Below are 72,089 nucleotides of genomic sequence, written 5' to 3' on the forward strand. Positions count from 1 at the left end.
TCAGAATTCTCATAGCATACGCACGCGCACACAGAAATATATATATATATGTAGCCCTTTTTCTGAACCCTCCCAAAGGAACTACTGGTCACTGTACGACACCTGCGGCTCCAGGAGATCTGAGCCTCCGCTAGCTGGGAGCCTGGGGTAACACTTATACATTTACTTAGCGCAGCGCCTCCACTTACCCAGGATCCCCGTGACGTAAGATTCCCCTGGGCAAGAAACATACAACACCTTATGATTGTAACTGGTTTTTACTGGAATAATGCAACGTAGCAATAACACATAACATGTACTTATACTCAAACGGTATAACCTTAGGCCTCGGTCCCGCTGCGCTCGTTGGCGCGGGCGGCAATGTCGCGAGTTCCCCACCAGCAGGGGAATCCTCGCGAGTCGGTCCCGGTCCCCACTGGCGGCACAGCTGACTACACGCTGTCGCGCGTCAGCCGCTGGAGACACCAGAGAATGGTGTTTTCTAGCTTTGACGCGTGACGTGTGTGGCTGTGAGCCAATGGGGAGGGGAGGCTGCGGGAGGAGGTGAGGCTTCGGGGAGCGGGGAGGAGTGTGGAGTGAAAGCAGGTGAGTGCCTTTCTCTGTGTGTGTGTCTGTGTGTGCGTGCCTGTCTGTGTGTGTGTGTGTGTGTATGAGTGCGTGAGTGCCTGCCTCTGTCTGTGTGTGTGTGTGTGTGTGTGTGTGTGTGTGTATGAGTATGAGTGCGTGAGTGCCTGCCTGTGTGTGTGCGCGTGTGTGTGTATGAGTGCGTGAGTGCCTGCCTGTGTGTGTGTGTGTGTGTGTATGTATGTATGAGTGCCTGCGTGTGTGTGTGTTTAATACTTACCGAAGCTCCAGCTCCAGCCCGAGTCCGTGGAGGGAGGGGGGGGGGGAGAGTAGCGGGTCCCTCCGCTCAAGCCACGCCCCCCCTCCCTGTCAAACCGCCCACCACCCGCCCACCTCCCGCTCCGGCTCCCGCTCCCTACAGACCGCATATCGCGGTCTGTGTATCTCAGCGCACCGCCTGTCAGCAGTGCGGGTGCGCTGACTCTGGGAGCGGGGCCTTAGCCTTAGTGTCTGCCCACTCATCAGGAGCAACGTCTCCATCCCCTCACCGCGTGCCCCACACACCGTGTCCATATATATTAATGTGATGATATAGGCTCAGTTCTTTAACCACTCGCTCAGTGTTCCTAAAGAGTTTAGCCTAGGGCGGGATCAGCGCCTGTTGACCGGTGTTGGTGCACTTGTTGTTATAGTACCTGCCGGTCACGGCGGTGACCGGTAACTCTTCGCAAAGGGTCAGATGAATTAGCGGTCTGCCTCCTGGGTCTCAATGTCCAGCCGTCTGGTCCCAGATGACTCGCCAGCAAGCCTTCTCCGCACGCTCATCCCTTTGTCCCTAGCTGTCTATACAGTAAGGGTGATGCTCGCTACCACTATGGCCGTCCCTGCTGCACCGCAACCTTTGGTAACTTGAGGGAACACTCCTAGGGGCCTACGGGGTAGCCTGTCCTATGCAGATGGGTCACTGACCCCCTGCACCCACTCTACCTCTCCATTCACCACCCGGGTCCCCTCTGACTAACTCAGCCTAACACCTGCAGTAAACACACTGCACTCACACAGTACCTGCAGCAACCGCACTGCACTCAACCGCACTGCCTGCAGCAACCGCACTGCACTCAACCGGTACCTGTAGCAACCCACTGCACTCAACCGGTACCTGCAGCAACCCACTGCACTCACACCGTACCTGCAGCAACCCACTGCACTCACACCGTACCTGCAGCAACCCACTGCACTCACACGGATACCTGCAGCTACACTGCACACACACGCTGTGCCTACTTGTCAGCGCTCACAGCACTGCCAGCCGTGACACTGACAAGACTGCACACTCACACCTAAGGGCAGGGTCCCTAACCTAGGGGCCGTCCCTCAGTACCTACCCATTACCCTGGTGGGGATTTGGGCCTGGGATCTAGGGATGCCTTACCTGGTGTTGGAGCCACTTGCTCCCTGCACCCTTCCTCCCCCTTCCTGCTCCCAGCTCCAACTGCCAAACGTGGTCCCCGCAACATTGTAGCCTTCCTCCACAGGAGAAGCTGCAAAACCCTATTTGCTGGCTGGCTGCACGTGATGTGGGTGAAAGGGCAATCCCCAGAGGCTGCTGGGAATTGTAGTCCACTCAGGACCTCTGTAGCATTGGGACCGTGTGCGCTACCCTTACTGCGCCTGCGCGACCAACGCGCACCCTCTCGCAACCTGTCATGGCGGCCCCCGCTAGCCGGGTACGCCGTAGAGACTCCGGGGACTCGGAGCGCTTCCTGCTCCGGCCCCCACCTTTGCGTTGTGCCGGCGGGTCCGTCGCTGCCTCCGGCGGCACCCGCGATCGCTCGGCCCGCTACAGAGGGGGTCTCTGGAGGCAAAATAAGACCAGGGCTACATATATATATATCTCCTCATTTAGACCGTGTGGCTTCATACTGCTCAGATTCAAAATCCAAAAAGTTTCTTGTCAAATGGATCGGAAAAGACTTATCCCATCCTTTTTTTTTTAATTAAATGTAATTCTGAAAGTGTTATCTACCTTTGTAGAATGTAGCTGTGGGCTGCAATGTGTAGGATACACTAAGAGACCACTGAAAAAGAGAATACATGAGCATATAGGGAATATAAAAAATAGTTTTATGCTACACAGTGTCTCAAGACATTATAAAGAAAAACATAACAGTGATCCTCATGGTCTGAAAGTCAAGGGCACTGAGAGGCGATAGCCGATAAGAATATTTGTAATTTTGAATCTGGGCAGCATGATGCCACAAATTCAGGTGGCTGGGTGGGGAGGCTGGTGTCGGTTATGTAAACTCTAAGCCACACCTTCTTTGCACACCTGGCCAGTGAAGGGAAGGCCCCAAGCCACTAGGTGTATAATTCCGACAAAATCAATTAAACTACCTATTCCATAAAAATGTTGTAGAAACCTTATCTTTGAATAATTTTTGTTTTATAAAAATGTAGGCTATATAAAAATAAAAGCACTATATATATATATATATATACTGTTGTAATCACACCAAACAATACAATTTTAAAAATGATAATTAAGTTACATTTGCTGCGTTCAATTAGAACTACGAATTTAAAAGTACATATTGGGCCATAGTACGTATTTGTGGAGCCTCTGAAAGGTTGGGGGTTCTTGGAAGGTCTGGGGGCCTGGGCTATAGCCCATGCCTTAAAATGACACCGGGAGAGCCGTCTAAATTGCCATCTCGGACGGCACTCAGCCCTTATGGTGCCTACGGCCACATCCGGGGACCTCTGTTTTGCAGCCGGGAGATTTTGATAAGTGACCTCCTGTTACATTGAGGGGGAAACATGACCAGGATTGTCCCACAACTGTGTGTTAGGAAAGTGGAGATAGGGTTGCGATGACAACGTGTATTCTGTAGTCTTGACTTTTAAAGGTTCTCTATTAACCTCTTCAACATGCTAACCCTACTAGTTCAGTTTGGTCCTAAGGGGGGTCTAGAAAATCAGGACAACAAATCCTAATAGGATTTGTCATTAAACACCAGACTGTTATCATAATTTAGCATGAGCTGGCAACTCTGCATAGTTCACCGTCATCAACAGGGGTGGGAAAACTCAATCCTAAGGAGGCCAGGTATAAGGATAGCCCTGCTTGCACAAAGGTGGCTCACTCAGTGGCTCAGTCATTTTGATTGAGCCACCTGTGCTGAAGCAGGGATATCCTTAAAACCTTGAGCTTTAAAAATATGCGTTCAGTTAAAGGTACTGTATACACTGTACATTTCAATAAACAAAATGTGTACACTTCAGACTGTAGCGCACACTAAATATGTGAATAATCATATCACTGGTCAGCTTTTGCAGCTTATAGAGAACACCTGATATATCAGGGGAGGGGGGACACACACGAGGGCTTATCATTCATTATTTAAAGTCTCGCAGTGTTAACATTAAGGCAAAAAGCCGTGCAAGAAATAGCACCAGATTCATGAGAAAAATCCAGCTGTGGATCTCTCTTGAATACACCTTGTGCTGTTTGCTAGCAGCAGCTGTGATCCTTTGATAAATGACCCCATGCATGCTCCCCTAGTGCTGAGAAACACATATTTTATAAATGACCCCATAACCTTACTAATGAAATCCGAGCAGAATCAGCACTATTTTAGGTGACGTCCTAAGCCTTTTGTTTAGGGGTGGAAAGAAAAAAAAAGACATACACACAAGCAATCTCTAATTAGCTCTCCTAGTGCGGAGGGAGCCTCTAAATATAGCATGGGCTCGGTGTCTGCCCCCATTGTTGTCTGTGGAATAACTGCTGGAGCTTGTGACACAAAAGGCATGAGAGTTATTTCGGGCTTTTCTTTTCTGCTGCTAAATTTAGCTCATTGATGCACATTCAGGGATTCCACTGACGTCAATGAGGTTCTGTGCTGACGTCACCGGCCCTCCTCCCCCGGCCAGGAGAAGGAAGAACCTGGCAGAGAGAATGAGAGCGGCTCTGTGCAGCAGAGGCACACAAAAAAAAGCATCAGGTTTCCTCCTCTCCCAGCCTGAGCGATGGGCTGCAGGGAGCAGAGGCTTCCCGGGAAGAGGAGAGAGATAGGAGGGGGAGAGGAGCTGAAAGTGACCCAGGGATCCCTGGCACTCTCTCTCTCTCTCTCCCCCCCCACACACAAAGCAGGTGGATGTGTCTGCAGCCTGTAACCTGATCACAGCACTCAGCACTGGAGAGGGAGAGACACACAGAGAGTCTACAATGTGTAAGTACAGAGTGAGTGTGATGAGGGTGATAAGGGAGGTGAGTCTCCTTTGCCAAGCAATTGTTTGGGGGTCCAGAGATTTTAAGGGGGGGGGGGGCGTCTGTTTGTTGTAATAGCAAGGTGACATTTTTATGAAAAAGTATGGGTTTGCAAGAGCAGGGAGAGACAGAGGTGGGGAGAGGACAGCCAATACAATGTGTAGTTACCAGTTTGACTAAAGTCCTAATTATACCATAAATTGTATATACTGCTTTGGTCTGTAGGTATAAATATGGCATTCACTTAAGAAAAAAAAATGTCGTTTTTTGAGGCAGAGAACCTTTGGATGAGCAGTAGCTGTCAAGGTAGAGGATCTAACCAGTAACAGAGGTGAAGACACCCTAGAAAATATCATTTTTAATTGTAACTACTTTGCTAAGGAATTCATGGAAAGGTTCTGCTTTGTAGGACTTGACCATCTTGCTTCCAGAGGGTCCAGCAGCGCAGCCTTTGTTTATGTTCTAGGAGGTTTGTTTTTAAGTAGGGGATCACAAACCTGAAATTGTGCTTTAAGGACTATGTCATGTATTGATGTCTACCTATTCCAATTGCCATTATGAATACATTACAGCCATGAGTTTTATGTGACGGTGCAATGCGTTTGTCCAGTCCCAGGCGTGTCAACACTAGGGTTATTCATTGGCACGACCGGAAAATACTTTTCAGAATATGGGTGATCCTGTGAGAAATTCCAGGGAATCCTTGCTCCGAAACACCTCCCCGTTTTCATCATATTGCATCATAACTGGGCCTTGGGTACGCTCTGCTGCTCTCCCAACACCAAGGCTTTGCACGTCAGCCTAGTTTGCTTATCTCCCTCCTCTGCCACACTTAAAATAAACCTTGATATAAAAATTAATGACACAAATGCAAGAATGCGTATGGTGCTAAAGGCTGCAGTTCTTTACTAGACAAATGAGTAGAAAATAAATAACATTTTAAAATCGTCTTTTATCCTTGCGAGCCTTATATTACCAAATACAATCCAAACTTTTTGCCTTCCAGCCAAGATGAATGGATATGTATCAAAATAAGCGCACAACTCGGAGGTAGGCCACTATAGGTGCTGACTTAGGTGTGCGTCTGTCAACTTCCCCTAAAGATACAAAATAGGGGTCCCAACAACCAGTGAATTGTGGGACCCAGTGCAAATATGAGCTGCCCCCCCCCCGGAAACACATTTGTAAAAAATAAACAATAAACTAAATAAAAAATAAATGCTCCCACCTCACCATCCTCACCCTCCTCTCCCCCACATGCTCCCTCCTCACCCCCACATGCTCCCTCCTCACCCTCCTCCTTTACCCCACATGCTCCCTCCTCCTAGAAACACAACATTTGTAAAAAATAAACACAATCTGCAATGCTCCTTCCTCACCACTCTCCCTCCTCACCACGCTCTCCCCCACACGCTCTCCCCCACACGCTCCCTCCTCACCGTGCTCTCCCCCACACGCTCGCTCCTCACCACGCTCTCCCCCACACGCTCCCTCCTCACCGTGCTCTCCCCCACATGCTCCCTCCTCACCGTGCTCTCCCCCACACGCTCGCTCCTCACCGCGCTCTCCCCCACACGCTCCCTCCTCACCGCGCTCTCCCCCACACGCTCCCTCCTCACCGCGCTCTCCCCCACACGCTCCCTCCTCACCGCGCTCTCCCCCACACGCTCCCTCCTCACCGCGCTCTCCCCCACACGCTCCCTCCTCACCGCGCTCTCCCCCACACGCTCCCTCCTCACCGCGCTCTCCCCCACACGCTCCCTCCTCACCGCGCTCTCCCCCACACGCTCCCTCCTCACCGCGCTCTCCCCCACACGCTCCCTCCTCACCGCGCTCTCCCCCACACGCTCCCTCCTCACCGCGCTCTCCCCCACACGCTCCCTCCTCACCGCGCTCTCCCCCACACGCTCCCTCCTCACCGCGCTCTCCCCCACACGCTCCCTCCTCACCGTGCTCTCCCCCACACGCTCCCTCCTCACCGTGCTCTCCCCCACACGCTCCCTCCTCACCGTGCTCTCCCCCACACGCTCCCTCCTCACCGTGCTCTCCCCCACACGCTCCCTCCTCACCGTGCTCTCCCCCACACGCTCCCTCCCCACCGTGCTCTCCCCCACACGCTCCCTCCCCACCGTGCTCTCCCCCACACGCTCCCTCCCCACCGTGCTCTCCCCCACACGCTCCCTCCTCACCGTGCTCTCCCCCACACGCTCCCTCCTCACCGTGCTCTCCCCCACACGCTCCCTCCTCACCGCGCTCTCCCCCACACGCTCGCTCCTCACCACGCTCTCCCCCACACGCTCCCTCCTCACCGTGCTCTCCCCCACACGCTCCCTCCTCACCGTGCTCTCCCCCACACGCTCCCTCCTCACCGTGCTCTCCCCCACACGCTCCCTCCTCACCGTGCTCTCCCCCACACGCTCCCTCCTCACCGTGCTCTCCCCCACACGCTCCCTCCTCACCGTGCTCTCCCCCACACGCTCCCTCCTCACCGTGCTCTCCCCCACACGCTCCCTCCTCACCGTGCTCTCCCCCACACGCTCCCTCCTCACTGTGCTCTCCCCCACACGCTCCCTCCTCACCGTGCTCTCCCCCACACGCTCCCTCCTCACCACGCTCTCCCCCACACGCTCCCTCCTCACCACGCTCTCCCCCATACGCTCCCTCCTCACCGTGCTCTCCCCCACACGCTCCCTCCTCACCGTGCTCTCCCCCACACGCTCCCTCCTCCCCGTGCTCTCCCCCACACGCTCCCTCCTCACCGTGCTCTCTCCCACACGCTCCCTCCTCAGCGTGCTCTCCCCCACACGCTCCCTCTACGTCATGGTGTACTAGCCCTCACAATGTAGTAGCTGCGTCATGGAGCACACGTGGAGCTGATGCAATGTTTTCCTTTGGGACTGGGTGATGCAGCACCAGTGTACGAGGTATCTACACTGCCAGATTTATTTATGTTTCATCGTCCTGTCATCAGTATAGAGCTCACAGTTGTGACATTACATTGTTGTCGGAAATCCAGTACAGGGGTGTGCAAACTGGGGGGTGCACCGAGATTTTCTGGGGGGGGGGGGGGGGGAGAGACGCGGCGGTTACAGAGGTCCCATGCTCTTCTCCAAGGCATTTTAAATGCCTGGGGAGTGCACGAGGCCTCTGTAACTAACTTAACTTGGCTTCCAGCGATGCGTTGTCATGGCAACATGGCGGCACATGACCCCGCGGCGTGATTTGATGACGGAGCCGAGCAGGGGAGTAGAACAGGCAGGGGGGCGCAACGGGTGAAGTTTGCGCACCCCTGGCCTAGTACTTCCTGTACCATAAACAACCTCACAAAGTACCAAGATGGCTGATCCAGAGTCTCCTGTTTTTAAAGCCGCAATCCATGCTGCATTTCTTGTTGCTTTTTTTTATTTTTATTTTTTTCCCCCTGAGATACTTGCCTTCGTAGGGGTGCCGGTATCTCTGCAGCCAGGAAACTTGTGTGCCTAACAAAATGGCGGCGTTTAAATGTCCCGCGGACCAATGAAGTCATCCCTTGCGGCATCCTATTGGCCCGCGTGATCGGGACATTTACGTTTCAGGAATGACAGCACTTCCTACGGAGGTATCTCTGGAAACAAGGGATCCCCAGAACTTGAATGGGGTTCAGCTTCAGAGACCACCTGCTTTATCCTATGTCTGTCTGTCTGTCAATGCAACCTGGATTCTTGCTTTAAATATGCGTTTTAAAAAGGTTACAGACAAACGCTGCTTACAAAAGAGAAATGAAAAATGTGGGTGTAACCTGCCTTTAAGATTTCTTTTCAAATAAGTTTGTTATAAAGTGTGTGTGTGTGTGTGTGTGTGTGTGTCATTCCAAGATGCACTGTTTGTAAGTTAAACTGTTCTTGCTTTATCCATTGTACTATAACATCGCCGGAAGAAGAGATCAGCGTATCTCGAAAGCTCGCACAAATAAAAGCATTTCGTTAGCCACAGAACGGTATTTTCTATTCATTTTTTATTATTAACCTTGGCTAACACGATATATAGTTATTTATTTATTTATTTATTTTTTAAATCTGGTTTTGCTTCAATTTTTTTCAAAACCCTGCAAACCATCACAACATAGTTTTGGACCACAATATTTTACTTGTTAATTGAAACTGCCCCGCTGTCCTGTAACCTTTTTGCTGTCAGAAGGCCGTGGCCTTGACGCGCCTTTACTTCTCGGGTCTTCACGTTGCCCGTCTTTTCTAAGACTGTTAAAATGAAGTCTCTCTCATTCTGTGTGGGAGTTGCCATCTTTGTGTTCAATAGATCTCTTTTTAAGATGTATTTGTTTTAAGAGTAGTTTGGCACAGAACAGAGTAAATGTGCAATATAGGTATGGGATATTATTACCATGTGGCTACACTTATATTGCGTGTCATTTTTGCACTATATGGAGGCCTACTATGGTATTCTGACTTTTAATTTTCTTTATAGGCCTATCCAGATTGCTATACAGTACTTCTATTTTTTAATGCGCCTTTTGTAATGTGCTTGTACAATTTGTCTATGGCTTTGAATGGTAAATATCCAGCTATTTAGGGTGTGTATAGACTCCACCTGAGGCACTATATGGGCCCAGATCCACAACAGGGTGCTAAGCCTTAGCACGCCCGCTCTCCGTTTATGTGAATGAGTAAAAGCGTTCTGAAGCGTAGCTCCCTGTCACAGATCTGGGCCATGGTTGGATAACGGGTCATTACTGGATTAGAGGGAGACCATTGAAAACGGACGATGGACTGGTAGTGGCTAGAAGTGTTTGGAGAGTTAGAGGGGAAATTAAGGAACATGAAGCCACATTTTGCGTGTAAAAAATAAATCCACCTTTCGTCCTGACCACATGCAAGAAGAAATATTGACGTGGAATAACATTGAAACGTGCATGTTGAACCCCCGTCCCCCCATAGCTCATGCACAAGTTGGCTGCTATTTCCCAGTGCATAGGGACAGTGCCGCTGGCTGCATCACTGCCATCGTACCAATCCGTAAGGAAATGGAGACTGTGCTCCATGAGGTCCCTCAGGTCTAGGTGATTTATAAAGATGCTGTTTTATTTTTATCTCCATCAGCATTATGGCAACCTAATGTTTAGGGATACACACTGTGACAAACTCGCCCTTAAGAAGGTATTGCACTTATTTGTTGCGCTGTTGGATATTTCAGTGTACATCTTGTAAATATATCTATTGAGGATAAAAATCACAAATACGTGTGTGAAATGGCAAGTCTTCCATCTGCTACTGGAAGGCCTATAATAGTCACTCGTAGGCTAATCTGACTCGCTACCTTCCAATTATAGCATGTCCAGCCCTTTATTTATAAAAATGTTTTAACAGGAAGTAATTGCGTTACCTCTCGTTTTCAAATATGTCCTGGGTACAGAGTTATGATACATGGTTGCATTAAATGAAAAGTGGTAATATGTCCAATTTACAGACATTTCATGGTCGGTTAGAGATGATGTGATTTATAGGCCTATGTAACAGTTACAGACTTTACCCAACCCAGTGACTGAGCAGCAAGTGTCTGACACCCTTTGGCTGCCGCCAAAGATTGTCCGCCTTTGGATTGACAGATGTAAGGTGAAGGGGTTCTGAATAAATTCAGCAGGGCTTTGAAATGTTTTTGTCCAGATTATACTTTGCTAGGTAAATCAAATAACTGAAAACCACAAAAGAAGAGCAATATTTCATCTGTGGGGGGGGATAAAAAAAAAAAGCTGGTGGGGTGTGATTCTGTAAACTGTCCATTTAAAAAAAGTTATTTCACACCCTGGGTCAAACCATTTAGTCTTTTTTTTTTTTTTTTTTAAACAAATGATTCACTTTTGAGCAATTCCAGTGGGTCTTGCCAAGTACACAAACAAGTTATTGTGAGTAAACAAGTGACAAAAACCTCCATCGTGCAGTAATGATAAAGAACATTACCCTTATCCCTTACCCCAAAATGGCCCAGCCTTTGGTGCTCCTTTTAACCCAGGCTGTGCTGTTAACGCTGTGTGACACAGCAGACATAATCTTATAGGAATCCCTAATGTGGATAAGAAGCAAAAAGTGATCCACGGTGAGTGCTCATTTACATGTCATTTCCCAGAATCCCTGGCTGTAGTGGACAAAATGTATGCTGTGTGATTTATGGGGTAAAGCAGATGTGGGGACCTCTCTGAGACATGCAAATGTGCTTTATAAGTGTTCTTTATCATTGCAGTGCACAGACAAATGCGTTCCTTCCCCCAGGAACCCTCCCTCTTCCCGTGGTAACTTCCATACTCCCCACAGGTGTAAAGGGGTTAATTTGGCACCAGCTAATGACTAGTATCAGTGCTGCACGTCATAGCACTTTGCTTTGTCCTTGTTTGACTCGCCGGCAGTGACGGTGCTAATGGCCATATTATCCTCCAGGGAGGATTTAGAGAGAAAAAATCCGGATCAAGAGCAGCACCGAATACGGTTTCAATTCAGACCGTGAACAAAAAAAAAAAATCGTTAGACTGCTAGTAAATAAACTCCCTACCCCCTACCTTCTTATTGCTGCAACGGACATTAAAATAAGCTTGCGAAATCTGTGTTGAGATGTTAATTAAGTGCTAAGTAGCTGGGCTTGATGGCACAACGACTTTAGTAACTTGGCACCAATTCTGCCCGTGGCGTTGGCTGTTTATAGAAGCCTTGGCTATATTGGAAACGAGCTTAGAATCCTATATGCGGTGGGAGTCATTCCTTGTAGCTCTGCCTGGAGGCTAAAAGTTCATAACGCTGGAGGTCGGGGTGAGGAAGTATTCCATTTCCAGTTGGTATGGAAAAGGAATATCAACATAGCGTATGTGTTTTTTTAAATTTGTTTTATACTATGCAATCAAGCTTGCTGACCATGCTATGGATTGTCACTTACTGTAGGACCAGTGTAAAGTGTAATAGGCTAAATCAGGCCTGTCCAACTCCAGTCCTCGAGGGCCGCAAACAGGCCAGGTTTTCAGGATATCCCTACTTCAGCACAGCTGGCTCAATTTGTGGCTCAGTATGACTGAGCCAGCGGATACTGAGCCACTAATTCAGCCAGCTGTGCTGAAGTAGGGATATCCTGAAAACCTGGCCTGTTTGCGGCCCTCGAGGACTGGAGTTGTGAAGGCCTGGGCTAAATATTAGTGACGGTTACCGTCAATTTTTTTTAAATTAAAATTTTAAAAAAACAAACATTTCAATATGATTGATGTATAGATGTATGTATGTGTATCTCTCTATCTCTCTCATCGGCACAAAACGAAACACTTTTCCCAGTTATACCATGTGCTCTCGTTCTGAGACAGCCACTGTACTATCAAGCCAGGATCCCAAGGCCCATCTCATTCTAGTCGTTGTGTGGGCCCAAACGGCAACCCCTGTGGTTACAATATAGTTTGAGGCAAGCAGCCTTGGAAATGTGTGTTTACAAATTCCATGGATGTTTTAATAGCTTTTCAAATATAGACCTGAACGCCTAGCTCTGAATAATAACAACATAAATATGTAACTGATTAAACATTTCAGGCTGCGTGCATGAGAGGCTGGTCATGGCCTCACGCATGCGCACTGAGTGCAGCAGGGATTCTAAAGGTGGGGCAGAATTACAAAGCAAAAATCAAATATAAACACAACTCTAGTGCTCAAAAAGTCTTTCTTAGGCTGCTCTTATAGTGCCTGGCGACGGCAACGCGACGTCGCGCCAAAACAAATGCATTGAATCCGTCACATGCGCTTATAGTAAGCATGACGGAGCAACCAAAAATGTTGAAGTCAGTAGAATTTTATTTTGGGAGAGACAGACGCCATATGTGACTGTCTCTACACCAATCACAGAGCGCCTATTGCACTCTGACCTCCCCCTTCGTGACGTCACTGGCCTTGTCGCCAGCGACGTCGCTCAAAACTAAAGTTCAACTTTCGCCAGTGGGGATGGGTGACGTCATCGGTCGCGTCGCCGGCACTATACACGCGGCCTTACAGTGATATCACTCTGCTTAATACGATACCGATCGACTTGATTGGCCAGAGTCCTGCAGCCCAGAAGACTTGAAGGCTTGTTCAAATAACCTTCTTGATTTGACATATATAGAGAGTCCTCCTTGGAGCTTCAGTCGCCAGGATCCAAGCCCCAAGGAGAATTTACAAAGCAGTTCCATAAAAACCCACAATGGTACATGGGGTAAAAGAGTACCACTAGTTTTTATTTACAAACCCAGAACACAACTAATGCTTTTAAATGAGACTTTTATAGTTCCTACTTGTTTTTAAAAGAGAAAAGTGATTTTTAAAAACTCTCCTTCCTGCTTTTATATGGTTAATATTGTTTAAAGCTGCAAGTCCCCTTAAACCACTCCCTTAAATAAACCACTCCCTTAAATAAACCACTTTAATTTTTATTTTTTTTAAATTGGGAACCATGGGGGTCCTCCAGATGCAATCGGTGCTATTCTTGGCTCCGGGGACCACCTGGTTTTCCAGATACTTACTGGTGAAGTTACCGGTTTAACTTTCTTGTTTTTAAAGGGGATTTTAAATGGCTGTCCATAGGAAGACACAATCGATGATGTCGCGGATTCCTATTGGCCTGTGATTTTGGCAGCCATTTTGTTTTCCGCGGTTGGAGATTTAAACCCTGTAAATTCACTATGTATCTCCAGTACCAGGGGGTTAGGGGGTCGAGAACTGAAAATAGCGCAGTTCACATTCAGAAGACCCCAGGATTAAAATATACAGTAGTAAGAAACTTGGGCACAGTACGAATACTATGTGGGCCAGTGGCTCTCTGTACCAAGATATTAGTGACCATTACAAATGCTCTGGAAGGGAAAGTATGTATTTTTGTAGATGACACAAAGCTCTGCAGACGTCGTTACACTCCACGGGGCGGGGTAAACAAAATGATTGATATAGATCAGTGGTTCCCAACTTTTTTGTGTTTGTGCACCCCCTGCTAGAAAATATTTGCTCTGGGAACCCCTAATAAATCTTATTGCCAACTCCATCTGACTATTGCTAACAAAACTGGGACCGATCCCCGGCAGTATAATGTCCTCAGCTCGTGGGGACACACGCTTAATAAGGCCCCAAACTGCACCTCCTGTGTGCACACAGCATGTGGGGGTATAGCTGTCGATCACTGCAGGAGCTTCCAAAGTAACGCCCCACAATGCCTTGCTGCCGTGGGTGCAAAGCATTGTGGGGAGCGACATTGGAAGCTCCTACTGTAATTATTGACAGCTTTACCACCCACGCTAAGGTGCAGTTTGTAGCCTTACTAAGTACATAGTCCCCACATTTGAAACCTAGAATTTGATGGCCGAATCACTTGGCCCACCTAGTCTGCCCATTTTCCTATGTGCTGTAAAACCTCAGACCCTATATTATTATTTATTATTATTATTATTATTACAGTATTAATAATAATAAACAATATTATTGTCTTTAAAGCGCCAATATATTCCGCAGCTATGATCATTACATAAACCGTTGCATACAAATATGAACAAACAAGCACAAACAGATACAAAAGGTATCGAGGTCCCTGTTCCTGAGAGCTTACAGTCTAGATGGAATGAGGGACAATGTGGAAACAAAAGTTAAAGTGGCTGCTCATTGTGGGACCGAGTATACCTCGGGTTGGAGAACGGTCCAGCCGCATTACTGATCTTAAGGTGTTGATGTTAGGGTGGAGTTTGGTCTAGCCACAGAGCTGTGGGTGTGCTATGTAGGCTTCCTTAAAAAGGTGTGTTTTCAGGGAGTTTTTAAATGACTGGAAGCTGGGGAGAGTCTGATGGTGCGTAGTAGGAATTCCAGAGAGAGGGCAGCGTGGGAGAAGTCTCTTTTATTGTTAGGCGGGAGTGAGAGTAGGAAATGAGGCAAGAGGAAAGGCAGATGTCTTAGGCAGAATGTAAGGGGCATTCAGGTATATATTTGGGTCTGAGGGCTGAAATGTAAGTGGGGCAGTGTTGTTGAGAGCTTTGTAAGTAAGAGCTAGGGTTTTATATTTGATTCTGGAAGCCATTGTAGGGATTTGTGCTGTGGGGCAGCAGAAATGGAGTGGCGAGTGAGGCAGAGGAGTTGGCAGCAGCATTTTGGATCAGTTGGAGTTGGGATAGGTGGATAAGGGGAATGCAACTTAGAGGAGGTTGCAGTAGTCAAGGCGGGACAGGATGAGTGAGTGTATTAGGATTTTAGTTGTAGCATGACTAAGAAAAGGACATAACCTGGCAATATTTTGGAAGTGTACATGGTAGGACTTAATGAGGGACTCAATGCAAGTCAAAGATGACCCCTAGACAGTGGGGCTTTGTGTTTTGCTAAGATTGTGGTATTATTGACTGTGAGGGAGAGTTTGGGTGTAGGGGTGGGAGTGGAAGGGGTAAATAGTATTCGTTGTGTTTTGAAGCATGTTAAGCTTCAGGTAATGGTGGGACATCCAGGAGGAGATTGAAGAGAGACAGTTGGTGACATGGGACAGGAGAGTCGAGGAGAGATTGAGGGAGGAAGTAAATATAGGTATCATTGGCATAGAGATGATACTGAAAGCCAAAAGATTGTATTATTTCACCGAGAGAGGTGAAGAGCAGAGGGCCAAGGACAGAGCTTTATAGGACCCCAACAGGAAGATGGAGTGACGAGGAAACACCAGAGAAGGAATCACTGAAGAAGCGGTTAGATGGATAGGACATGAACCAGAAGAAAGCTGCGTCACGGAGGCCAATGGAGAGGAGAATGTTCAGGAGAATGGGGTGATTGACCATGTCGAAGACAGCAGAGAGATCTGGGAGAATTAATAAGGAGAAGTGAACCTTAGACTTGGCTGGAAATCATTGGAAACTTTTGTTTGTGCTATCTCAGTGGACTGTAGAAGGCGGAAACCAGATTGCAAAGGGTCAAAAGCAGTGAGTTGGAGAGAAATGAATTGGGCAGGTCTATACAAGTCGCTCAATTAGCCTGGAGGCAAAGGGGAGAAGAGAGGGTGGTAATTAGAGAAGAAGGCTGGGTCAAGAGAGGGTGTCTTTATAATGGGTGTGATGAGTGCATGTTTAAAAGAAGATGAGAATGTGCCGGGGGTGAGAGTTTCATAAGGTGTGTTGGGGTGGGGCATAGTGTGCCAGAGAGGGGGAGTAGGTGTTGCGTGTGGAACGTGACATGTAGAAATTTAATGTCTGATTGATTCACTCGTCTGTGAAGGGGATGGCAAGGTCTCGGGCTGTGCGTTTAGAAGGGTGTGTAGTTGAAGGAAAAGGGCGTTAAAGGTGGCGAATAGGCATTGAGGGTTAGAGCAAGGGGGGTAGAGCGTGCCTCCCTGTCTGCTCTCCCCCCCCTTTCTTGCTCTCTGGCTTCAGCGGCGTCATATGACGTCACATTTGAAATGACACCAAGTTGTCATGGCGACGCGTCGCCGAAGAGCTGGCTGAGATCAGGTAAGAGAAGGTAGAGGCTTCACACCTCCCCCGGCACTTAATTTAAATATCTTGGGGAAGAGAGCGGGGTCTCTGTAACTGCCGCGCCCCCTCCCTGCGCACCCATGGGTTAGAAGACAGAGTTTGTATGAATGAAGAAAAGTAGGTTTGCTTGGTAAGGGATAGGGAAGTGTTGTAGAACGAGAGTATGAATTTATAGTGGAGGAAATCTGCTTTTAAGTGGGATTTCCTCCAGTAACTTTCCATAGTGCGTGAGCACTTGTGCAGGTAGCGGGTATAATGTGTGTGTGCTGCGGCTTAGATTGTTGGGGGTGAGGTGTGGTGCCAGGAGCCATTTTGTTTAAGGCTGATGAACGTGTACTGTTGTATAGAGATGTTGCTAGGTCAGGGTAAAAAAGGATAGAGATGAGGGGAGGAGAGGTTGTAAAGATGCTAAAAATTGGAGGGGGTCTAGAGCATTTCGGTTTCTGTATGTGTGTTTAGTAGTAGGTGTTGTGGAGGGTGTAGAGGGTAGAGCAAGACTATCAAGGTTAGGAGGTGATCAGAGAGAGGGAAGGGCATGTTAAAGGAGTTAGGCTGAGCGGGAGAAAAACAGGTTAACGGAGTGTCTATTGCAGTGAGTAGGAGAGGTCATCCACTGGGAGGTTAAATAAATAAGATGGGCAGATGGAGTGGCATTGGGATTGTCAATAGGCACGATAAAGTCTGCCAGGATGACAGTAGGTGTGTCCATACAGAGAAAGTGTGGAAGCCAGGCCATAAGTTTGTCAAGAAATTGAGATATAGATCTGGGGGGGATGGAGGGGATATATAACAGTGACATTGAGGGAAGGGGGGGGGGGGGAGAGACGGACAGCGTGGATTTCAAAGGATGAGGAGGAAAAGGGTGGGGGGAAGTAGTATGCCAACTCCTTTGCCCTGTCTGTTCCCTGGTCTGAGGTGTGGCTAAGGGATAGACCACCATAGGAGAGTGCAGCAGGTTTTCTTTTGTATTTCAGACCGTCTATCCCAAGCATGTTTGACATCCCTTGCTGTATTGGCCCCTATAGTTTGTTGGGAGGCTATTCCATGAATCCACCACCCTTTGCGTGAGGAAGTACTTACTCGCATTTCCCCTTAGCTGCCACCCTCCAGCTTCACAGAATGACCTCTTATTCTTGCGCTCCTCATCATTTGGAATATGCTTCCATCCTGTACTTTGTTGAATCCCTTTATGTACTTGAAAGTTTCGGTCATATCCCCCCTGTCCCTTCTATCCTCCAAGTAATTGGTGGGCTGCATTTGCCCTTGGGGGCTTTACTTGCAGTCCCTCAGCCACTGGTCACTCCTGCAGCCTGCTCTCGTGTGTGCGTGTGTGTGTGTGTGTGTGTGTGTGTGTGTGTGTGTGTGTGTGTGTGTGTGTGTGTGTGTGTGTGTATTACACACAATTATACACTCGCTCTGTGGACATAGTGTGTGTCCATGGGAGTAAATCATGCCTAGCACTGCTTAAAGTTGTACATATTAAGGTCCTTTTCTGATAAGTCATATGCGATAGATCATGCACAATCTCCAATGTATTTACGTTCTACTAGAAATATGGTCTCCAGAATTGAAAACAGTACTCTGGGAGAGGTCTCACCAAAGATGTGTATGTATATGTGGTATCACCACCCCCTTTCTGCTGCTAATACCTCATACCTATTCAACATCCTGCTGGCTTTCCACTTTGCTCCGTCGTCATGTGGCGTTACAAGGTGAAGATGCACTAGGAGATGCCGGAGGTTACAGAGACCCAGCGCTCTCCCCCAGCAATCAGTTTAAATGTTGTGGGGAAGAACGCGGGGGCTCTGCAAGCGCGGGGCTCGGTGTGTGTAGGCACAGATGGAACTGCCATCATGCCGGCTCTGTCTGGAATGTATTTGTAATGCGTATATTCCTGAATTATCCAAGTGTTGTTTTATTTTTTTTACATGTTTTAACAATCCATAATAGATTAAAAAAATATATATCACTCTGTATAATGTCACATTTGGTAACCATCATACTAATTTAAAATGTTGCCTGATGGTATAATGCAAGGGTTTATTTCCTATATTAAGTGAATCTTGAAAGATGGAATAAAATAAATAATATAAACACGCCTATGTGCAGATTTGCCACCACTCTGGGTTTGACCCGGAGACTACGGGTTTCGGCCACGTATCTCCAGGCTACGGGTTTACCTGTGAAATCTCTGGGCGGGCCTCGGCTCTTACCTTCTCCGGTGGCGGCATCTCCCCCTGCAGGCTCCCGTCAACATGGTTCCTCGATGTTAAATGGCATCGCCTTGCCATGACAACGGATGTCATGTGACGCCTCATGGCAACATGACAACGCACGGCATCCCGTTGGCATGGCAACTTGATGTGACGTCCCGTTGTCATGTCAATACGGCACCGTTTTACATCGTGGAGCCATGTTGACAGGTCCTTGCAGTGGGAGATGCTGAGGCCGGAGAAGGTAAGAGAAGTAAATATATAAATAAAATTAATACATTAAAAAAAATGAAGTGTAATTGCAAAAAGTCTCAGGGTTAGCCTTCAATAGAAGGTGGCAACCCTGCCTACCAGTGACGCAGCCAACGGTTGTTACATTTCAGTTATCCAAGTGTGGTGTTCAAGTGACAAAAAGAAGTCAAACATTTGTCAGATTCTGTGTTCTTATTGCGCTTATTTGGCTCGAAAGTTAATGAACTGTTGTTTATCCGTTTGAAGCTGCAGAGCCACTTCCTATGTAACGTTGAAATAAATTGGCAGCCAAGATTAGAGCTTGCCAATTGTAGGTTCTACGCAAAATGTTGGTAGTCTCCGATAACCTCATTTGATGCAGCAAATCGTGGTGTGTGTGTGTGTGTGTGTGTGTGTTTTATTTAGACCTTTTACTTTGAAACAAAGGGTGCCCAGGAGCTGCTGAGACGTTGCACTCCAAGCTACAGGGATGCCTTTTGGTCTTGGGATATTTCATTTTGAAATTCCCTTTACGAGAAATCTCATCTGGAAGAAACCATGTTGGCACTGGGTTCAGCCGCATTCTAACGACTAATCGAAAGCCGTGACATCATCCTCAGATGACATTGCAGCTTCCGATTGGGTAATCACTAAGCCATCTTTACTTGCAAAAGTCTAAAAATATCCCAGCAAGTGTGCGGTCCCTGGAGCTTGGAGTGCTGTAGTTCAGCTCCAGAGGGTCCAGTTTCATATATGGTAAAAAAATAAGTGTGCGTTGCTGCTTTAACCCATAACTCACATTTGTAATGCTGGACTTGGCCCTCAGTGATTGACTTAATGATAATACTAATCTGAATGCTTGATTTTATTGGATTGATAGACGAGTATACTTGGGATCAGCGTTTTGAAGTACAGTGATTATTAGGGGTATGGTTTTATTACTATTTCCACATGGTACAGTGCCTAAATATATATGTATAGATATCTATTAAATAAAATGGTCTTTTAGTTTAACATTTTGGCCAAATTGTTGTAAGCCCCTGAGCCACTACACGGCAGACCACATCTCAAGGATCCCTAACACTAATATAAATTCTTAATAACCTGTGCATTACCAGGAAGAATGATTTATAATAAATCTGTCAAAATTAGTTGCATAGTTCTAAGTCTGATTGAAGCTTTTATTAACCTGTACATTACCAGGAAAAGCACTCTGTATTAGATTTGTCACAATCATACTGCAAGCAAGCAAGTTCCCCTGAGAGTGGGAGATGCTATGGAGTGAGCTTTTAACCATTTAAATGTGGGAGGGGGTGAGCTTCAATTAGGTAGGGGGTTGCCACCGTCCAATCAGCTAAGACTAGCTGAACAAGAATTGTAAAACATACAGGACACCTACAAGCTCATATTGAACCCCCAAAATAACCACAACATATATATAAGTATATAAGTGTCACAGAGGAGTGCTACTGAGCATGGCAATATATATTTAAAACCAGGGACAGAACATGAAACAGACAGAGCTCAGTGCACATCCAGTGAAACTTATACACGGTACAGTGCCTAAATATATATGTATAGATATCTATTAAATAAAATGGTCTTTTAGTTTAACATTTTGGCCAAATTGTTGTAAGCCCCTGAGCCACTACACGGCAGACCACATCTCAAGGGTCCCTAAACAATTTGGCCAAAATGTTAAACTAAAAGACCATTTTATTTAATAGATATCTATACATATATTTAGGCACTGTACCGTGTATAAGTTTCACTGGATGTGCACTGAGCTCTGTCTGTGTTTCATGTTCTGTCTCTGGTTTTAAATATATATTGCCGTGCTCAGTAGCACTCCTCTGTAACACTTATATACTTATATATATGTTGTGGTTATTTTGGGGGTTTAATATGAGCTTGTAGGTGTCCTGTATGTTTTATTACTATTTCCACTTCATAAAGAAAAATGTATTTGTTTTAAATCATCTCCCTTTCATATTTTTTACAGCACACTTTGTTCTAAAATAGTCCAAAGAGCTTTTCCCCAACGTTGAATAAATGTTGATCTGTGTAAATCACACGGTACCAATAGTTTTTTTTTTAAATTCACTTTAACCACTGGTTTCGATGAAATAGTGATGATTAAAAAAAAATCATCTCACGGGTCCCATTTGATTGCTTAACATTTGCAGTTTGCTTAGTTTGTGGTGCCAACCCGACCATGAAAATGTAAAACAAAAATTCTCTAGATTTAGAAGGGGGGGGAAAAAAAGGAATTTTGTAATGTATAACTCGAAACACTAAAAATACAGCGGAGCATAGCTCGGCATAGAAGAAATAAGCAAAAATCTGTTCATAAAAGACTAAGAACCTGTGCTGCCACACATTGCAGTGCTGGTCCATCCGGCAGCGATAGGGTTGCATACAGATGCATCTGGATCATTGGATAGATAGGTCGGTGTTCCATAGATGCATGTTTAGGACCACCTCGAAAACCCTACACATAATGAGAAACAAACACCTTTTGCCATCTAAAATGCTGTCCATGCTAACCCCCTCTCCTTTAACATATTGATGTGTGATTTTAATGGAAGTAATTTCAAATCTTCTTCTTTAGGCGGTGGCTCAGATCCCAGAAAGTTGCTGGCAAAGCAGCCCATAATAATTACCACCAGCACATAGCAAAAAGCAGCAGCCCTGGGACATGTTCCAAGAATCCAACGCAAACATGCCATAAAGTTGTATTAATTACGCATGTGTGTGGAGCTGCTTAACTGAACCCAGAATGCATTCCGAAAATAGAATACAACAATAGGAAACATGCAGAGCCTATTTCTGTTTGCGTTTCTCATTGGATTTCCATATCCTCGTTATCCATCCAACAGTTGACAATGTGCCACCGTGTTTTGTTTGAAGATCTGGGCTCTCGCTGCACCTTCCACTAGATCCTGTTTGTAAACGGGCTCTTAGAAAAAAGAAAAAAGAAAAAGACGGGCATTTGGAGAACAGAAAAATGTAATTTAGCGATTGTGCTGCCAAGTGTTGCTTGGCTTGCAAACGCTGCCATAATTAGAGCATTTTGCACCTGCTGTCAAGCGTACACGTTTGTGCCCTACACAAGCGCTATTAATAAAAGTAGATATTGGCGCAAAGGATGTTGGGGTATCTACAGTGGGTCAGAGCCATTTATCAAGCATACACTTTGCATAAGTTATAGATTCAATCACTCCAAAATGTATTTCCTGAAATAATTTTTTTTGCCTTTCCCCGGATCTTGGGGATCCATTTTTAAATCGACATGAAGCAAAAGATGACACTGTGAGTGCTCGTTTCCATGTCATTACCCAGAATCCCTGGCTGCAGTGGAAGCATTGCATGCTAATAGATAATGGGGAAAAAACAGGGTAGCAGACCTGTCTGAGACGTGTAAGGGCTGTTATATAGAGTGTGTGTGTGTGATTTATTATTTAAAAAAACAAAACATTAGTAAAAAGAGAATTTATTAGACTTGTGCAGACACACATACATATACACACGCACACGCATATACATACATACACACACACACATACATTTGAGCGCAGGCAGCGGTGCGAAAAGATGATTTTCCTCATCTTCGCCGCTGTCTGTCTGCTCCCCTCTCCCTACGCGCGCGCGGCCCTTCTATAGAAAGGCTGACTAACGTCAGCCAACTAAAAATCCGCGCGCGCGGCATAGCACGCGCCCGGCACTATAGAACGTGCCTAAATGTGCTCACAAGGAGTATTTTTATTTACCGGATCTTATGAAATTCATTTCTACCAGAAACTTCTTGTTTACACACTTGTAGCAGTTTGATTTATAAGGCAATGATGATGCCATAACCAAATACCGAAAGAAAACAGACAACCTGTGTCCAGGGTGTTATAATGGAAGAGTTTGCAGGTTGTAAACACTACCAAACTTTTGTGTACCACGAAAACATAAAAATTTACAAAAAAAAAAAAAAAAATGACAATACATTTTTTATTTATTTTAAGCACCAATCACCTATCTGTATTAAACATAGCTTGCCCTTGGTTAAATATGGGGGTAATTCTGTATAGTCGTTCGGACGAAAACAGATCGAACAATCTCGAATAGGGCCCTAAAAAAGTAACGGTCACTTTAAACACTAAACCCCTCCTCCATGATGTGTATCCTTCATATAGTAAGGAATAGTGGTTTAAGCGGTGATTTTAAACAAGGCTTTGTTCCACTGTGAGAAGTGAAACCGCAGGTGACACCTCTCGAGCGACGCAGGAAGTGTACAGCTCATGGTTTCACTTCTCTTGATGGAACGCAGCCTTTTAATTCTGTATAGTATGTGATGGTGTCTCATTATCTTTCCTCCAGCAGCCCCTGACTTCCTATATTTTGTCAGCTGAGCTATTTGTAAATTGCAAACGACTTTGACCACGCAGTGCTCAAGCCTCCTCTTGCCTGCTACTGATCTGTGACCAGTGGGGAAGGGGAAGTTGTAAGACGTAGTGGTTTGAAGTTAATAAAGCACTTTTCATACTTAAGAACAAAACCACAGCAGCTGTTGTGTGCCCTCAAACTGGTATTACCCTTATACACAATTACAAATTGTCTTTACCCCCCCCCCCAAAATGTACTGTCGTTTTTTTTTTTTGTTTTTTTAAATAAATTGATACTATAACTGATAAATACAATAAATTGGAAGCACAGTAACCATGACGATTAACACGTAGATTACAACATTCAAATTAGTTTTTTTTTTTTCCCTATCAATGTTAATAATGAAAACGTGACCAATTAAATAACCAGCAATAAGAGCGATTTTGTAGGAATAATAAGCAAGTATGTAAATAGAAAGATCTGGCAAATGGCACTTTGTACATTCAAAAAAATGTCACAGCTTATAAAAGTTGAATCATTCCCCTGCTGCTGAAGTTTCCAAGTACAGAGTATTATGTTAATAAAACATCTATTTTAGGTAGAAATAGGATAAAAAGCCCATTAGCCCAACAAGATGAAACTTGAAACCGTGTCTCCTAATAATTTTTGGCAACGAGTGTTGTAGTCCCCTACGAGAAGGCTCGGAACCAATGGTAATCATAGATCTAAGCACAATATCCGTGTTGTGTTTGTTTTCTGCTGTGTGTTTTTTACCTTGTCTAGAGCAGTATCCAAAAAAACATTTTGTACGTGACGACACTGGTTAGGTACATGCCAGTGACACCTGTATTCCTTCTAGTCCATGGTTTTCCCCAAAGAGCAGTGCTAATGTTCTTGTAAAGTTTTGCTTTTCTTTATTCTTTCTAAATTGTATATACTTATGTTTTGTGGTTTAGAGTTGGACTGTTTTTTTTTTTTTTTTTTTTTTTTTTTTTTTTGAGCCACTAATTCAAATTAAAGTTCTATACAGTAGTATTGACGTTGGAGTAATGAGGGTTTGTTGTAGGCTGTGATTACCTTCCAGAGGACCAACATTATAGTTCTTCATAAATGAAATTAGTGTCCAACTAATCCAAATTTCTTGACCCATACATTTTAGATGCAGTTGACAGAGGGATTTTCCACACCAGTGTGTCGGCAGCAGTCTGGCTGGTTATCTCTAGTATAGAGAGAGGGGGTGGAAACAGATGTTTCTGAATCAGATCCACACAATTGTCCCCAGCTCAAAACCCAGCTGTATAAGTGGCAGTGATTTACAACTAAAATTGAAATGTGTTTACAAAATGAAGCAATGTGGGAGCTCTACATGCAGCACGGTTATGAGGTAGAGTGGAGGCACCTTTCAACCTTTTCCTGTTGACGTAACTGGGATATTATCTGTGGAGATTATTGCCGCTAATGCTTGAGTGCTTGGCCATATGCAATATGGAAAATAATTGCTAAGCAAGTGTGATATGGATTTTTTTTTTTTCCTTTACACTTGAGTTGTTTAATGACCCATAAACTTGAGCGGAACTATATAGTGCTTCTTATCCGCTTTAACATGCATTCCACACTACGTTGTTTTTTAAAAAACATTTTTATTCTATTACCTGAAACGGGCTTCTCCGTGGTCCCTTGACATCCAGTCACCCCCCCCCCCCCTCACTACCTGTTCCCCTGCTCTGGCACTAGACAAAAGATGCTCCTCGTAGAACACAAAATGGGGTCAGGGCTCACTCCTGCGGCCGATAGAGTTTAGGGAGGGGGAACTACAGCTTTAAGCTTTTGCCTGTGTAGCCCCCCTTCCCCGTGTCTAAGGGAACTGCATGTGCTGGGTTACCTGTCTGACGTACAGGAGGTCTGATCCTCCGCCACTGGGAGCCTGGGGTGATCGCGTTTGTTGGTACACAGCGCCTCCACCTGGGAGAGATCCTAATGCAGTAGGATAACCCTTCACAGGAACCCAATACAGACAGTAAATACACACTCCGGGTATATAACAATAGTATTTACTGAACATCAATACAATAATATATAGTGCGCCCACCATATACTGCCGCCACAGTAACACCACCCTTGTGGAACCCCTCCCCAAAGTACTGAGGTGCCTGGGCACTTGACCAACTAGTGTCCACAGACAAGGCCCACCCAAAGAGTCTGTGGAGTAGCGCTACCCACTCTGTATGGCCGTGGTACAGTAAGATACCTTCCTGGTCTTAGGCCAGAACAGGCCGACTGAGCAGATGGGTCTGTTGAACTGCAAGGTGGTCCCACGGCGCGGTCTGTTGGATCCTCTCCCACTCTGATCCTCAGGCGTGCGCCTCTGGAGGGAGCTCCTGCTGGAGTGTGTCCCTATAATAGTGTCTATTATAGTACCTGTGGTCTGCTCCCAAACCGCAGTTCACCGTGTGGCATCTGTCATCGGTGCAATACCCTGACACTGAGGTGTTAATGGGAGCTTCCCTATCTGGGGCCTTCCCTGCAGCATAAAAACTGTAGTGAGTCGGGGCCTAGCTGGGACCTGTGGGGAGATCTGGCCTAGTCCAGCAGAGCACTGCTTTCTGGACACTACCTTACTCCTTGCCGTCCTGCTCCCGAGTGGACTAGTTCCCCTCTTCGAGCCAAAACACTCTCTGCGGATCCAGGCGCCCTATTGGCTGTCCTGTTCCACATGTCCGGCCTCCCAGAGCATGCTGGGATATGTAATCCCCTTGCGGAGCCTGCCTCTAATGGCCACTGCACTTCCTCTAATGCGCATGCGCACGGCATCTACTGCGCATGTGCGAACTCGCAAGATGGCAGCCCCCGCTTGCCGGGTGCGCTGCGGAGCTCCAGCAATCCGGCCGCCAGAGCCCGCAACCTCTACCGGCGCAGCCCTCACCTGGCCAGGCCCCTCTGCAGCCTTCCTCTCCCCCCCCCCCCCCCCCCCCGTATCCACCACGGAGGTAAACGGGGGTCGGGGATACACTTGTTTAATACTTTTTAAGTAAAACCTGGGTCACGGAGTACATAGCCAGTAAAACCCCTCCCAGCTGTTTCATTCGTTGGGTCTCATCAGTGTGATGCTGGTCGAGCTAACATACCAGGTAGACAAATAAGTTACAGTGACAAATACTTCCACCAGCCACCAATTTTTGTGTCCATACACTTTACTTCAAAAGCTGGCACAAGCCTAAAGGGATCCATGTTAAAGTGGGATAAGAAGCTAAAAGTAACAATTTGCCTTTTTTTACATGTAATTACCCAGAATCCCTTGCTGCAGTGCAAGCACTGTGAGTGTGGGAGTATGAGCATACAATTTTATATATCCCAGCTATCCCTTCCAAGTGAGTCACTAGGTCAGTGATTCTCAACCAGGGTTCCGCGGAACAGTCCTAGGGGTTCCGCCTAGCTGCCCGCAGCAGCTTTCCTGGCTCTCCCCGGCTCCCAACCCCCCCCCCCTCCTGAGCCCACTCACAACCACACTCTAGCAGTGCGGCACATCCAGTGCCTGCTGCTAGCGTGTGCGTGTGCAGTCCTCGCCGCCACCTGAGGTATGGGGGGGAGATGGAAGATGTGGGGGTGTGATATGAGGGTGATGGGAGATGCAGGAGGGTGATATGAGATGCAGGGGTGGGTATATGAGGATGATGATGATGATGATAAAGGGTGCTGGGTGAGATATGAGGATGATGATGGGTGCTGGGAGAGATAAGGATGATTTTTTGGTATATATTTTGTGGGGGATTGAGTGAGTGGGGTAATTGACGGAAGGTAGGGGCGAGTGAGGAGATAGTGAGTGAGGAAAAGAGGGAGTAAGAGTGAGATGCAGGGGAGATAAATAAATGCAAGGCGGGAGGGGATAAATACATGGGTAGAGGGTGGGAAATAGAGGGGGCTTGTGAGGTGTGAAATTAACCTAGTGCCGGTGACGCTGACATCAGGCTGCGGTTGCTGAAAAAATCAAATTGAAGTGACTTCCAGCGATCGCGACCAAGCCGTCGTGCCTGTCGCTCCTACTATAAGCGCACGCAATGGCGTCAATGTATTTGTTTTGACACGACCTCGCCAGCACTATAAGCGTGGCCTAATATGTGTCAGCCAGATAGGGGTTCCCCGAGAGTTTTCAAAATACTTCAAGCGTTCCTCCAAACAAAAAAGGTTGGGAATCGCTGCACTAGGTTGAGAGTTTACGTTAGGGACTTAGGCCAGGTCCCCGCTGGCTACTGCAGCGCCCGCTGTGGCGGACGCTGCAGGGAAAAGATCCGCCCCACAATGGGGCTGGGCCACTGCTCTGCGCCGACAAACTCCTGCTCAAGAAAAATTGAGAGCAGGAGTCGCGACGGAGCGCTAGGCCACCCTCCCTCCCCACCCCCCCACCGGTTCATAGAGCCTCAGCCCGCACTCCTCCGTGCTGACGCTGAGGCTCACCTGCCCGGTCCCTATGGACTGACTGGCAGGCGAGCCAGAGTGCGCAATCGGGAGGCGGGGGGAGGTGGGGCAGTGACATCTCTGGGCCAATAGCCCGCGACGCACCGACGCCAATGTTGACGCTGCTTTGCTGTGATTGGAGGTTTTCAGCCGACAGCGCGCTGAGAAACAGCTTGGCTGTCGGCTGAAAATTCCAACACCTCAGCACGCCTGCGGAAGCTTGCGTGAGCCCCCTCTAAAGACATCCTCATTGAGGATGCAGGGGCTCAGCGCGGCTTCCCCTGTTATGGACGTAGCCTTAGGGATGTTCATGTACCAAAAATATACACAAAGCAAAAAATGAAAGTAATTTTGGTATGAGCCATTTTAAACTCTGGACCACACTGACACACGCAGGGGGTTATAGTACAACTACAAAACATAAGATGAATCAGTGGTGAATTAAAAGAAAATTAAAATAAATTGTGTGTAATATATATGTTTAAAAAAAATCACCACTGGTTAATATGATGCTTTGTATTTGTATTATTCTAACCCCTTAACTCCCCAGTGTAAAGTCAGTGTGGACACACACACACACAGAATACTTTATCCGAGGGAAGGTGGTTTAAAATATGGCATCAAAAGTGAAGGTGAGTTGGTGATATCCGACGATCACGTGATGCACGCTCCCAAACCGTCTGCAAAGCTATTTGTGACTAGTTGTATATAAACATACAGCATACGGAGTCCCTGCAGCCGTAAGTATGCAGAGAATCCCCGGGAAACCTCCTGCCCCGTGCTATATCCGCCGGCTGATGACGTACTTTAGGGTCTCCCCCCCCGTCCTGGCTACTATTTCAGGGCCGGGTCCCTCCCGCCGCCGCGGCTATTAATAGCGCCTGAGCTATAAATAGATCAAACAATGTGGCCTGCGTCATCGGAACGAACGTGCGTCACTCGCGATACATTCCAAGAGCGCGCTGCGAGCCGTAGACCGGAAAGGCCACGCCCCCTTTCTCCTTCTATGGGGAGTGGAGGAGCCTCCGCGTGCGTCAAGCGCATCCCCTCTCGCAGGGGCCACGCCCCCCTCCCCGTGCGTCACAGAAGCTTTAATAGAATGTAGTTGCAGGGTTGGAGCTCAGTGAGCTTCACAGGGTTCTGAGAGGCAGGTAGTGCTGTGACTGTACAGTACTCTGCAAGCTACTGCACGCTGATACCCCGCGCACAGCCTGCACCGGGGGCTTACAGCTGAGCTACACTGTCAGGTATGGCACACCGTTACAGCTTTGTTTTGTTAAGAATATGGTACAATGCATATGGTACATGCCTTTGCCCTCCTGTTGCTCTTTTATTTCGCATACCCACCTGCATCCCTTATTTGGGGGTCTGTGGGGTGTGTAAAAGCTGCAAAGATAGAGGTAGCAGAGTCTCGTGCAACAATTTGTCTAAATTCATTGTCATGTTTTGGCTTTGCATGTTTTTGATCATATTTCAAGTGCTGTTGCTGCGGGGATATTGTCACGTTTGGGGGAGATGGCACAGAAGAAGAGATTGATGCTTTGGTTAAATAGACTGATTTTTAAGGATTAGGTTGATCCTCTAATTACTATTTTGCTGACCCGTCAATTTCTGAAGTTAGTGTGCAGTTTTTGGTTCAAATCGAATGTATAGGACTATGATCCTAGAATTGGAGGTTACACGGAATATCCAGACCTGGATCCCACAATGGGATTTAAACTGCTCCACTGGACTGTTCGCTTTGCATCCAGTTTTTTGCATAGCTCGATCTTAATTTACTTTGGTAATCAGATGGAGTTTCTCTGTGCAGACAGGCTGAATGTTACATGCTGGATGCAGCTCTTGGCTGCCTATAGCAACAGGTGCAAATGCACTTCAATTTATACAGCCAGGTCTTTTAACACACATGCACTAATAGACAAACATAATGCAGGCGCCATACCCACACACTTTTCTACATCGTCTTAAATATTGCACGTGTGTGTAGATATACAAATATACTTAGGTTCACAGACTTAAATGTACATGCATACATACAAACTTGCATACCGCATACAAACTCTGATGCACACTCGCAAACTAAAATGAGGGTTAACTTGCACCCTTGCTAAAGTGAATTTGATTCTTCACATGAGTCTAATAAGGCTTTTGTACTGTACAAGCCCAGCACACACCTGCTTTCCCTGCACAAAGATACAAATTCTCTAACAGGCTCCCTTGGTGTATGCACAACAAACCCCAGACTTGTTTTCTTGTGCAACTGCTTGCTTAAATGTGCTGTATAGTATTATATATTATTAGTGTGTGTATGTATATATATATACACACTTTTTAATTAATTTTTTAAGAAAAACTAACATGGTTTTAAATGCATATGAGAATTTGTTATCGCTTATGTGTAAGCGTAGGTTTTGTTTGTCGTTGGTTATGTAGAGCATACATTTCTCTAGTTTTGCCATCAAAAATTGTTGCATATCTTTCTTTACCTCTAGCAACCATTCTGGCCAGCGGATACATTTACTCGATAATGCATTTAATAATTTCTTTTTGCAGCTGTAAATCTAATCCATGTATGCGCATGCTCTATGCTTTCATTAAACATTAACTTAAACTAGTTACTGAAGCACATGTATTTCTGTATTCTTTAAAACCAGTATACCAGCAAAGATTATCTATAATATTTTTCTTGTTTTTAATGGAAAAGGTGCAATATAGGAACGACTGGCCTATCGGGAACCAATCTTTTTAAATGCTTTTGTGTTCCTGTGCAAAGTGCTTTCTTGGCTCTCTGTAGTCCCGTATCTCATGCTCCTGGTTGCATATCCTCTAGGGAAGAGACAAACCTACAGTATAAGGCTCATAAAACAATGCTATTGTGTTGGATTAAAATGCTCTTTGTCAGCTGCTAAACTCAAAGTGCAGGTTTGCCACTCCTGTCCCCCACATAAAAGCAGTTCTGTTTCTTTAATGGCATGCTTTGGGGTTTTCTTTTCACTGACCAGTGTGCAGAAGATGGCATCATTGGTATATGCAATGTTGGTTTTAAAGCCTCATTGTATAATACAATGTTTCACCATTTGTTTATTGTATTGTACATAAAACTTGTAATGGATCCATTTTTACCCCAATACGTGTCCGCTGTTATTTTCACCCTGCCATTTAAATCTGAATAGTTCTCTGGAGATTTTACACTTGCCATCTTTGAAAAAGCTGTTGGTTCTTTTGTACACACTTGTGTGTTTGTGTACTAACCACTTGGCAATCGGGATGTGTTGCAGACCATTCTGGCTATGAAGATGAACCAAAATGTTAAGTAACGTAGCAGAATTTGCCAACATAATCCCCGCCACAGGGACCGGCAAAGTGTTTCCCTGTAATGTGTTGCAGAGCCAGCTAGCCGAGTAGTATAACAGGGGTTTGCTGTAAAGTTTTGCATCATGATGGATTCCAGTTTATTCTGTTTGCAACTTGTTTAATTCTGTCCCGTCAGCCCTATTTATAACAGAGAAAACTCTATTCTTCTGCAGGTTGTTCCAAGAAAGGAGTGTGTAATCCACACCTTTCAGGTAACCATTTTCCTGCCTTGCAACACTGCAGTATAAATATGGTTTCCCCATAATGAAATGTTTTGTTCATGCCCCAAATTCTACCAACTATCAGAATAAGTGGATAGTCTTCTTTCTTTTTTTTTTTCTTTTTTAATTATAAAGACCACAAAGAAAAAATGCAACTACAAGATGGTGTTTTGTTGTATTGTTCTCTTATGTTCTCCTTAGGATATGTATTTGCAGTAGCTTCTTCTTTTTAAGTTTTCCGAAGAGGTCTGCTTGCAAATTTGCAGACTGGATTTAAAATGGCTGACATTTCCTACAAATTAGGTTAGAAGTCGGTGTGAGAAATCAGTAATTTCATGGTCGCTAGTGAGTTATAAAAAAATAAATTAAAAAAATGTGTATATTTTTAAGGATTTTACCTTTTTTTTTTTAACAGCTTTTTGGTATTCCTTGGGCCTGTCTGCGGACAACAATTTGACAATTTCTGAATGATAACCCGAGCTGCCTTGGTTTAAACTCTGACTTGTCAACACTACAACTACATTTATATCACTCTGTGCCCAAGAAAGAACTGGCCGATACTTTGCTGTATCAAAGTAGCCTTGTAGGTCTATCCTTTGGCTGCAGAAACAGATGATCTCCCCCCCCCCCTCCTCCCTCAAATACCATTAGGCCACACAGGCAGACCAATTAAAACTGCTCTGGCATCTGCCCTGTCACAATCTCCCCCTCCAATATAACACTTACTGCAGCTATAAGGGTAGACCCTGGGATACCTTCTACCAGTTCCTTTACCTGGAGAAGCTCTTGTAACATGTCGAGGATGTTTATTAAGCCATCCTGCAATCGAGCATCGTTCACATGTGAAGATGGTACAAAGCATAGCGTTCTTTGCTCTGCAATGTTAATAATATTTCTCCAGACATATATATATATATATATATATATATATATATATATATATATATATATATATATATATATATATATATATATATATATATATATATACAGTATATGTTTAAATATGGAGATATTGTATGTGGCAATTAGTGGAGTGCTGTTGTTCTTCGAGCAAGAACAAGCTGTTGCATAATTAATCATGAATTATACTCATTTTCCCATACATGAGCCACTGCTTTAACAGTGTTTTTATCGAACAAAATGTTGTGTTCAATGCAAAATGACCACCAACTTTTGTCTTCCTGTTTTAGAAATGCCCTGTATCCAAGCTCAGCATGGAACTCTGTCTCAGTGTACAGGCCCCTGTGACAGCTATGTCCCTGACTTCTTAAACCCAGAGTTCAGCAAATTCACCATGGACTTTCTGAACAGTGAATTTGCAGCTTCCACCTCTTTGCCAAGTTTCAGTACCTTCATGGATGGTTACACTGGAGAATTCGACGCTTTCCTGTACCAGATCCCTTCTTCGAACCCCCAGACCTCCCTGAAGCTGGAGGAAGTCCAGGTTTTCGGCTGCTACCCAGGTTCCTTCAACCAGCTGGATGAAACCATGTCCTCGAGTGGATCAGATTATTACGGCAGCCCCTGCTCCATCCCGTCTCCCTCCACGCCGGGGTTCCAGAACCCTCAGCTGCCTACTTGGGAGAGTTCTTATGGTGCTTACTCCCCGACACAGAACTACGATGGCATGCGGACGTGGACGGAGCAGCAGAAGAGTGGTATCCCACAGCCTTCCTTTTTCACCTTTGGGACACCAGCTCATAGCCCCAGCATGGCTCAGGGTCTCTTAAAGATGGCCCCAACGCCACACAGACTTGAGCAGCAGGTTGTGGATACCGACATATTTTCTCTGGCACAGAACTCTCCGGCAGGGTTTCAGTCTGTCTCTCTAAGTCAAGGGTCCGTGGGGTTGGACGGATCCATTTTATTGGACGGCCCTTTATCTCCTACAAAATCACGCAGTCCTGGCTCTAATGAGGGCCGTTGCGCTGTCTGTGGGGACAACGCGTCTTGTCAGCATTACGGAGTACGAACCTGCGAAGGGTGCAAAGGCTTTTTTAAGGTAAGCGCGACCATTTTATCTTTGCACTTGTTGGCTTTATCTTTGCTTAGTCGATGGTCCAATTGCCTCACCTGTTGGTCTCCCAGGGTGTTGGTTGGCCTGCAGACTTGGCAAGCAAGCCTGTCCTATGCCTTTTGGTTCTGAGCCACCCAGTCTTTGCGCTTTAGCCGATACGAGTTCCTTGGGATGAAAAAATAGGGCTCGTCCCAAAACCGTCCCCCCGTGTTAAACAGAAGCAGCTGTCCTCCCCCGTGTACAGTTTCCTGGCGCAGTTGTACAGCAGTTGATCATCTATGCTGCCTTTTCATAACGTCAACTGGAAGGATTGAGCAGGGGCAAACTGGGGATAAGAGCAGGAACCCAACACCAATTAGGCAGTGGCTAGGGAACCAAAAGTTTCCATCAGGCAGCAGGTGATGGAACGGTGTGAAATAAACTGCAACCTTAAGCACTGCAATGCTGGAGGTGGCATGTATCACATTATACCGCATCAAACATGATGCTGTGCGTGTGTGTGTGCGCGTGCGTGTGTGTGTGTCTAGGCTTCTGTTTGCCAACATTTTACTTAAATAGCCTCCAACCTTTTTTGTGATGCCCGTGCACCCTGTACTGTAAATCTCTAAACTCAACTGTGACTCTCTTGGTGCTGGAAAGATCCCAAACACCGTGCATTGCTTCCTCCCCCAGTGCTGATGCTTTAGGTAACTTATTGCATTTATCAGCAAAGACCATGACCTATTAATAATGTTACTGCAGTAAGTAGCAATGAACCAGCTTGACGTTCTGCACCACAGATCTGAATAAAGTGCTTTGCTTAATTTTCCTGCTTGCGTTCTGTATAAAATCCTGAATTTAGTTTTTTTTTTTTATAAATAACAATTAGTTAATACATGCCATTTAATTTATCAGTAATAGCTGGGGTGCACAAGGGCATTTTAAAAGGTCTATATTTTCACTGGGCAATTATTTTCATGTTTTTACTAAATTATACACGTTGATATTCTGACCGCATGGGGCTCAATTAGTCGTCGTTGCAGCTATTAATTTTTAGGATTGATAATGTCTATTGTGGTTAAAAAAAAATCCTTGGTTTTCATTTTTTGCTCTCTTTAGCACAAAAATAGGTCACTAAGATCTGACTGAATCGGAACAGGGTTATCTAACTTCACTGGGCCCGTTTCCTGACACTTGTAGAATAGTCACCCATCCCAATACCTCTCGCTGAAGCAAATCCTCTACAATTTCAGCTCACCCCCCCCCCCCAATGATTTTGTATTTGTACTTCTTGGTCTACATCCATTTGTATTGTGGTCAAATCAGGTGTTCCAGCAGACATGCCTTGCTAATTACGATAGGTGAATCACGCTCTCTCTTTCTGAGCCAAGTGTCAACTTGATATTAGAGGCGGTCCGACACCAGAGAAATGTTACAAAAATAAATTGGAACACAAGGGGCTTTGTCTTCATCTGGCATCTCTTTTTCCCCTGACAATTGTTCCCTTTTCTCCCCACAGAGGACTGTACAGAAAAATGCCAAGTACATCTGCTTGGCTAACAAGGACTGTCCTGTGGACAAAAGGCGTCGAAATCGCTGCCAGTTCTGCCGGTTCCAGAAATGCTTAGTAGTGGGAATGGTGAAGGAAGGTGTGTATTAGTTTGTCTGCTTTTAAGGGATGAGACGAGAAAATAAAGAGCCAAGTAAAAACTCCATTATTTTCAGAAAGGTTATACATTTAAAAAAAAAAAAAAAATGTTAAGGTTGACTTAAGAGGTTTCAGGAAGAGAAGTACAGAAAATCAAGAGGGAACGTGGTGGGAAAGGACAGCAAGTGTAACGTGTTAAGGAACGAGCACTATTCTGATACGTGGGATGGAAAGTTTCCTACCCAGAAAGAGACATCAAGAGAAATCAAATACTTAAGCCAAAGGATCCAAAATGAAATACTTATTTATGTGACGAGATTCAATAAATAAACTGATGTGGTTATAATTTGCAATGGACAAACGAGTTCATCCTTTTTAATGTAGTTTGTACGGGATCCGTCAGAAATGAAGTTAAAGTAATCTGTTGGATCTAACGGTTAGATGAACAAGCAGTGGGGTATATATTCTGGTGGTATAATAAAACATGAAGCTGTGCTGCCGAGTCTCCTTTTTTGGTATAATTTACCATTCCCTCGTCGATGTTTCTTTGCGTTTAATGGCAACTCTTTTCTTTCAGTTGTACGGACGGACAGCTTGAAGGGGAGAAGGGGTCGGCTTCCATCAAAACCAAAGCAAATTCAAGACTCTTCTCCAGTCAGTCTTATCAATTCGCTGGTCCGGGCACACATTGATTCAATTCCCAGCTCGACCAAACTGGACTATTCCAGGGTAACCTTTTATTTTATTATTAACGACTTGATGTTCAGTCCAAAACATTGTTCGTACATTTTCAAGTAAAAATGTTTTTAAATGGCTTTTTGTAGTATTTCCTTAATATGTTTAAGGAATGTATTTAATTTCCTTGCATATAAAGGCATACGTTTGTGTGTATAGGTTTAAGAGAAAAATAAAATAACGGGTTTGTGCATTTTCTGGAGGATTTAATTGCCAGTATACAATCATGTAAACATGGCATTATGTTTTAACAATTTTCACGTTAAATCGATTGAAACGTAGGTAAAATTTGAGCCCCGAAATGCACATTGAAAAAAGTCCTATTCTGCTTTGTCTTTATATTGTTATAATGCAATATGATCTTAAACACACTTAATTGGTGAAAAGTGATCTACCGTAAAAGGAGGGTGAATTTAATGGAGGATTTTGAGTTCACAATCGCCGTCCTAATTGATATACTATGACCATTCAGAAGGTGTTGTTGATCTGTTGCTGAATATTTCTTAACTTTTTGCAATACTGGGACAGCAATTCTCATACATGGGGTTGCCAGGTGTCCGGTATTGAACTGGACTGTCCTGTATTTGGATACTCTGTCCAGTAAAAAAATGAGAGGTACTGTAATACTGGACATGTATGTGTCCGGTATTTTCCTCCCTGGACATAGTGACCTGACCATTGAGTCCAGTATTTTTGGAGAAGCCACCTGGCAACCCTATACATACCTGGGAAATGTAAAGTTGAGGATGTGCTCAGTAGTTTCCCGCTAGACTTCTAAGGCCATCAATAATATGAATCTCCATGTTCGTCAGTGGCTGCCCTGAGTAAACCATGCAATCCTTCTGCGTTTTCAGTTCCAAGAAAATGTCTCCATTCAGTTAGAGAAGGAGGACTCTGTTGACGTGCAGCAGTTCTACGACCTGCTCTCTGGTTCCTTGGAAGTGATTCGCAAGTGGGCAGAGAAAATCCAGGGGTTTCTTGACCTCCCCAAGGACGATCAGGACCTGCTGCTTGAATCCTCTTTCCTGGAACTCTTCATCCTGCGATTGGCTTACAGGTAAAACAGCTGTCACGAGCAATGGGCTTCTAATCCCGGGCTGGACACAGAGCAGGAAGTGCAGTAAATAAAAGAGGGAGACGTTTACAGCTACCTGCAGGCTGGAGAAATCTGATTCCCCTGTTAAAGAACAAGCCAAAGTAAACACAAGACAAAGTCGAGCTTGTTTGGCATTTGGGATGAGCTTAGGATCTGAACTGATTGCATCAAAGACACATCTGCCTGAATAGAGGGGTGAAATGATTGGACAAGAGCAGATATATATATCTAGCAATAGTACAAGGCAAATATACATCAGATACCCCTACACACACGCACTCCGTACCAGCAAATGAAGGCTGGAGTAAGGAAACCATTTCATAATGGCAAATATTTTATCTTAAAATGGAACATATCCCTATTTCAAGGCATCCTACCTTAGTTTACATTAGAGGGTCAAAAAATTTGTCATACGAGAGGATGCAGGGAGGAGGTTTAAACAACACCGTTTTCGAGGGTTAATAACATTGCATCTTTATGTATTAAATGTTTAAAGCCACATTGCGTGCCCCTTTTAACACTCAAACATTTTTCATGTGTTTTATTCTTTACACAAAGCATACTTGAAGTTAACCCAATGTTTGTATCAAGGGCATCCCAGAAACTCTGCACCTTGCCTGCCTAATAAACAACATAATCCTTCTGTTACACACGCCCCCTTTCCTGCCCCCTACGCCCCCTAGCTAATGGACATAACTCCAGGGGTAGAATACAAAACCCTATTGTTATGAAATTTAACATGTCCTGAGACCTGTTGGATATTCTCTCTCTAAGTTACATGCATTGCTGCTTTAAACCAACACATTATCTTTTTTGGCTATTTTTTTTTTTGTCTTGTGCCTCTGCCTTGCTCTCTCTGCTCAGGGGTCCGTTACATGCTCTTGTCTGACCCCGACCTCCCTGTCAATTAGGTCGAAACCAGAGGAAGGGAAGCTGATCTTCTGCAATGGCGTAGTGCTCCACCGCATGCAGTGTGTCCGAGGCTTTGGCGACTGGATAGACTCTATCACCGAGTTCTCACACAGTCTCCAGCGCATGAACATTGACGTCCCATCTTTCTCCTGCCTCTCTGCCCTTGTCCTCATCACAGGTGAGCACGAACGAGACCACATTGCTAACGTGGCAAAAAAACCGAAGCGTAGCGATCTATCACATCTTTATTATGGACCCATTGCAAGCTCATTGTGGCCTGGAGAAGTCCATTTACCTTCCTGTGCCTTCACCACCAGAATGTGGACTTATTTATAGCATAATTGCTTTATTTAGGACATTGTTTTGTTATACCTGCATCGCTATGCTACGTCCAGTGTACTTTTAGTGCCATAAATAAATTGGTTTCACATGCATGGACTCTAGTGGTCCTGGAACCACGCTGAATCATTTTACACCCAACATTTGTTTCTTCTTTTAATTGGCCAACACTCCTTGCACCTGTCTAAATTGTGTACATTGAGTAAAAGACCTGGTGCATTCAAGCACAGAGCAGCTTACACCTTTTGCTAGGACTATTTAGCCAGGATTGTATTCTGTACTGGACCCATGTGTGGATATATATCTTTATTTGTATAGCGCCATCCATGTAAATAGCACTTTACAGCAGTAATCTACATGATCTAATAGGCGACAATGGGAATAGGTGTTATAGTCCTAGAAGTACGCATTGGGAAAAGGAACCCCCCGAAGATAAGCTCAGATTTAGCCTCGTTCTGTAGCAGAGATTTCAACATTTTAAAAATGAAGATTGACCATATCCCCCATAATTTGTGTTTTAATTTGTTTCTGGGACACGGCTGAACTTTTTCAGCATATGTTTTACTTTTGTGGTGCGCTTGTGAATTCTGTTCTTCGTGCCCGCTGATCACTATAACAGGGGAGCCATTCACTATAGCAGTACTATGCACATATTAGAAGGGTTTGGGACACATTTCTCAGCAAGTGGCAGGTCATTTTCAGCAGCAAGGGGCTTCACAATGAGAAATGTAGAGGGGTCCGGGAAGTAGCCACCAGTAAACTCTGGAGTTTTAGGTTATTTTTCGTGACACTGGGACATTCAATATACACAGACTAACAGGTGTCCTTTCTCTCTTCTCCATTAGACAGACACGGGTTGAAAGAGCCCAAGAAAGTTGAGGATCTTCAGAGTCAGATTATCGGTTGCCTTAAAGAGCACGTGCCATCCACGAGTGAGCAGCACAGACCCAACTGCCTGTCCAAGCTTCTGGGGAAACTTCCAGAGCTCCGAACCCTTTGTACGCAGGGCCTTCAACGCATCTTCTACCTGAAACTAGAGGACCTGGTACCGCCTCCTCCCATTGTGGATAAGATCTTCATGGACACTTTGCCTTTCTAAAGCAGCCCTGCAATTTGCCCGCAGGCCCCCGAGAGAGGAAGCTCACAGGTGCGAGGAGGGGGGGAAAGCCACCTTATAAACTCTTGGAATCGTTTCTTTGACATGAGGTGCCTGATGCCGCAGATTCACAACACAATGTGATCTGCTGGGTCTCATTTGGAGTTTTTTATTTATTTTTTTTCTACATAGAGAATCAAGATGTGCCTTTGGCTAAAAAATCACACACACAAAAAAAACCAGACTCCTCCCATCTGAACCCCCCACCCACCCACCCACCCTCCTAAAGTCTCATTTTCAACTTTGTATTGAATTGTTAACAAACACTTGCAGAGATCAGCTGGCTCGTAAACAGCCGCATTTCCCTCACTGCTTTTCTGGATTGGGACATTTCTTTGCAACCGAGGTCCAGAAGCAAGAGGACGTGGCGCGGGAGATGCACCCTCCCACCTGTTCTGCGTTAGCCTGCAAAGGACAAACCACAGCTAAAGGCACAGCCAGTTTGTAAAGTCTTGTACATATCTTGAAGAGAAACCTGTAAATAGGGCTGTGGAAAATGCAGAACTGCGCTTTTCAGCGGTGATTATGCTGCCTGGGATCCCACAGTCCTCTGGGCTGTGTGTATATATGTGTAATTTTTGGAAAGAAAACATTTATATTTGTGTATCTTACTGGCTTTACAGTATGTGTTTTTTCTGATTAATATATATTTAATATATTGAATAAAAAATATGCTGTAACAGTACCCTGCGTTCAGTCCTTCCCTCTCCTCCCCCATAACGCTCATTTATATAGTGCAATTCCGTCCTACGTTTCAAGGTGCAGTTCCACTTGGGACTAAATGAAAGTAACTTTTAACCGGACATGTAATCGCTCCTGGAAGAATCACATAACCACGACCAGGCCCCAGACGCTAGAAATAGAAATGGAGGGGGGATACATTTCAGTTTCAATCTGGTTAGCTCCTCTGGCCATATAAAGAGGAAGTGCCTATGATGTACCAGGTAAGTCGTAAGGGCACTGTACAGCATAAAGTGGCAAACCCCTGCTAGCATTTTGTTTACCTGAACCAGGGGTTCCTATTGGCAGATCTGTGGCCTCCCCAACATCCAAAGCCCACCTCTCTCTACCGCCCCCCTTTCCCCCCCACCCCCGTTTGCTGGTAAACTACTTTACATTTTGTTGTTTCTGTTAACAATCTACAAACCCGGCTGCAGGGTCACCAAATTTGCAAAATGAACCTGACACTGTTGCCATTTTTGCCCGGTGCCAGTATCGCAGGAACACGGAGCTTCCTGGAGGTCGACGGGGTGGGGGGGAGGGACAGCAGGGCGGCAGGTCAGGGTATCCGCTGATTGAAGGACCCCCGGCTCGAGTAGTTTTAACAAAGCAGGCGTGACTGCTGTTTTTTAATATATTTTTTTTTCCCCCCCCATAGCCTGGCATATAGTTTTAACCTATTGAACTTACAGATGTAGCCGACATTGTTACTCCTGCTTACACGCTGCAGCGGGACATGCACAACGCACCAACTGGAGAAGCGCCCATTGTTTTTAATTGGCTGCACGTCGGGGGTGGGGCGAACGCGATATTTTGCCTGCGCCAGCTCGCTGTCAGGAGTAACATTGGCTTCAACAGTCATTTAATGTGGTTCTACATAAGACTGCACCTTTTTAAAGGTAGACTCCCTGGTAGGGTCGGGTCAATATAAACTAATGGTGGTTATGCAGTTGTGAAAGTGTGAGAGATTTTAACTTCTATTTTTATTAAGATTTTCAGGTACGGATGGGGGGGAGAGAAAACAACCATTCTGTATCAGAATTCTTACAATCAACAGTCACATTACACAGCGTGTAACATTTTATAAACTAAATATCCTGCACTCATCACTCCCAGATCCTTATTCCTATTGAGACCACCCCCCCTACCCAACATCCCAGGGATCCCAGACCTCACCAAACTTCCTTGCGGTGTGATTCAGGAATGAGGCGAGTCTCTCCATTAATTGTACCTCATTAACCCTTTTAATAACCTCCCTTCTGCAGGGCGCACCTAGCCGCCGTTAGAATAGGCAGAACCAGTTTAGCGGTTTAGTGATCCACATCTTCCATAGGCTTAGCCAGAATAATTATAATTGGGTCTAGTGGAATCTGGATTCCCGTCGCATTTTCTATTCATTTCAAGACTCCTCCAGTACGTCTGCATTACTGGACAAAACCACCAGTTGTGTGCTAGGTCCCCTATCTGTCCGCATCTCCTCCAACATCTGTCAGAAGCCTCCGGGAACATTCGCTTTAACCTTTTGGGAGTGTACATATAGAGATTTTACCTGCATTCTCTCGTATCTTCCCAGTCCTCTCGTTGTTTCAGTCTGGAAATCCAGAGCCAACTGGTCCATATATTTATGGACCGGGGTATCCTTTTGGGGGATTAAACCTTGGTAAAGGGGAGAAATCGGGCCTCTTTGATATTTTTTGTTTTGTATAAATCTTCGAATCGTGTGTATATAGAGAAATCCTCCTCGTAGAAACCCTGGCACACAAAATGTCGGACCTGCATATATTTAAACACCTCCGTTAGAGGTAAACTGTATTTTCTCGTCAATTTCTCAAACGACGTCAACTTATCTTTTTCTAATAAGTCTCCCGTCTCTAGAATCCCTCTGTCTCCAGATTTCAAAGCCCTTACCCTGGAAATCCATCAAAATCCCTGGATTACCGAACAGGGGCGTAAGTCTAGATGGAGTTGATATAACCTTACATTTTCTTTTTTTGCCAACGGCCAGATTTTCAGAGTAAGACTGATTTACCGCCGGCTCTGACTGTCTCCCAGTCCCAGATCTGGACCATAGCAAATTAGGCAGACCCACCGGGTTTTTAAGTGAGCTCTCCAAATCCACCCAAGCATAGTTCCCTCCCGAGTAGTGCCAGTAAACCATTTTGTTTCAAATGAGAGGCTATATAATATTTTAGAATATTTGGAACTGCCAAACCACCTCCTTCCTTCGGCCGCGCTTATACTGACGGCGACGCGACCGATGACGTCGCCAATCGCTGGAGTTGCACTTTAGTTTTGGCCGACTGCAACCACCGACGTCATAAAAGGGGCGGGCAGAGGGACAGAGGGACAGAAGCTCAAATCAAATAATCGTGACTACCAAATTTTTGGTAGCACTGTCACTATAGGCGCACGTGACGGCGACAATGCATTTGTTTTGCCGCGACGCGTCGCCGGCACCAAGCACAGCCTTAGGCCACACGTATAGTGTCCGGGACGGGTGATGTCACCATCGCCGTCAGCGAAAGTTATATTTCGCTTTGCGGCGGTGTCGCGGGCTTACTGGCATTTGATTTGTTCAGGGGCTGTCACATGAGGCGACAGCCCTTGAAAATCAAATATTTTCAGCTTCCAGAGTTCGCGACGCCGCTCTGTCACATTGTCGCTGTCGCGCTTACTATAAGCGCACGCAGCGGCAATGCATTTGTTTTGGGGTGATGTCGCCCATCGCGGGCACTATACGCACGGCCTTAGACTCCAGCATAATTGACCTGGCTTGTCTCGGTTGTTTGTTTCCAAATAAATTGCATAATCCGATTTTGGATTTCTATTATATTTGTATGTGTCTGGAAATAATATAGAAGTCTGGGGAGGATATTCATGTTAACCGCAGTTATACGCCCCAACCAGGAGATGCAATGAGAATTCCAAGCTTGTAGGTCCTTTCTTATCTTAGAAAAAAGTTCAGGATAGTTCTATTTATAAGTTGTAGTCACTAGTAAGGTATATCCCTAGATACTTCAGATGGGTCTTCTTCCACTTATAGTCAGTGCCGTTTAAGAAATTCGACCTTCTTTTCAGTTGACATTAAATTTTACACTTCATGACTTTCCCACATTGACTTTATACCCAGATAACTCCCCAAACTTCCGGAGAGCGGATTATAAATTTGGGAGAGATGTCAAAGGGTTAGATATAGTGAGAATAATATCATCTGCAAACAGTGATATTTTGTAACACTCCTCTTTTATATTAAAGCTGCAGTTCAGTCTTTTTTTTTTTTTTTTTTTTTTACATTTATTTTTTTACTTCAATAGTTTTATGTGTGCAATCTCTAATTAACTAAAGAACTGTATAGCTGCAGGTCAATTCGTTCTCCATGTATTGATAGGTCGAAATTTGGTGACATATATTAAAAGCTGGGATTTGTTTATAATCTGCTTGACTGGCAGTGGAAGCTCATGAATATTCATGAGCACTGCTGCACTGACATGTGCTAGAGGGAGGGCAGGGCTGACAAAGGGGTGTGCCAGGGCTTGTGACAGGACATGAAGGGGCAGTACCTTAGCAAATGGCTGTTAAAATAGAATACAAGAAAATTGGTCTTTCAAAGTTGTTTTTTTAAAAACAGAAAATGCTTAAAGTATTTTTTCTTACTACAGAACTGATTTATTAAAAAAACACACATGCAGGATATTGACTGAACTGCAGCTTTAATTCCTTGTATATTTGGGGAAGCTCTGATTGTAGCCGCGAGGGGTTCGATTGTTAAAAAGAGAGGGGGCATCCCTGCCTACTCCCGTTCTTAATTGTTATCAGATTCCTCTCCCCCCTGGAATCTTCAGAGTGGCTGTTGGCGTATGATAGCGGGCACGAACCCCCTGTAAAAAAAAAAAAGCTCTGAAAATCCAAATGCCTCAGTTTTATCTAGAAATTCCCATCTTATCCTATCAAACGCCTGCTCCACATCTAGGCTCAATACTGCTTTCGCCTTAGATTTATGTATCTGATCAATCACAGTACTAATTTTCCTTGTGTTAGCCGACGCCTGGCGTTCGCTCACAAACCCCACCTGATCATAGTGTATTAATCTAGGAAGGATTGGGTTCAATCCAGAATTTTACTATAGATTTTCAGATCCGTATAAAGCAATGAGATTGGCCTATAGCTACCACAACATAAAGGGTCCTTTCCCTATCTAGGGATCGCCACTATATTGGCTTTCGTCATCTGTGGGGGGATTTGTTTTCCGCTGAGAAATTCATTGAATAAATCCAATAAACATGGCCCTAGGATTGCTATAACATTTTTAAAATACAAATTTGAAAGACCATCTGAGCCCAGCGCCTTTGACGGCTTCAATGAGCCGACCGCCTTTACTATCTGGGTTATTTTTGCATTTAAAGTTTTATGGCCTTCCTCTGTCAGTTTTAGGAGGTTACAGTCCCTCAGATATTCCTCAATCTATGGGTCTGGGGCTTTAGCATTTGGGGTTGCATTGTCAAGGTCGTAGAGTTGCGTATAGAATTTAGCGAATTTCTCTGCTATCTTAGAGGGGTTGTAAGTCACTTCTCCTTTTATCCTAATACCGGGGACCAAAGCTCTCGGCCTGATCCCTCTAAGTTTATTTTCCAGTAACCGGTCCGCCTTGTCTCTCCGATCATTATATGTCTGCTTAGTCCACTTAAGGGCCTTCTCTACGTCTTTTAATTGCAACCTCTTCAGTTCCTCCCTTGCCTGGGTCAGGATTTTATCAATTTTCCTTGACTGGGTGTTTTTTTTTTTATGTGTGTTCTAACTTGATGATTTTTTTTCTGTTACATTTTTTTGTTTTTCTATTTTTATTCTCTTTTCTGTGTGATGCTATTGAGATGAGCTGTCCTCTGATCGTGGCCTTATGTGCCTCCCATAATATTGCTGTTGATTCTACAGAGCCATTGTTTTGAGCGAGTCTCCAATTTGTGTACTAATCTCTGAGTAGTTCGGTAATGAGTCGTTCATCCTCCAATGGAATGATTGAGTCCTAGCAAAGGGTAGATCGAACAGAATCGCAACCAGGGCGTGGTCTGACCACGTGATAGGTCCTATATCTGAATAGACCAATGCTTCCAAGATATTTGGGGATACAAATTTATTGTCAATTCTGTAATACGAATCGTGTGAGGGCGCATAAAAAAAGGAGTAATCCCTCTGTCCTTTATGTGAGCTACGCCAGGCATCCCACAAACCATATACTTTAAGTAGCAGTCTAAATTTCTTTGCTACACTATATGTCATAGCAGAGTGTGATTGCTGAGTGGTTGGACTTGTCCATATCCGGAACCATATTGAAGTCACCTCCCAAGATCAGCAGCTCCTCTCGGCTATCTCCCATAGATTCCAGTGTTTCCCTTAAAAAATCAATTTGTCCCTCGCTGGGCACATAGATATTCACTTGCGTAATATGTTGGCCTGAGAGAAGCCCAAGAACCATGAGGGACCTCCCATTTTAAAGCTTTATCCCCTGAGGAAGTTGCTTAACGCCACGTAACGCATAGGGAAGTAGCTGGCACTGTCCTTTACATTATATATCTTCGCAATTTTGAGTAGTCTTGTCCTGCCTTACTGTTGAGCCGTTTCGTGTCCCATACACCTTGGATTCTATGAAGGGAATTTGACTGCTGTGTCAATACGTCGCTACGTCGGAGGACACATACTCTCGCGGGACTTCCATTCAGGGGGAGAACGGGTGCGCGCGCATCCTCCAGGCATCCACGAGGGGAGTGTGTTGGACCCCCTATACAGCAAAGATCCACGGAGGCTCGATCGGGTGACTGTCAAGACTTTACTCAATGCTTTTTACTTTATTGCACATTGTAAGTGTCCATGATTCACTTGCATGTTCATTTTAAATATTAAATTGCAATATTTATGCTATGGGAGCCGCACTGTCTTCTTTTCGTTATATATATATATATATATATATATATATATATTTATTTTTGTGTGTGTCAAGCACAATCCTATTACTCATCCACCAGTGGCGATGATTCACACCCTTTTTATTGGAAACCGAACTAGGAGAGGGTGGGCAGTTACTATTGATGCAGTAAAACTATTAATAACATTGGGGAAAAAAGCCAACAACGTTGATTGCTGGGGCACCTTGCAAAATGACCACCTTTTCAGTATGACCACCTTTTCAGTATGACCACCTTTTCAGTATGACCACCTTTTCAGTATGACCACCTTTTCAGTGTTCTGACATAACACAAGACCCTGCACACTTCTGACCCCGACATTCATAGCATTATTGTAGTAGAAGAGCAGGGCTTCCTGTTCCGTTCAAGATGGCAGGGTTGGTCAGGACCATGGAATTGCTGCAGTAGTGATCATATTAGGTTTGGTTTGGCTTGTCCACCACATTCTGTTGCCACAGATATTTTGACAACAAAAAGGTGACAGTGTCATTTTTCTCACCTCCCCCATAAATAAGATTTAACCAATGAAACTCCACGGTTATAAAATAATTTTGGTGAGAAGTTGGTCTGCATCTTCCTTTCTAGAAAATTGAAACGCTATAATGAAGGTTAAGATAAATACATTGGTTTCTTTATGTACACGTTTCAAAAGCAGAGACCGGTAAGGTATTGAAAGAATTAAGTTTACAGGGATGACCATTTTAGTTTTTTTGAATTTTTTTTTTTACCACATTCATGAGCTTTCAAGAACAGAGAGCACTTTCAGGAAATATACACATTGGATATCAAAAGACAGGCCATTAGGCCCACCTAATCCGCCTGCCGTCTATCTGCCACAAGTTCACCTTTTTCCATGTATTTTCCTTTATAAGGCACTGGTGGATAAGTCAACAGGCTGCACGCGGCCCCCGATAGATGGCTGCAGCCACCTATTGTGCAGAGGGAATGCAGATGTTGCTCCCATAGGTTAGATTTTCTCCCTCCCCTGCTTAATGACCAGTGTGCTGATCAATACTGCCCTGCACCTCTCCTGGGCTAATTACTAGCTCCCAGTGTACGGATAAGGCTACGACCCCAGTGCCTGCGCTGCACGCGCGCCTGTGAGGCTGGTGCCGCGTGCAGCCAAATTCCCCGGTTTGCAGAGAGCTGCAGGGGAAAAGACAGGGGGGGGGGAGTGACGGGGGCGCGGCCGTGATGTCACCCGGCAGGTACGCCCTCATTGGCTGAACCGCCGGGGGCGTGGCCTAGCGCTCCGTCGCTAGTTCCCCTCACAATTTTCTTGAAGGCTGGAAAACCTCACCGCGCAGCGCGGCGGCCCCCCCTCGCAGCGGGCCCGGACCCATTGAGGGGCGGCTCTTGTCCCTGCAGCGTCCGCCACAGCGGGCGCTGCAGTAGCCAGCGGGGACCTAGCCTTAGAGTGAGGCAGTATTCATCTGCACACTGGGATGAAGCAGCTGACCAGAGGGGGCGGGAAGAAACTCCTATTCACAGAGGTAACATGTGGTCCTTAAGATGGAACAACGGCCATCCATGCAGATCATGAAGTATATCATGTTTGGCTCCATTGTTTTAGGGGAATCCAGCCTATACAACACTTTATTTTTCTTTACTGCATTGTATTCTGAAGTTGTTACCAATCCCAGCTTCATAGTGCAAAGCCAGTATAACCATCCTCACACTGATGAGATCCAAAAGGTCGGAATAGCTGCCTGTCAACAGGGTTACTGGCTATGAACTTCTTTACCCCATGCTGTACTGCAGGGGAGACAAAGTTGACATCTGTTCTTTGATTGGACGGCTGTGTCACGTGACGCAGCCGTCGCAACCTGAAAACAAATTTGGAAAACTCTTCAACTGTCCCGCGCATTGCAGTAGCAAGCGGTACGACAATCGCTGTAGGTATAAGCACTTTGCGGGGTTGTATACTCTTTGTTTTGGCGCTGTGCGGCGACGCCGTGCATGTTTTTTGGTATAATCGCGGCCTAACACAGCAGGCATAAGCTTACAGGGATCCATGTTAAAATAGATTTGAAGCAAAAGACGACAGTTTGTGCTCATTTGCATGGCAATCCCTTGCTGTAGTGCAAGCATCAATGCTAAGAGATAATGTGAAAAGCAGAGTTGCAGACCTGTCGGAGACTTGTGACTGTGCTCACAAGTGGTTGTATACCACTTTCAGGAAATAAAACTAACACATCTAAATCATTTTAATGCTACACCCAATAAAATATACTGCGAACTTCAAAAGGACAAGTAATATTCCTGTTGTGATGCCTCCCCTAGTGGAAATCCTACCCCATTCCAGTCTCATTCAACACATTAAACATAAAAAAAAAACGAATCACTCTTAAGGTACAATATTCTGTTTTTTCTTTTCCTTGTCTCATTGAAAGTCATGAGAAGTATTTAATTGCCCAGGCCTCAAAAGTATTTATAATGTAATCATAGGACAAAGAAATATGAGTGAAGAACTGAGTGTACAAATGCTACCATTATCTCATTTGGGCATAGAACATAAGACCTGCCAATCCCAGATCCCTCAAGCCCTGTGTCCTCTATATAACAGTAGCAAGTACTGGGGGCTTGAATGGTGAGCACAGAAAAGCTGCAATATGAGATGCACCTAAACTGAAAGGGCTCGATTCCTCAAAGTCCGATAGCCATGATTGCTAAATGGCAATTAACGATCCATAATGGTGTTTGCATTGTAGTGCATGTACTTTAAGGCAAGGGTACGCAAACTTTCCCCCCTGCGCACCCTTGCCTGCTCGCGCCCCTCCTTCCTTGTTCTCGGCGTCAAATAACGCCGTGGGGTCACGTGACGTCACATTGGGGTTGTTTACTCTTTATACTCTTTGAATACTCGCCGAAGACAAGGTAGGAGACACTGCAGAGGCCTCATGCGATCCCTCTGCATTTAATTTAAATGCTGTGGGGAAGAGCGCGCGGCCTCTGCAACCGCCACGTCCCAGCCCTGAAAAATCTTGCGCCACCGTTTTGCCTCGTGAAAAATCAGCCACGCTGTCGCGCTTGTGCATGCGCGCTCTATGGCAGTGCGACATCGTGCTAACTATGGTCGCGGTCTTAAAGAGGAAATCTAAGCTGGCAATTAAAAAATTTTTTTGAATTGAAGCAGGGGGTCTCCAGAGCTGAAACCCATTCATTTCAGATTTCGGGGACCCCTTACTTCTGGAGATACCTCCGTAAGGGGGCCGGTAGCCACTCCGCTAGCAGTGTTCAAGTAATGGCGACGTTTTAAAGCTCCCGCGCTCTGCGGGCCAATATGAAGCTGTGACATCAGCAGGTCCGGCTTGCTATTGGCCTGTGTGACCCGAAAGCTTTAAACTTTGCTGAGATACCCGCACCTCCATTGGAGGTCTGTATCTCGTGAAGTAGATGCTCCCTGGAGCTGAAATTGATTGGGTTCAGCACTGGAGACCACCCACTTCAAAGTATGTTAAAAAAACAGTACTAAAAAAAAGCATGAATCACGCCATTAATGTTCCTAACATATGTAGTTTTCGGCTCCGGTGCAATTCCTGTTTTTTTTTTTTGCCTGTGGTCATCCAATTGGAAGTAACAGCCGCATACGCTGCAGCTCCTATTGGCCTGTGGTGCGGTGGCCATTTTGTTTCACCAAAATCAGAGGACAACACAGACACAAAAAACAGGAAGGATGTCAGTAACTGGGTGTTCCGGGGCTGAAAATAGAGCAGTCCAGCTGCAGAGGACATGCCAAGGAACCTGAGGAAAACAAATCCAGAGTACTGGGGAAACCTTGCTAGGAAGAAACAGAGCTAATTCTTGTATGAATTGAAAAAAAATGAAATAAAGATGTGGTGTTCCCCCGGGCCGCTGTGGCCTCCTTAATACAAATTGTTGAAAGCTGTGTGGATCAGTTTTTCATAGCAACGCGAAGGCTTTCCTTCACACATACAGAAACATAAACAGCTGCACGTTTGACGAACAGTCTTGAAAGATCTGGAAAGCTGGTGTAATTGCAAACGACGCTCCTGAAAGATCTCTCATGTTGGGCCATTAAAAGGTTCTACCACATACAAAACGTGTTTTATGCTCCAGAAAAACCTTGTGGTTGTCCCCATGGTGAGGGATGAGTGGTATCTACTCGGATGGATCTCGGCTGAATCGCAGGGGCAGGAGGCTGTGTGTGCTGGCAAGAACCTGTGTCGCACACAGAGGCCCTTGTGCTCCCACCGGAATGTCTCACCGGGCAACACTACATGAACGTGCCAGAAGGCTGTTGATACTTCAACGCTTACCTGATATTGAGCTAAACCCTTGCCTACCGACCAGTGTCCAAGTCACCTTCTCTCTAAGGTACAGTCCAACTGAACTGGATTGGATGCAACATTATCACCACTTCCTTGTTCTTCTGTCATTCTGAGCATCTACTTCTGAAACAGCAGAAATGTAAAAACACATTTTTATAATGCAACATAGATTTTTAAATGTGAAATAATATTTTGAATGACGCTTTATAATAGCTGCACTGTACCCATTGTAAAGGTCTACAACACAGAGCAAAAAAATAAGTGTCTGCATCTGGGAATTGCGACTGCTTTATACATCACCCCAAATCTTTGAAACATAGCATTTTGAAGTATTCTCTTCCCTAGCTTTGCATGTGTAACATGGGTTTTCCCTCCCCTTCCCCCCCAATCTCACATAGGGACCAGTACTGGGGAGATAGGCGTATTGAAAAAGTGAAAAAACTAACAATAGCGCTCTAACACACCCTAAATGTGACAATATACAATTCAACACACGTGTGAATAATAAAGCAATGTGATAATAATAACAATCAAGTGATCTAAAGAATTTTTTTTAAGAAACTTAGAAACAAACTGCAACCCTTGATAAAGACTGTTCCACTCGTCTTGCACCAGGTGATCCTCCAACAAATCAGGGGAACTCGTCTCGTAGTTATGAAATAAAGAAACACTACATAGTGTAATACTGTTGTGAATAAATTTGTGCAAACAAAGCTCAAAAATGACTACTCACAATAAAGCAGTCAAATTCAGGCAGTCATCCAACTTAAGGGGTGGATGTTCCCTGTGTATACAGCAGCCACCAGCCCCCAACCTCCAAGGAGAAAAAAAGAAGAAAAGAGACCATATAGTGCAGATGGTATTTAGTATTAAAAGGGGATTCAAAAAATGCAGGCTTAAACTTCATATGATCGAGGTAGGCAGTATGATATTATAGGTAGTGGGTGCTCATCTGGTCGCGATCCTTTTGAGTTCCTCACTATCCTCTGCTCCACCGCAATACTCTCGCGTCCACGCCAGGCACTCCCGTTGCGTCACTTCCGTTTGTTCAGCGAACTTGCGGATCTGATGGCAGGGGTGGACCTCAGTTGTTCTTCCGCTTCAGTATGGGCTGAAACACTCTACATGTTTCGCCATTGTTACGGCTTCATCAGGCGAAACATGTAGAGTGTTACAGCCCATACCGAAGCGGAAGAACAACTGAGGTCCACCCCTGCCATCAGATCCAGAAGTTCGCTGAACAACCGGAAGTGACGCAACGGGAGTGCCTGGCGTGGACGCGATAGTATTGCGGTGGAGCAGAGGATAGTGAGGATCTCAAAAGGATCGCGACCAGATGAGCACCCACTACCTATAATATCATACTGCCTACCTCGATCATATGAAGTGTAAGCCTGCATTTTTTGAATCCCCTTTTAATACTAAATACCATCTGCACAATATGGTCTCTTTTCTTCTTTTTTTCTCCTTGGAGGTTGGGGGCTGGTGGCTGCTGTATACACAGGGAACATCCACCCCTTAAGTTGGATGACTGCCTGAATTTGACTGCTCTATTGTGAGTAGTCATTTTTGAGCTTTGTTTGCACAAATTTATTCACAACAGTATTACACTATGTAGTATTTCTTTATTTCATAACTACGAGACGAGCTCCCCTGATTTGTTGGGAGATAGGCGTATTACCAGGTGTGGGTGGTGCTATACCTGTAGGCTGCAGGAGTACTAAGTTGTCTGCTAGTTGGTAATGAGACAGGAACAGGACAGGCTTAGACAGATCTCTGGGTTCTTCTTACTCGGTGGTTTCAGCGCCTCCAGCTGTGATGGAACCCACGGGGTGAGGGTGTCAGTCCCCATCACTGCACTCCTATACTCCTCCTGCCCAGGAACTGACACCAGAGGCATCTTTGAACTGGATTTATTGTGATGCTTGCTGCAGCAGCTCTTCATTGCAGCATATCATGTTCTCCAATAGTCCCAGGAACTCTGGGTGGTGCATGCCCGGTAGTAGGGGCTCAATCCTGTTCGTCTCTAGGCCAGCCGGCCTAGAGTGAGCATGCTTTCCCCGCAATGGGGAAGACTGACAGCTCCGTCCTCACTCCTTGAAGAGCAGAGGGAAAGACCGCCTGACTTTTAGCTACTCCCCTAGAAAACTCGGGAAGGGGCGGGCTCATGGACTGTACCCATCTACAAGAGATCTGTACACAGGCCATGAGTCACCACCTACCTTCCTTCATTTTCAAGGGATGCAGAAGGGGGGGTCACTGGCCCATAAATTAACCTGCTAATGCCTGGAATTTAACCGGACTTACATAGCAGATACACTATGTGGGGAGAAACAGGTACTATGGAACATACCCTGTTATACATGTACTGCATCCCAAATAATCAGTACATACTATATATCACAGGATATGTGTTGTGCTTGTCTCAGAGCATTAAACATGTAGACGTGTCAACTGCCACCGATTTGTAGCATAAACAATTTTAGAGATTGAAATGATTAATGATCTCATTGATCTGTGCTTTTCCATTTAATTGAAGCGTGGGGATTTTCATTGATGTTTTAGTTCGAAATGAACTTTCATACTGTTCTGGTTTGGAATTTTGTCATTTTGTTTTAAATGATGGAAAAAGACTCCTAGTAAGCAGAATACATGTCTAACATTTTTGAGAAATATCTGAACTTTTTCACCAAAGTTTGCAGGGTTTTTTGCAACCACAAACTCAAAATATGCACAGTTCATGAAGTAAAAAAAAACCCCCACCCACCTGCCCATACTTATTTAAATGCTTTTATTCTATGTCCAGAATGTCCCATACATTATGTCCTGTATTTTGGTCCTTAGAGACACCTCTGCACATCTCAGATTCTGAGAGAGTGCTTCAGACTGACAGATCCCAAATGTTTGGGCAATGAAGCAGCCCTCGTGCAGGGCTTATACGTATAAACATGGCAGAGTTGACCCCGCTTCATCACGAAGTGGGTCTGCGCTGCACGAGGGATGCTTCGTTGCTCAAACATGTGGGATCTGTCAGTGGCTTATCTCCTTGCACCCCTCCGCTCTGCCCGTTGCCTTGTCAAGACTTCAGCAGGCACATTAGCGTGGCCTCGGGATGTTCTGTGGTTGTCAGCCAGCTTCGCTGTTGACAAAATCTTTCATCTCTCAGATTTTTTTTTTTAACCTTGACCATAGCAGGAAAGAAATAGCCCTGCCATGTCAGAAAGGCCTGCAATGTATTACAGAGCATTGCATTGCAGGCGCTGCTGCTGCTGCTGCTGCTGCTGCTGCTGCTGCTGCTGCAGGGGGTTAATGTTCAGTGGGTAATGTCAAATCATGTTTCTCCATACAATCATACGTACAGAGAAAAGAAAAAGGAACGATGCAGTAATAATAATAATATATATGTAACCCCCTATCCCTAAGCCATAGGAAACTATGCTGGCGACTACGCGTGCTGCTGTACCTGTTGCTCACAGGAGGCCTAAGCCTCCGCTTCTGGGAGCCTGGGGTGAGCTCTTTCTCCATGCTGTGCAGCTCCTCCACCTATGAGGGATCCCAGCGTGGGCGGGATAACCCCTTACAGGAACCAATACACAGTAAGGAATAATATACACACACTGTATATAACTATTCTTTACTGTACACACAATAACATATAATGAACACCTGCACAATAGCAATACACCAATATAATACCCAATACCCCTGTGTGGTTCCCCCAAAGTACTGAGTGTGCCCTGGGCACCTAAACACACAGTGTCTGCAGCACAATATCACCCAAAGTGTGAGGTAGCGCTACCCCAATGTGTTATGAGCCGTTGGTGCACTTAGGATACTTGCCTGGGCACTCCTGTACCCAGGTGTCCCATTCGGATCAAAGGATCAGTCAGGTCCCACGCCATGGGGCCTCTAACACCAATCCCCTCAGTCCTTATGAGTCCCGATCCTGCTCTAGCTGGAGTGTCTCACCTAATGTCTATGTGGCCTGGCCTCAGACCGCAGGGCACTGTGTGGCTGTCCGATCACCGGTGCAACAGCACTACTAGTCACTAAGGGGAAGAGACCCTAGTTGGGGCCTTCCCTGCAATACTCCACTGGGGGACTCAAGGCCCAGCTGGGCCTAAGGGGCAAGCCTAGGCCTAGTCCAGGGAAGCACTGCTTCCTGGACACTACCTGCATTACTTTGCAGCTACAAACACATTCTCTCCCTCCTCTCACTGTGTCCGTGGAGCTCTGTTCACAGAGGGAGGGGGAGGAGTCACGGTCTGGCTGCTGCCTCCTGACCAATCCCCTGCCCTGTCTCAGAGCTGTTCTGACAAAGGAAAAGCTGATTCGCTAGAAATAAACACTTTGCAAACTGCCAAGAATTCCAGACATTACTGAATGAATAATGTCCGTAATTGTAACCAATCAGGGAGAAAGGATTTCAATAATGCCCGGAATGTTCCAGCTTTAGCCTATAATAAACGGTAATAGACTATGGGGCATGCACTTCTGCTTTTTGCTTATATATATGTAGCAGGGTCCCCTACCTTGCCTCCGGTGCAGGGGACTGATCATCTGTTTATCTGGCAGAGCTCCGCACGATCGGGAAGAGTGGCGGCGACCATCTTGGTAATTCGGGACTACATTTTCAAAAAGCCTTGGGTGTGTCACATGGGCCGTTTTAATGAATCGGGAGCAAGCGGCCATTAGAGAGGCTTCTGATATCCTCCGTAGGGCCGGAAACATGAGGCAGTCTTGCAGGAGCCAGCAGAGAGGACGGACGCGTCTAGGTAGCTAGTAATCCCCTGGATTAGGCCAGAACTCTGCCCCAAGGTCCCGATCCCCACATAGTGGAGTAATATAGGAAATGCCTCAGATAGGGACCCTCCCATTAGACCTGTATCAACCCATCTGTGCCGGTGGACTGTGGCCTTGGACAAGAGCTGCACGTGGCAGCACAGAGGTGGAATCCTCTGGCTGGAGATTCACCACAGACCACTTCCTGGATAAGGTGTGAGGGGAGTTGTGTTGGAGGCCCCGCTGCGTGGAACCTGATCCAGCTTCTTCATCTCAATATTCTCTGGTCTGGAAAAAAACACAAGAAAAGCGCAAAACGCAAATGGTGAAGTATGTTGAGTACAAATGTAATCGTGATAAAAAAGGTAAGTATTAGGCGTGCATCAATATAGAACAGTTAGAGCATTCATGCGCAATATTGCACAGAGTTACCACATGGTAGTCATCTGGGTGGAAGGTAAGACCCACTGGTACAGCAACTGTCTTTAGCGTGACGTCATCAGTGTCTCTCACCACCTGGAGATCCTCGCGATCGGCAGCTGCAGCCCTTGAGCTGATAGAGTCACCTCACCAACCGTGGCGTCTGTGTAGGTTGAAGCACTCGGTGTAGACCGCAAATGCTAAAGTCCGTACGCCCACAGTGCACGTCTGTGTCCGGGCACTCACTCCGTTTCCGGATCACCCGGTGTGTCCCCGTGGCATCCAGTTCCGGCGCTCGCGCACCTCGATGACATCACGGGTATCGTGCAAGATGAACACAGGACGCACTAGGCTTTAAGTCCATACCGCAATGCGTAAAAAACTGATAAAACACTCGATAGTGGCCAGATAAAAGGTACCAAACATCTAAGAATAATCCAACGCGTTTCGAAGCTAAGAATGCTTCTTCATCAGGGATAAATTCACCGTCACTGTATCCAGCATTAAATACCCACATCGCTGCCATTATTGGTCAGCCTATTAGGGCAATAAGCCAATCACACGTGTCTGTTCAAAGCTGGAGGCGTGACAATGGATCGAAACGGAACTAGACAAAATGAGTTAAAACACTTTATTACATCAATATTAAAAATCTGTAAAAACGACTCTGCAGAAAAAGGGGGGAAAAGGGGAAAAATAAGGGGAAAATTCGTTAAGCAAATTCATACTAAAATAAATATTATTAATATGTATCATATCTCTAAAAATACATTTAAAAAAATTTTGAGAGAATTTTCCCTTACTTGTTCAATGGACTCAAAGGACCTAATAACAGTACATAAAAAATGAGGTATAAGAGGTATGTAAGTACCCTACGGTGGCATCCATACAGTACTAATAAAATGCCCATACATCTAGCTCTTCATTCAGCCCTCTAGGTACCATACAATCTAATTTATGTATCCAAAAGGATTCCTGAGCAGAGAGGGCCTTGAGTCTATCACCCCCTCTCCTATTCACTGCAACATGTTTAATGCCCAGGAATGTCAAGCTTGAAGGGTCTTTCTGGTGGTGGGTCAAAAAGTGTCTGGAAACACTGTGTTTGTCAAATCCATTCCTGATATTCCGAATATGTTCCTGTATTCTTATCTTTAGGTTACGTTTCGTTCTTCCTACGTAATGTAATCCACAGGAACATTCTAATAAATAAACTATAAACGTTGAATCGCAAGTATTAAAATCCTGTATCGTAAAGACTTCTTGTGTTTTTTTGGAAGAAAAAGTCTTTCTATTCAAATTCATATATTTGCATACAGAGCACTTGGTGCAGTTGAAATTACCTATGGGTTTATTGCCCAGCCAATTCTTTTTGGAGACTGTACATGTGTTTTGCCCAATGTCACTAGGAGCTAAGACATTCTTTCGATTTGAAGCTTTTCTATAAATAAATCTAGGTTTTTTAACCAAATAGTCACCCAACAACACTGGATCATTACTTAAAATAGACCAGTGCTTCGAAATCACCTTCTCAATTTGTTTGTACAGTATATGGAGTTGTAGTTGTTACAAATGCCACATCTACAGTTTTTGTGGTTTTAATGCCTGTTTTTTTGAGACAACAGATTATCCCGGTCCATGTGCTTCACTCTTTCTAATACTTTTTCTAGGTACTCGGAATTGTATCCTCTTTCAATAAACTTACTAAACATTAAATCTGCTTGTTTTAAAAATGTGCTGTTGTCGCTACAATTTCTTTTCAGCCTCATAAACTGGCCCCCAGGGATATTCCTAATCCAAGTATCTTTATGATTGCTGGATGCCATCAGCAGATTATTTGTGTCAACCTCCTTAAAAAAGGTCTCAGTTTGTACTCCTCCTTCTTGATTAGATGTTAATTTGAGATCCAAATAATTAATGGAGTTTGTATCTGTTTGGTGTGTGAACTCCAAATTGAAGTCATTATTGTTTATGAATGACACAAAGTTTTCTACTGATGCATTGTCCCCATCCCAGACCACCAGGACATCATCTATATAACGCCGCCATACAATGATGTTACTAGCAAAAGGATTGTTGGCCCATATATATTGATTCTCCCAGTGTCCCACATACAGGTTTGCGAAACTAGGGGCAAACCGTGTACCCATAGCTGTGCCGCAAACCTGTATGTAGAACTCAGTGAGAAACATAAAGTAACAGATGACCCTGTTTCAGGCAATACTCAATGGTATCTAGGCCTCTGGTGTGTGGGATATTAGTGTAAAGGGCTTTTATGTCACAAGTTAGCCATCTATTACTGCTTTTCCATTCAAATGATTGAAATAATTTGAGTACTGCAGTCGAATCTTTAATATAGGATGGCAGTTGAACTACGTAAGACTGTAAGAAGAAATCTACATACTGCGACATATTTGCAGTCAATGATTGAATCCCTGAAACAATGGGTCTTCCAGGGGGATTTTTAATGCATTTGTGGATTTTGGGAAGGTGGTAAAATATTGGTAACCTAGGGTGACTTGGATAAAGGAAAGAAAATTCCACCTCAGAGATAACAGACTGAGACATCGCTTCTTCTAACAGGGTTTGCAGCAGACTTTGAAATTCTAGGGTAGGGTCTTTTATTAATTTTTTTGTATGATGTGGTGTCCTGCAAAAGCCTGTGCGCCTCTTTTTCATAATCAGCGCGGCTCTGCAGTACCACCTCTCCTCCCTTGTCTGCCTGTCTGATGATTAGATCCTTATTGTCTGTTAACATTTTCAATGATAGATTCTCTTTTTTACTTAAATTGATGTAATAAAGTGTTTTAACTAATTTTGTCTAGTTACGTTTCGATCCATTGTCACGCCTCCAGCTTTGAACAGACACATGTGATTGGCTTATTGCCCTAATAGGCTGACCAATAATGGCAGCGATGTGGGTATTTAATGCTGGATACAGTGACGGTGAATTTATCCCTGATGAAGAAGCATTCTTAGCTTCGAAACGCGTTGGATTATTCTTAGATGTTTGGTACCTTTTATCTGGCCACTATCGAGTGTTTTATCAGTTTTTTACGCATTGCGGTATGGACTTAAAGCCTAGTGCGTCCTGTGTTCATCTTGCACGATACCCGTGATGTCATCGAGGTGCGCGAGCGCCGGAACTGAATGCCACGGGGACACACCGGGTGATCCGGAAACGGAGTGAGTGCCCGGACACAGACGTGCACTGTGGGCGTACAGACTTTAGCATTTGCGGTCTACACCGAGTGCTTCAACCTACACAGACGCCACGGTTGGTGAGGTGACTCTATTAGCTCAAGGGCTACAGCTGCCGATCGCGAGGATCTCCAGGTGGTGAGAGACACTGATGACGTCGCGCTAAAGACAGTTGCTGTACCAGTGGGCCTTACCTTCCACCCAGATGACTACCATGTGGTAACTCTGTGCAATATTGCGCATGAATGCTCTAACTGTTCTATATTGATGTACGCCTAATACTTACCTTTTTATCACGATTACATTTGTACTCAACATACTTCACCATTTGCGTTTTGCGCTTTTCTTGTGTTTTTTTCCAGTTTGCTAGAGTGCTGAGCCACTTTTTGATTTAGCAGCACACGCCACAACCTACGAATTATATGGTTTGCTATATACTCTCAAAGTAGAGTAACATCCTTATACACAGTATTTAAGGGTTTTTATATGGTGCACTATAACATATTATATAGTGATTCACAATTCTAAGGTGTTTTTTGGGTTGCGCACTTATATATTTTCATTCTCTGGTCTGGCCTGTGACCAGGAAGGTACCAACGTGCACCTACATATCACAGGGGGGGTTGGCTAACTCACACTTGGGTGGGATTGCCTGTGTGGACACCTGGGATTATTGGTGCCACGGCACCCTCAGTACTTTGGGTGTGGGCTACTGACTGGTACAATTATATTATATTGGTGTGATCTACTGTTATATCCACACATATATATATATATGTGTGTGTGTGTGTATTATATCCCACACACAAATTCACCCGATCCTGGTTTGGTGAACAAATGGAAGTTGTGCAACATAACCACTACGCATTTTGCGTTTCAGCAGTGCGAAACGCATAGCGGTTATGTTGCACAACTTCCTTTTCGCACAAACTAACCCGTTGTTGAGCAAACCAGGATCTGACAAATGCATGCATGCATGCGGTGAGAGGTATTAAGGATGTGTCGAACATTTTCATACACAGCAGAGGCTCCAGCGCGCGGAACACTGCATAGAACACGCACCTGTGACTCCAGGATTCCACCCCTGGCGATGGTCTTTCATTAACTTATGCAATTCTAATTGTAAGTGTACATATACTTTTTTTTTTGTAACTTAAGTTTTTATTGATTTATGGCAGCATGATTTACAATACATTAAAAGGTACATTTTGTCTTAGTAATCCACAGTATAACGTTAAATGTGATAATAGTAATAATAGTGTAACAGAACTTCGGGCGGTAGCCTATCTGATGGGTCAAGAGGGGCACTGAAACAAGGCCAACCCTCCCGAGTTGACATAACGGTTCGAAACCAACTTTCTAACAGAGGGGACAACACGTACGTACTCACTTACTGACTTAACAACAGACCAACAGACAGACAGACGGACGGGTGGACAGACCGACTGACAGACATACAGACATGTAGACAACTATACGAGTAGACAGACAGATAGAGAGACCGACAGACGAACAACCAGGCAGACGAACAAACCGGTGGACAAACACATAGACAAGAGGTAAGGAGGGGGAAGGGAGAGGGAATAAAAGGGGTAGAGAGGAAGGGGCAATCTGGGGGGGAGGTGTTGGTGGATGTGGGTGTGTCTCAAGTCCGTCCAGCGGCCCATCCAAATTCACAGAAGCCTAATTTCGTCCCTTTATGTCCATATAACTTATGCCTATATTATATTATGGGCTCCAGGTATAACGTGTGAGATCAGTTTGCACTTCCCAAGGAGAAGAGATCTATCGTTATCAAAGCCAGATTGCTGTCCTTTCTATCCCCGGGATATCTGTCTGTGCCAGCCAAGGCGTCCAGACTTTTAGAAAATTGTCGCCAGTGTCGTTAACTAAACTCGTTAACTTTTCCATCTGGCAAATAAACCAAATGCGATTCCGAATTTTTGGGATGGTTGGTATATCTGAACTTTTCCATAATGCTGCGATCTCACACCGCGTTGCAATTGCAAAGTGAGCAATTAGTTTATTGTGAGCTTTAGAGAGGCCCGCCAATGGTCTGTTCAATAGAAACAGCCACGGATCTGGGGGAATGGAGAGATCAAACAATCTCTGGATCCAATGTCTAATTGTCTCCCAGAGTGGAGAGATCCGCGGGCCAGACCACAGCATATGTAACAGGTCTGCCGATCCTCCACACTGGCGGGGGCACAGCGGGGAGGATCCCGGGACAAACCTTGATAATTTCAGTGGGGTAAGGTACCATCGCATGAGGACCTTATTTGCGTTCTCCTTGAGGGTGGTGCATATGGAACTTTTCGCCGTGGCTAGGAAAATAGCGCTCCAGTCCTCGTCTTCTAGACATTCTACTATATCTGCTTCCCATTGTGATCTAAATGAGGGTGCCCTTTGGTCTTGTTCACTAGAACTGATCACTTCGCTGTATAGCTGCGATGTAAGTCCCTTTGTGTCGGTCTCTGCCAGACAGAGCTTTTCGAAGGATGTCGGTAGGGGGTATGGGTCAAATTTGTTATAGAACGCCCTGATCTGGAGGTATCTAAAGAATTCTGAATGGGGGATCTCTTTTTCTAATCTGACATGATCAAACGTCTTACTTTTCCTGTCATGACCTTCCAGATATTTAATCCGATTGTAACCCTTCTGTCTCCAAATTGATATATTACTGACCGATAGACCCGGAACGAACTCGGAATTATTCCACAGGGGTGTCATCATAGAGTGTATTGTTGTAAGGGAATGCTTTATTTTTGCAGCTTCTCAGATTGACAATGAGTTGGCCATTGAGGAAAGCGGCATGTTAGCGCCTTTTCGCGCTGTTTTGGGGAGCCAGATTAAGCTGCGTAATTCTAGAGGTGCAGCACTCTCTAATTCAACCCATCTCTTAGATCTCGGGTAAGATTGCCATTGCACAATTTGACTTAATTGTGCCGCTTTATAATATGATAACAGGCAGGGTACCGCCAGGCCCCCAGCTAAAACAGACCTTTTCATATTGATTTTGCTTACTCTTGGTTTTTTACCTCCCCATATAAACTTGGAAATTTCAGATTGAAGTGAGTGCAAATCCCTCAATCTGAGTGGCACTGAAAGAGTCTGGAAGAGGTATAGGATACGGGGGAGTAAGTTCATTTTGACACTATGGATTCTTCCTATCCAGGAGATCCTTTTGAATGTCCACTTTTGTAGATCAGATTTTAGGGTCCGGATTAGATTGGGGTAATTTGCGTTGTATATGTCTTTGACGTTCTTGGTGATGTGGACACCCGGATATTTTATAGATTTGTGTTGCCAGTGAAATTTGAAATTTAATTTTAATAATTTTTCCGTGTGTCTAGGGAGATTGAAATTTAGAGCCTCAGATTTGGACTGGTTGATTTTGAAGCCGGAGATTTTGGAGAACCGGTCTAGCAGGTCAAATAGGTTTGGTAGGGAAGTAAGGGGTTTTGTGATCATCAAGAGGATATCATCTGCATACAGGGCCGCTTTATGGGTTTGGGAGAATGCGTTTAACCCTGAGATGTCAGGGTTTCCTCTGATTTGTGCCGCCAGTGGTTCAATACAAAGGGCAAAAGAGGAGGGGCGATAGTGGACAACAATGTCTCGTGCCACTCCTTATCTGGTAGGGCAGAGAGGGGTAGCCTTGGTGCACAACTCTGGCGGTAGGGTTAGAGTATAGCGATAGAATCGCCTCACTCACCCGATCTCCAAAGCCAAATGCCGCAAGCGTCTCCTTTAGATAGGGCCAGTCTATCCTATCAAAAGCCTTTTCAGCATCCAGACTTAACAACATACTTTGAGTGGTGTCAATATTAGCCAAATCTAACAGATTCATAAATCGTCGGGTATTATCTGCGGCTTGACGACCCTTGATAAATCCGACCTGATCTGGGTGTATAAGTCTGGGTAGGATGAGACATAGTCTATTGGCCAGTAATTTAGCGTACAGTTTAATATCCGTGTTATTTAATGATATGGCCTGGTAACTTTTGCAGTCCAGCGGGTCTTTCCCTGTCTTATGGATTATTGTTATTAAGACGCCTGTAACATCTCTTTGGGGATGGGGGCTCCCGCTAAAATAGCGTTGAACATTTGGAGCAACCTAGGGGCGAGCAGCTTGATAAATTTCTTATAGTATAACCCTGAGAAGCCGTCCGGCCCCGGGGCCTTTGAAGGTTTGAGTTCCTTAATGGCCTGTGTCAACTCCTCGTAAGAGAAATCGGCACTTAGATTCGCTCTGTTTCTGTCAATCTCACTAGATTGGAGCTAGCCAGGAAATCTCTTACTGCTCGTTTTAGTATTATGTGCCACTTTCTCTCCATTATAAAGTGTCTCGTAGAAGGAGCCGAATTCTTCTACTATCTTCTGGGGGTTGGATGTAGGGGTGCCAGATTTTAAGCGTATAGCTTGGATGTTATATTTAATTTGCCTGTCTTTCAGCATGCGGGCCAGCATCGTATCCGGCCTGTTCGCCTTTTCGTAAAATTTCCTCTTTGACCAACTCAGTGAATTGTCAGCCGTGGAGGCCAGCAGCATATTTAATTCAATTTTAGTGTCTTTTACCTGTTGTAGGGTTTGCGGATCTAGGTTCTTTTTGTGCTTACAGGAGAGAACCTGTAATTTAGTTTGGAGCGTGACAAATTTAGTCTCTCTTTTTTCCGCCTAGCTGTGATGTTTATTAGTGTACCTCGGAGAGTCGCTTTATGCGCTTCCCAGAGAAGTAAATGTGAGTTGACAGAGTCTGCATTTATCTTGAAGAATTGGTCAATCTTGGTACCCACCATATCACAGATCGCCGGGATTTTTAGAATCGATTCATCAAGTTTCCAGTTCGTTCCTGGTCTAGCAGTGTGAATGTTATTGCACCGTAGCTCTATTGGTGCATGGTCAGACCATGAAATATCATGGATCTCCGCTTTGGTGACCTTGGGGACCAGGTGACAGGACACAACGAAGTAATCAATTCTGCTGTATGAACCATGTGGATGCGAGAAGAACGTGTAATCCCTATCTGCTGGGTGCAATTCCCGCCAAATGTCTGTTAATTGGTTTATTTTGAGGCCCCGGCGTAAAGATATACCTGCTCCTTTGTTGTGTAGGCTAGCCCCTTCTGACCTATGTGTGGTTGTAGGACCATATTAAAGTCTCCCGCTAAGACAATGCCTCCCTGCGCTACGGAGTTTAGGGTCCTGAAGAATTTTTCAAAGAAGATCGAGCTCCTTTCGCGAGGGGCATATACGCATGCTATTGTAATCTTCTCTCCCCTAATTGTTCCTACTACTATAATATACCTGCCATCATTATCTCGCTTAGTTAGCTGCCCTTCAAATGAGATGCTATTTCTGAATAAAATGGCAACTCTGCGTTTTTTGACTTCAGCAGAAGCAGAGAAGACCTGGGAGAACGCTTTATCAAGATATTTGGGAGTGTTGGATTTACTGAAATGTGTCTCCTGTAGGAGCAGTACGTCGGCATGTTTCCTTTTATAGTCTGAGAAGGCTAATTTGCGTTTAGTTGGGTTATTAAAGCCCTGCACATTGTGGGAAATGAACGTTAACGCCATTTATTAATGTGTGTGACTGCACGCATCACTGTGTTGCTTGACTTACCTGTGGTTTCTATATTCGTATCCAGCCGGTCGCTCACTCCAAGACGCACCCCTTTAGTTTGGAGTATGAACGGAGGGTTGGGAGGTAAGAGAGGGGGCAGGGAGGAGGGAGGGGGGCGGGGAGGAGGGAGGGGGGGCGGGGGGGATGGAAGGGGGCAAAGGGGAGGGTGGAAGGGGGGGCGGAAGGGAGGGCGGGGAGGAGGGGAGGGAGGAGGGGCAGGGGGGGCGGGGAGGAGGGAGGGGGGATGGGGAGGAGGGAGGGGGGGGCGGGGAGGAGGGAGGGGGGGCAGGGAGGAGGGAGGGGGGGCGGGGAGGAGGGAGGGGGGCAGGGAGGAGGGAAGGGGGGGGAGGAGGGAAGGGGGGTGGGGAGGAGGGAAGGGGAGGAGGGAAGGGGAGGAGGGAAGGGGGGCAGGGGGGATGGAAGGGGGGGCAGGGGGGGGTGGAAGGGGGCGCGGAAGGGAGGGCGGGGAGGGAGGAGGGGCGGGGTAGGCCACATAGAGATCACGACAGAAGGGTTCAGGTAAACAACAGAAAACAGAGAAAATTCTAGCATACACAACATTTAAAAACACAAAGCCAAGAGCCGACCCCGGGGGCCCCCAGAGGTGTCTCCTGCGCCCAAGGGGTTGGTCCACTTGGCCCAGACTGATGAAGGGGTCTCCCCCGTCTGCTGGGTCCTGACCTCCCTGGGACTTGTTTGTAATCCCTTCTCTCTAGGGATCGTAGCGGAGAAAGCATGCACGCCAACAAGGGAACCTTCCCGCCAGCGTACCTCCTTTGAACATATAACATTTGTATAACAGTATAACTTATAACTTTGGTAACATAAACAGGAAACCATATAACTTCAACACAACAATCCTCCACATCTACTCCTACTCTCCCTTCTCTTACCATCTTTTCCCCACACATGGATGTAGATAGCCCCTTTCCCCGAGGAAGGGCCATATTGATCATCCCCCCCTGAGGCTTGCGTGTGTTTGTTCTTAACTTTTACCAGGGGTGGGGTGATCAGAAGTATAACTGCCTAGTCGCCTTTATTGCAGCGCGTATGTGCATGAAACTTCTGTTTTGCAGATCGATGGGCTCTAAACCCTTGTATAGTTCTTTAATGATTAACGTGTTATTGGTTAATGTGTAGTTAATCCATTAGTCAGTGGCTGGGGTGGTAGTTGATCTACTAACGCTGAGCCTCTAGAGCTGTCGACAAACTGCTATGTGTGGGTGTATGACTCCATATGATATGAAAAACTTATATTTGGGGCCTCTCAGGAATCAGCGACTGCCCCCACAACTAGGGAGAGGCCAGGGTATCGAGATAAACCCCATTTCCCACTGTTCCCCCTCTCCTACTTTGGCACACTGGGCGATTGTTTTTTTTGATGTCTAATTCAAAAGGTCCTCACTTTTTAGAAACACTGACAGAAAAACTGAAGTCGACCCATTTTCATTCCGCACAAGGGTATATGCGTTTTACGTCAGTAAATTCGTTTTATTCACATCCCCGATTCTAATATAATACATTTGTGCTTATAGAAACGGAGAGTGGATAGCATTGTTCATATGAATTTCAGACTGACAGAGATTGAAAGGTGATTTTTGATACTGGAATCACGGAGGCCTGGCCCATGGTCTCAGCCTCTATCATTGGCTTGTTCCAATTCAAAAGCAGGGACATAACCACCAAGTTACATTTTCTCCTTTAGCCCCCTGGCCAACCTACTGTAAAAATAAATTGAATATTTGTATTATTTAGCACCGCAGTGTATTCAAGTGCTGCATAAAGAATCTTCAGCCACAAGTCCATGTACTGTAAATCTTACCATTGAAAAACGGAAACTCTGTTTCGCATATAATATTTAAATATGTTTTTCTTATATAATTGCTGATAATTTACAACATATATTTTGGAGCCACCAAGGCAACAATGACCCATGTCACCTTCCTACTGTCTATATACATTCTTCCTACTTACACTTAGATTGTAAGCTCTTCGGGGCAGGGATTCCTTTTTGTAATGTTAATCTATGTCTGAAGCGCTTCTTCCCATTATGTGTCATATTATTATGTCACGTGTATTACTGCTCTGAAGCCCTATCTACATAAATGGCCCTCTATAAATAAAGATATACATACATAGATGTTTACTAAGCGTTTGTAGGCACCTTGCACCCCATAACATACCTAGGACTGAGATTGGAACCAGATGAGAGCCACTGTCCATATCACTAAACTACTTCTTGTGTATCCAGCTGTGCTCTGAAACCACATACACCAGTTCACAAGTAGTGATATTACCCAAATCCTAACTGTTCTGTTCTGAGCTCACTGTGGCAAGTAAGTAGAGGCAGGCAGCTTAACTCAATCCCATATACCAAGCAAGGGAACCTTCTTATTTGCTGAAGTGTTTATTTTGGCAACAACAGCAAATAAAAAGGGGAAAAAGGTTGTGATGGAAAACACTGGGGCATGGGAACAATGGAGGGGAAAGGGAGCTAGGATGGCAAGTGGAATAATGTTATGTAAAGGGGATAGCTTAGTATCAGGGATAGGTAAATTACAATAGCGTTACCAGAGGAGTGAGGTGACTGTTCCAAGATGGTTGCTGGCTGAAAGAAAGCATGCTTGCCTGCACAAGCAGGAAATAAGGTCAGGCTGTACCAAGTAGCAGGGGTAGGAAGGGACAGCTTTACTCAGGGGTGCGCAAAGTGGGAGGCGCGGTGGTTACGGAGGCTCCACGCTCTTCTCCAAGGCCTCTGTAGATCTCTCTTACCTGGTCTCAGCTGCCTCTTTGGCGATGCTTCGCCACGATAACACTGTGTCAAATGGCAACGTGTTGCCAAGCCAACGCGACGTCACGTCATATGACACAGCGAAGCCGAGTGTGTAAGGGAAGGGGGGCGCGAGCAGGGGGGATACCTGTCAGGGGGGGCGCAAACAGACTTTCCGCACCCCTTGCTTAACTCACTAAGGCTAGGGACATGGTGCTTTCGCCCGTGCGGAGGTGTGTGTGGCTGTGACATCATCCGCTGAAAGCGGGTGCGTTTTTTGGCCATGGCCGTCCGTGGGCGTGCCAGTGACGTCACAGAGCTAGTTCGCCCCCATTGGGCGAACCGCTCACGTGACCTGTCTGTCGCGCTGAGAAATCAGTTTAACTGATTTCACACGCAACGCGCGCCGCCTCCTGTTTCTGCGCGGACGCGCCTGCATGCCACATGGACGCGAACACTGCCTTAAGGCACTTTGTTCGCTCAGCGTGTGGACACCTCCGCACGGTCTGCAGTACCATGGCCCCAGCCATGGGCGTCCGCAGAAATTTTTTCAGGGGGGGGGGCATAATTTATAACCACAGCGCAATGGCGGTCCCGGCTGCGGCACAGATTGGTCCCGACTTGAGAGTGAGACGGCTTTCATTGGTAGGTAGTGTTACCAATGAGAGCCGCATCACTCCCGAGTGCTACCAATGACAGTGCGCTGCGCTTCCTCCTGCGTAGCAGCATAGGCTAGCCTACCACTAGCTGCCTGCCGCGGCGCCAGGGGCACCCACCCACCTCCGTCCCGGTCCACCCACCTCCGTCCCGGTCCACCCACCTCCGTCCCGGTCCACCCAGAGTCTGTTTTTGGCGTTTATAGCGCCGTAAACGTACTGTACGGCGCCATAAATGCCAAAAACAGCCCAGGACTGCGAGTGATCCAGGCAGAGCCGCCAACAGAAATCATGGGGCCCAGGACAAATGATAGGAGCAGGCCCCCCCGAACCCATAGCGCCCCCCCCGAACCCATAGCGCACCTACCACGAAAAAATATCTTTTAGAGCGCAACTTTTACTTAACTGTTTTTTTATTGTACTACAGAATAAAACATTACAATGCAACCTGTTTATTTTTATATTTTCAACAAAAGACGTGTCTGCCTGCCAGGGTGGGTGAGTGGGTGAATGACAGTAGAATGACAGTGGGTGAGTGGGTGAGTGGGTGAATGACAGTGGGTGGGTGAATGACAGTGGGTGGGTGGGTGAATGACAGTGGGTGGGTGGGTGAATGACGGTGGGTGGGTGGGTGAATGACGGTGGGTGAATGATGGTTGAATGACGGTGGGTGGGTGGGATAATGACGGTGGGTGGATGAATGATGATGGTGGGTGGGTGGATGAATGATGGTGGGTGGGTGGATGAATGACAGTGAGTGAGTGGGTGGATGGGTGAATGACAGTGGGTGAATGACAGTGGGTGGGTGTGTTAATGTTGAATGTGGGTGGGTGGGTGGGTGAATGATGGTGGGAGAGAGTGACTGGGTGACAGTGACTGGGTGAGTGGGTGACAGTGACTGGGTGGGTGGGAGACAGTGGGTGGGTGGGAGACAGTGACTGGGTGGGGTGACTTACCTTGACCGGGTGGGTGCAGCTTGTCGCCGGACGCTTCCCCCTCCTGCCCCCGATATCCCCTCCTGCCCCCGATATCCCCGCGGCAGCTTCCAGGGATGGGAGGTGTGCTTGGGGAGGGGGCGCGGGAGGAGGGCTCGGGGGGGGCACGGGAGGTGGCTCGGGGGGGGGGCAAGGCCACGGGAGGTGGGCCGGGGGCACGTGGGAGGTAGGTGCGCGTGAAGCTGGCCAAGGGGGGGAAGCGGGCCGCAGCGGAGCTGGTACTTCCCCCTCCATCCCACGTTGGGAGCGGGCCGCAGAGGAGCTGGTACTTCCCCCTCCCTCCCACGTTGGGAGCGGGCCGCAGAGGAGCTGGTACTTCCCCCTCCATCCCACGTTGGGAGCGGGAGGGGGAGCAGGCCGCAGAGGAGCTTGGCTTGTACTTCCCCCTCCGTCCCACTTTGGGAGTGGGTGGAAGCGGGTCCTGCTTGCCCTGCGCATGCGTGCCGGGACCGCGGGGAATCGGCGCCATTTTTTTAAACTTTTTTTTTTGAAATGTATTTAATTAACTGTTGCTTGGCCGCGCAGGGGGCCCGGCCTGACCCACGGGGCCCGGGAAGCAGTACCCTTTGTCCCCCCTGTGCCCCCCCCTGTTTGCGGCCCTGGATCCAGGGGGGGGCAAGCGCCCCCCCTCCTCCCCCTGCGGACGCCCATGGCCCCAGCCTTAGAAAAAGGGGTGTTACCAAGGCAACTGGCTGAGAAGCCAACAGGGAAAGTGACATCGTTGCAATCTTACACTGAGGAGTGCCAGCAGCCTCAGACTAGGGAACAAAACCTTACAGGTTCCAGGACACTAACGATCCCAACTGCTATCTAGGGCGTTTTAAAACAGTGTACACAGCGCCGTACATACAATTGTCAGGCTCAAATTCTGCCCCATAAAGCCTAAATGTCCACTTCTCTTTTTAAAGAAATTAACCTTTCTTTTTATTTTATGACAATATACTGTACTAGAAACCGGTTTAAAAACGTTGCAAAATAATTCGTTTTGCACCGCTGTGTAACCTCTTTACTGACAGTTTTGTACAGTACTGCCGCTTTGTTAATAGCGTTTGGGCCACAAGATTGATTACAATAGAAAATGGAATCTATGCTTTTTTTTTTTTTTTAATAGAAGATGAGTTTGTGCTATTATTAGTATTGATTAGTAAAGTGCCAACCTATTCCCCAGCTTAGTAACACGAACGTTAAAGAAAAACATAAAGATACTAAATACTGTATTATCGAGTTTATAGATGAAGGGATTTATATAACTGCACCTTATTTATCAAAGATAAGAAAAACAAACCCTGAATGGGATTTTTTTGTTGTTGCTTTGAAACATCTTATTCAGTTTCTTTACCCCATAATTGCACCACGTTGACCTTTACACAAAGACAACTGAGATTGCAACGACCAGGGATTCAAATCAAGGTTTCTGCACCCAAAGATGTCTTTTTAATGTAAAAGTACTTCTTTTTATTAGCGAGTCTCCACTTAAGTCTGTGAGACCGGCTGATTCTAACAGTTAGTGAGACTGACCCCAACTCAATAAGACTTACAGAGCGTTGACATATCTGCATACTGCTACTAAAGATGAAGATTATCCTGCCTAATGAATCTTATCTTATGAACCATAACATACATAATAAAAAAAGGACAGAAAAGCACTGCTTGCCCCTCCAGAAATCTGTCTGCTGTAACATTGTTGGGTCAGGCAGAGTATGTGACTGGAAGGGGAAGTGTGAACTCAGATCAGATTGCACAGGTTTCCAACCATAAATCTAGGCCTGGCTTTTGGCACTCTGCTGTGCCAAGGGTGTTCCAGGCTTGGTTCCAAGACTGAAATCCAGGCCCCTCTCCCGCAGCAGAAGGAGCAGGTACTATTTGGTCTGTTAAACTGTGAGATCTGCCTGGCACTCTCCATCCACATACCTAGCATGGACTCGCAGAAGGGGGTTTGTAAATAAATGGGGTCCTCATTTTTCAGGATACCTGTCACCGGCAAGTCAACGGTCACTGCTTTTCTGTGAGTCTTGCTGATTTGGAGCCTCACTGATTTTCAGCCTAAATGGTCTCATAGACTGCAAGTCAGTACTCTTACATTGAAATGTCATGTTTGGTCTAGAACCTTGTGTAATCCCCCCCCCCTATGGGATTACAATTCCTGTTTGTTTATAAGACGTTAATCATGGTTGTTATTGCACTAGTAAAAACCTTTAGGTAAATGTTGCAGAATAGAGCCGAGCATGAAAGCTAATGACGCCCATCGACGTGACGTCCTCACGTCACGTGACGCGGCGCCCTGACGTCCGTGTGTCTGAGAATCCAATATGAACAAAAAACTTTATTAAATCTAAAATACTTGACACTCCAAGAGGGCAATATCAAAGGAGACAAAAAACATCATGTGAATAAAGAAATAACCTAAAATAAACATAAGAAAATTATAAAATAACAGACAAACTTTCAACAAATCATTAAAAAAGATAAACAACCTTTGATATTGGCTATGATTATCGTAGTAATCGAAGGTGATGCATTAGGCAATGTATTCTTCACGTCGATGGGCGTCATTAGCTTTCATGCTCGGCTCCATTCGGGGGAGTAGCGTGTGAAGCGTGGGAGCAGCTATTGGTTTTTGGTTGCTTTCCTGCCTTTATGCCGCACCCCCCTTGCTGTCGGACTTGATTATGCGACCGTGCGTGATGACGTTGAACGGCCTCGACACGTGACACATGCGGAAGTTTTGACGATTGGTGTGCTGGGTCTCCTTTCAGGTATAAATGACACTCTAAGAAGGTAAGTAGTTATTCACCTTGATAAAGGACTAGAGATAGTCTGAAATGCGTTGGTGTGGTTGTTTTTGGTTTCTGATCCATTAAAATAAGCTTTTATTTTATGGGAACGCATCCTTGAACTTTTTTCTGGCATTGCCAGGTTTGGATTTGGTGCTCCGTTTTTCTTTCTCTCCTACTCCATATTATTATTATTATTAAGTGATCTGTGACCACTAGGATATTACCAGTGTTTCTGCTTTCTGGCTCTAATGTCAAATCTATGCAGACTAAGTCCAGTTGCCCACTACTGGTGATATTGGTCAACGGTGCGGCCCGGGTAGATGGAGTCTTTCTGGGCACACACCTTCCACAGTTCCTACAATGTTCCTCGACATCCAGCATCATCCTAGGCCAATAGAATCAATCTTTCACTAATCCTATTGTTTTGTCGGTTCCCAAATGGCCATGATCATTGTGTAAAGAATGTAGGACCACTTGTCTATACTGGGACAGACGTACCAATTGTTTAGGTACCAGATGCCCTGTTTTCTTAGCAACCATGAACATTACCAAAGACAAGAGAACGAAGTTCCAAATTATCAGTGCATCAGAGTATTCGTATGACAGTGTATAAATGTCAAAATGATACTTTTGATTGATTTAGAGGACATGAATGTTGTACACCTGTGAGTCTGTTGAAGTATTCTGTAACCAATAAGCTCATATATTAAGCGGCAAGTGTAATGCCTGGATCTGGAGGGTAATAGAGCCAACTACTGCTTGTGAGAGCAGTTATGGCTCTTATCTCCTCCTGTTCTTACATGCAATATACCCATGAGCATGAAGGTTTATAAACAATTCATCATCTTCATCCACAGG

At 45.6% G+C, this 72,089-nt stretch overlaps 1 protein-coding gene across 3 annotated transcripts; it reads left to right on the plus strand.

Annotated features, from left to right (window-relative positions):
• Window positions 1–4,506: 4,506 nt before the first annotated feature.
• Window positions 4,507–39,722, plus strand: NR4A1 (nuclear receptor subfamily 4 group A member 1). Of its 3 annotated transcripts, XM_075591182.1 has the most exons (8): window positions 28,696–28,827; window positions 31,108–31,146; window positions 32,349–33,160; window positions 34,674–34,803; window positions 35,380–35,531; window positions 36,392–36,594; window positions 37,545–37,723; window positions 38,730–39,722. In XM_075591182.1, the coding sequence occupies exons 3-8, from the start codon at window positions 32,351–32,353 to the stop codon at window positions 38,981–38,983; spliced, it is 1,728 nt and encodes a 575-aa protein (XP_075447297.1). In that variant the 5' UTR covers window positions 28,696–28,827; window positions 31,108–31,146; window positions 32,349–32,350; the 3' UTR covers window positions 38,984–39,722. The 3 variants fall into 3 exon arrangements, with proteins under 3 accessions (XP_075447296.1, XP_075447295.1, XP_075447297.1); XM_075591181.1 differs by lacking the exons at window positions 28,696–28,827; window positions 31,108–31,146 and adding an exon at window positions 4,507–4,796; XM_075591180.1 differs by lacking the exon at window positions 31,108–31,146 and having other exon boundaries at window positions 28,691–28,827.
• Window positions 39,723–72,089: the final 32,367 nt, after the last annotated feature.

The sequence above is a fragment of the Ascaphus truei genome, chromosome 3 (genome assembly GCF_040206685.1).
Source record: "Ascaphus truei isolate aAscTru1 chromosome 3, aAscTru1.hap1, whole genome shotgun sequence".
Lineage (NCBI taxonomy): Eukaryota > Metazoa > Chordata > Amphibia > Anura > Ascaphidae > Ascaphus > Ascaphus truei.

Coding starts and splice junctions, on each gene's coding strand:
- NR4A1 (XM_075591181.1), top strand. CDS start 32,351: ATGCCCTGTATCCAAGCTCAGCATGGAACTCTGTCTCAGTGTACAGGC. Junction 33,161..34,673: donor GGTGCAAAGGCTTTTTTAAG/GTAAGCGCGACC, acceptor TTCTCCCCACAG/AGGACTGTACAGAAAAATGC. Junction 34,804..35,379: donor AGTGGGAATGGTGAAGGAAG/GTGTGTATTAGT, acceptor CTTTTCTTTCAG/TTGTACGGACGGACAGCTTG.